Source organism: Cupressus sempervirens, chromosome 9 (assembly GCF_028749045.1).
Source record: "Cupressus sempervirens isolate cs-2001-9-10 chromosome 9, ASM2874904v1, whole genome shotgun sequence".
NCBI lineage: Eukaryota > Viridiplantae > Streptophyta > Pinopsida > Cupressales > Cupressaceae > Cupressus > Cupressus sempervirens.
In genome coordinates this window covers 97,566,672-97,638,760 of record NC_143126.1, presented here as the reverse complement: position 1 = coordinate 97,638,760, position 72,089 = coordinate 97,566,672, and positions in this window count along the sequence as shown.

Here is a 72,089-nt window from a genome sequence, read left to right as displayed (position 1 = left end):
GTGGGGGTACTTTCCAACCCTTTAGCCTCCTAGGTTGACTCTTAGGGTCTCTTAAAAACCCTATTATAGGCTGATTTCGAAAATGGGGTTGCTCTTTACTTGGGTTAGTGAAACCAAACTTCGATCTTGAGTTACTTGAAGCTTAGTGGGGTTAGGGACCATACTTAGAGGCTTTTTGGGGGGAATTTAGTTTTTTTGTCACCCAATCCTTTAGTTTTGGAGGAAGCCTTGAAGATTGAAGAAAGAAAAAGGGAAGCTCTTCTCAAACCACCATTGCCATAACTCTTTTATGAAGGTAGGAGTTCCTCACTCCATGAATGGTTCTTTGTGTGTGTTCATGTTTTGAATCTTGTTGAATCATGTTGGAGACATTGTGTAGATATGCATTCCTTGCTTGTGTGTTGAGGGTGGTATTGGGAGAGATTTTATCTTGTTTTCTTTGATGTTATGCCTTCTTGGTGTGTTGATTGTTTTTTTTGAGAGATTTTTCATGGGGATGTATTTGGCAACACTCACCCTTGGATAGGGAAGAAGTGGCCATGCTTGGGGAAAGGGCATTAGTTGGACCTCAATAGTGTAGAGTCTCCTCTCATGGAGAGAGGAGGGAAGAAAAGGGTAGGGTGTATGGGCCCCTACTTGTCATCCCATACCTTGTTGTTATTGAGAATTCTCGAATGTGGTAAAGAATGAAAATCCTTGTGAATATAGCCCCGAAAGAGCCTTGAGAAAGAATGGAAATTTTTGAAGTTTTAAGCCCCGAAAGGGCTAAGTGAAGGTATGGTGATTGAATTCTCCTATTGAGAAAATCCACCTTTCCCCTATATTGGTTCATTGTTGGACCTATTGTGCAACCGGGTGGGAATGTATGTTCATTTTGCTTATCTCCTTGTGTTGTTATCTCCATGTTGTTTCTTGTATTTTCCATGTTTACTCTTGATGCAATGAAGTCATTTGATAAAAGTTCTATTGTGGAATCCTTGAAGAAATCTCATTGAATTGTAATATTATGTAAATTGTAATTGAATTTGATGTAGTGGCAAAGACATCGGGTTTTCTTATTGGTTCTTTCCCAATGGAGCCTTGAACCAGGATGAATAATAGAGGAAAGAAAAGATTATGAAAATTTGCTTGCATTGCTCTCATGTGGTTTCAAATTTTGGCATATGTATGTGAGAAATTAGAATGATAGTTAATGTCTTGAATTGGGAAATTCTGGGTTTCAATTATGAAGATGAAAGGAATATGGATGTGTTGAAGTTTCAATTCAATATTTTGAACATTAACATGTTGTAGTATCAATCCTATATTGTGATCACCAAGCTAGCACTTTCATTGTTAAGTTACAATAGTGATACAATTAAATTTGATAAGGATTAATTCATCACCTTTTGAATTTTGAATATTGGTTCATAATCCCTTGCTAAGATTCCTAAGAACAAGAGCAATTGATTAAGAGGCTTGACTTTCTCTGATTTTAAATAATGAAGAAAGAACACACACCTTACTATGATGACTATAGATAAAACATACAACCTTGCCTTTAGATGATTGAATTAACATGAACTATTATACAAGGATAATTATAATCCCTTGTGTCCTTTTGGCATTAGTGTGCTTGTTCATAGGAACTCTATTAACTCTAGAATTGTTTAAATTCATTTTGCATATTAAAGAACCTAAGCAAGAAAGCATGCCAAAACTTAGCCAAAATTGGCTTTCAAAAAAAAAATTTGCATTTCTAGGCTTAAAAGACCTCTCTGGAAAATGTATGGGAAAGTTAATTTCCAGTTCTTGTCAAAGAGAATATTCTATTAAGTATTCCCCCTTGTCATGCACCCTAAGATCCTTGTCACTCCATTTAATAGTATAACTTAAAATGGATAGAAAATAAAACATTTAATTATATATGTTAGCATTTTTAAAATCCATCCCTCAACTATAAAACTTTTAAGTATTTAATTCATAAGACCATGGAACTAGTCATATCACTTGGGAGAGCTTATAAAAAGAAAAAAAAGACTGACAATCCAACCACCTGTCAGCAAGTACAGGGGTTGAATTTGTCATAGGAAAGGCAAGGAATGATCAAATTTAATTGTTTATTTGCTAACCCTGCCATGCCCCTTTTCCTACTAATGTCGTTGACCCTGCAGTGACGTGTGGGGGCAAGTAGAGCAGCTGGGTCAACGAGACAGGAGGGCACGGCTTGTAAAGCCTTCTCCAGCCCCCTGCGTACCTTCTTCCCCATGCGGTTCATGGGACGGACCTGCCATGCGCAGGCCTCGGGCAGCGCATGAGCGGCCCTAAAAAGGGGGGGGGGTCGGATCTAGACGTAGGGGTGTGGGGTTTAGTTAGTACGGTGGGGAATGTAGTAGGGTTAAGTTTAGTTAGTGATCAGATTAGCATAGGGTTGGTCTTTATTGCTTGTAGTTATTTATGTTTTAATTACACTTATTAATTGTAGTTTAGATTTTTTATTAATTTAAAGTTAGTAGTTAGTATGGGAATCTTAAGGTTATGATAGTTAGATTTAGTTATTATTTAAATTAGTAGTAGTTTAGTTTAGTAGAATTATAATACAAAGTGAGCATTGGGTTTAGTTATGTTAGAAGTTAGTGTTGTAATTAGTATTTAATTTAGTAAATCCTATTTTAGTAAATGTTTGTCTTGGAGATAGTTTGAATTTGTTTAAAATTTAGTTTAGTTAGATTAGTATTATTATAATTTTGTTTTGATTTAACTTGGATATATCTTTAGTACTAAATTATGCTAATTGTTTTAGTGGTCAATGTTCATACGAGTTAATATTTATGTTTAGTTAGTTTGAGATGTATGTTAATTCAAATTTGGATTAGTTGTTATTATTGTCAAGAAATGATATTAATGTTAAATTAGTTTGTTATAAAAGTTTTAATTTGGAAACTAGAATATCCTAATTAGAATAATCTTGATGTTCTATTAATTAGTTAAATACTATGGTGAGCTTGTTAGATTAATTTTTTTTTATGTGGACCCTATTAATGTTGAACTAAATCTTGCAATAGTTATTTTAGAGTTTAGATTTAACTTATAGAATTATTGAATTAATTCTAGTCTTCAATTTTAAACCGTAAGGATAAGTTAATGAATGAAATTGTTATAGGTGTATTTGGGAAGAATTGTAAAATTCAAATGTAGGTAGTATCATCGACAATAATGTTATTTCTATGGTATATTACTTCAGGCTAGTTAGATTTTGATGAATGTAGTAAGCGTAGCTAGTATGGTAGTATAGTTAAATTTTATTGACCTACTTGAGTTTTTTTCTCAGAGTCTCTTAAGGTTAAATGAATTCGTCGTATAAATTAAATAGATTGAGTTACTAAGAAACTTAAGTTCATCCAACATCTATTTTATGTTATGTATCTAATCAAGTTGTCACCCCTCTAGAATTATTTGAGCTTGCTTCTATCTTCTAGTACATTCAGTTCCCTTGAATTTCAAACTAATTGATTAGTTAGTTCCATTATAGTTGACCCTCTGAACCTTGTCGACCTTATTATCTTAATTTAAAAAAAAACTGTGTGTTTTTGCCTTATATTTTTGGGTATGACACCCTCATCTCTTCGTTTTGAAAGGTTGAATGAGAATTTGAATCAAATTGTTGTTGCAATTCATACTCACATTTGCTCATAATCACATACGCAAAGATTAAGTTTGACCAAAAGTTACCTAGATTTAAAAATGGTTGACTTGAGTTGACTAGTTTTAAAAAAAATTTGAAATAATTAAACGAAATTATTTAATTAAATAGAGTACTTACTTCTAATTAATTAAACAAAGTTATTTAATTAAATTAGAAGCCATTCCTAATTAATTAAATTAATTTATTTAATTAAATAAGAAAAGTGTTTCTAATTAATAAAAAATTATTTAATTAAATAGAAAAAGTAATTACGAGAGCACATCTCATTTTATTAAATTAAATATCTCACCAAAATCTCTCTTCAGTTCAAAAAGGGAAATTTACAGTTCACTATTGATCAAAAATGAGTTAAATCAGTTAACTTCTTTTTCTACTCAAATTGAATCAGTTAACTCCTTATTTTACTTAAATTAGATCTGTTAACTCCCTTTAATTTGGAAATCTCCCTTTATGACTGAACTTCACCTTTAATCCTGACCGTTGATTGAAATCGATCTCAACCGTTGATTAATTCCAGGAAAGTCTATTTAAGAGACCCTCATCTTTTCATTTTGAAAGGTTGAATGAGAATTTGCATCGAATTGTTGCTGGAATTCATACTCACATTTGCTCATATTCACATACGCAAAGATCAAATTTGACCAAAAGTTGTCAATATTTAACCACGGTTGACTTGAGTTGACTAGTTTTGAATTTTTTCTTAAAATTATTTAATTAAATAGAGTACTTACTTATAATTAATTAAACAAAGTTATTTAATTAAATGAGAAGCCATTCTTAATTAATTAAATAAAGTTATTTAATTAAATAAGAAAAGTGTCTCTAATTAATTAAAGATTATTTAATTAAATAGAAAAAGAATTATGAGAGCATATCTCATTTTATTAAATTAAATATCTCAACAAAATCTCCCTTCAGTTCAAAAAGGGAAACTTTTAGTTCACTATTGATAAAAAAATGAGTTAAATCAGTTAACTCCTTTTTCTACTCAAATTGAATCAATTAACTCCCTTTAATTTGGAAATCTCCCTTTATGACTGAACTTCACCATTAATCCTGACCGTTGATTGAAATCGATCTCAACCGTTGATGAACTCCAAGAAAGTCTATTTAAGAGACTCTCATCTCTTCATTTTGAAAGGCTGAATGAGAATTTGCATCGAATTTTTGTTGGAATTCATACTCACATTTGCTCATATTCACATACGCAAAGATCAAGTTTGACCAAACGTTGATAAGATTTAACCACGATTGACTTGAGTTGACTAGTTTCAAATTTTTTTTAAAATAATTAAATGAAATTATTTAATTAAATAGAGTATTTACTTCTAATTAATTAAACAAAGTTATTTAATTAAATAAGAAGCCATTCCTAATTAATTAAATGAAGTTATTTAATTAAATAAGAAAAGTGTCTCTAATTAATTAAAGATTATTTAATTAAATGGAACAAGTAATAATGAAAGCATATCTCAGTTTCTTAAATTAAATATCTCAACAAAATTTCTCTTCAGTTCAAAAAGGGAAATTTTCAGTTCACCATTGAACAAAAATGAGCTAAATTAGTTAACTCCTTTTTCTACTCAAATTGAATCAGTTAACTCCTTATTTTACTCAAATTAAATCTGATAACTCTCTTTAATTTGGAAATCTCCCTTTATGACTGAACTTCACCTTTAATCTTGACCATTGATTGAATTCGATCTCAACTGTTCATGAATTTCAGGAAAGTTTATTTAAGAGACCCTCATCTCTTCATTTTGAAAGGTTGAATGAGAATTTGCATCGAATTATTGCTGGAATTCATACTCACATTTGCTCATATTCACATACGTAAAGATCAAGTTTGACCAGAAGCTGACCAGATTTAACTACGGTTGACTTGAGTTGACTAGTTTTGAAAAGAATTTTGAAATAATTAAATGAAATTATTTAATTAAATGGAGTACTTACTTCTAATTAATTAAACAAAGTAATTTAATTAAATGACAAGCCATTCCTAATTAATTAAATGAAGTTATTTTATTAAATAAGAAAAGTGTCTCTAATTAATTAAAAATTATTTAATTAAATAAAAAAGTAATTACGAGAGCATATCTCATTTTATTAAATTAAATATCTCAACAAAATCTCTCTTGAGTTCAAAAAGAGAAATTTTCAATTCACCATTGATAAAAAATGAGTTCAATGAGTTAACTCCTTTTTCTACTCAAATTGAATCAGTTAACTTCTTATTTTACTCAAATTAAATCTGTTAACTTTTTTTAATTTGCAAATCTCCCTTTATGACTGAACTTCACCTTTAATCCTGACTGTTGATTGAAATTGATCTCAACCGTTGATGAATTCTAGGAAAATCTATTTAAGGGACCCTCATCTCTTCATTTTGAAAGATTGAATGAGAATTTGCATCGAATTGTTGCTGAAATTCATACTCACATTTGCTCATATTCACATACGCAAAGATTAAGTTTGACCAAAAGTTGACCAGATTTAACCACGGTTGACTTGAGTTGACTAGTTTCGAAAAGAATTTTCAAATAATTAAATGAAATTATTTAATTAAATAGAGTATTTACTTCTAATTACTTAAACAAAGTTATTTAATTAAATGAGAAGCCATTCCTAATTAATTAAATGAAGTTATTTAATTATATAGAAAAAGTAATTATAAGAGCATATCTCATTTTATTAAATTAAATATCTCAACAAAATTTCTCTTCAGTTCAAAAAGAGAAATTTTTAGTTCACTATTGATCAAAGATGAGTTAAATTAGTTAACTCCTTTTTCTACTCAAATTGAATCAGTTAACTCCTTATTTTACTCAAATTAAATTTATTAACTCTCTTTAATTTGAAAATCTCCCTTTATGATTGAACTTCAGCTTTAATCCTGACCATTGATTGAAATCGATCTCGACTGTTGATGAATTGAGAGAAAGTCTATTTAAGAAACCCTCATCTCTTCATTTTGAAAGGTTGAATTAGAATTTGCATCGAATTGTTGCTGGAATTGATACTCACATTTGCACATATTCACATATTCAAACATCAAGTTTGACCAAAAGCTGACCAGATTTAACCATGGTTGACTTGAGTTGACTAGTTTCGAAAAATTTTTTGAAATAATTAAACAAAATTATTTAATTAAATGGAGTACTTACTTCTAATTAATTAAACAAAGTTATTTAATTAAATGAGAAGGCATTCCTAATTAATTAAATGAAGTTATTTAATTAAACAAGAAAATTGTCTCTAATTAATTAAAGATTATTTAATGAAATAAAAAAAGTAATTACGAGAGCGTATCTCATTTTATTAAATTAAATATCTCAACAAAATCTCTCTTCAGTTCAAAATGCAAAATTTCCAGTTCACTATTGATAAAAAATGAGTTAAATGAGTTAACTCTTTTTTCTACTCAAATTGAATAAGTTAACTCCTTATTTTAGTCAAATTAAATCTTTTAACTCCGTTTAATTTGGAAATCTCCCTTTATGACTGAACTTCACATTTAATCCTGACCGTTGATTGAAATCGATCTCAACCATTGAAGAATTCTAGGAAAGTCTATTTAAGAGACCATCATCTCTTCATTTTGAAAGGTTGAATGAGAATTTGCATCGAATTGTTGCTAGAATTCATACTCACATTTGCTCATTTTAACATAAGCAAAGATCAATTTTGACCAAAAGTTGACCAGATTTAACTACAGTCGACTTGACCTAACTAGTTTCGAAAAGAATTTTAAAATAATTAAACGAAATTATTTAATTAAATGGAGTACTTACTTCTAATTAATTAAACAAAGTTATTTAATTAAATGAGAAGCCATTCTTAATTAATTAAATGAAGTTATTTAATTAAATAAGAAAAGTGTCTCGAATTAATTAAAGATTATTTAATTAAATAGAAAAAGTAATTATGAGAGCATATCTCATTTTATTGAATTAAATATCTCAACAAAATCTCTCTACAGTTGAAAAAGGAAAATTTCCAGTTCACTATTGTTAAAAAATGAGTTAAATCAGTTAACTCCTTTTTCTACTCAAATTGAATCAGCTAACTCCTTATTTTACTCAAATTAAATATGTTAACTCTCTTTAATTTGGAAATCTCCCTTTATGACTGAACTTCACCTTTAATCCTAACTGTTGATTGAAATCGATCTCAACTAATCATGAATTCTAGGAAAGTCTATTTAAGAGACCCTCAGCTCTTCATTTTGAAAGGTTGAATGAGAATTTGCATCGAATTGTTGCTGAAATTCATACTCGCATTTGCTCATATTCACATACGCAAAGATAAAGTTTGACCAAAATTTGACCAAATTTAACCACGGTTGACTTGAGTTGACTATTTTCGAAAAGAATTTTGAAATATTTAAACGAAATTATTTAATTAAATGGAGTACTTAATTCTAATTAATTAAACATAGTTATTTAATTAAATGAGAAGCCATTCCTAATTAATTAAATGAAGTTATTCAATTAAATAAGAAAAGTGGCTCTAATTAATTAAAGATTATTTAATTAAATAGAAAAAGTAATTATGAGAGCATATCTCATTTTATTAAATTAAATATTTAAACAAAATCTCTCTTCAGTTCAAAAAGGGAAATTCTTAGTTCACTATTGATCAAAAGTGAGTTAAATTAGTTAACTCCTTTTTCTACTCAAATTGAATCAGTTAACTCCTTATTTCACTCAAATTAAATTTGTTAACTCCCTTTAATTTGAAAATCTCCCTTGATGACTGAACTTCATCTTTAATCCTGACCATTGATTGAAATCGATCTAAACCGTTGAGGAATTCCAGGAAAGCCTATTTAAGAGACCCTCATCTCTTCATTTTGAAAGGTTGAATGAGAATTTGCATCGAATGGTTGCTGGAATTCATACTCGCATTTGCTCATATTCACATACGCAAAGATCAAGTTTGACCAAAAGTTGAGCTGATTTAACCATGGTTGACTTGAGTTGACTAGTTTCGAAAAGAATTTTGAAATATTTAAACGAAATTATTTAATTAAATGGAGTACTTAATTCTAATTAATTAAACAAAGTTATTTAATTAAATGAGAAGCCATTCCTAATTAATTAAATGAAGTTATTCAATTAAATAAGAAAATTAGGTCTAATTATTTAAAGATTATTTAATTAAATAGAAAAAGTAATTATGAGAGCATATCTCATTTTATTAAATTAAATATCTCAAACAAATCTCTCTTCAGCTCGAAAAGAGAAATTTCCAATTCATTATTGATCAAAAAGGAGTTAAATCAGTTAACTCCTTTTTCTAATCAAATTGAATAAGATAACTCTTTATTTTACTCAAATTAAATCTGTTAACTCCCTTTAATTTGAAAATCTCCCTTTATGACTGAACTTCACCTATAATCTTGATCGTTGATTGAAATCGATCTCAACCCTTGATGAATTCCAGGAAAGCCTATTTAAGAGACCCTCATCTCTTCATTTTGAAAGGTTGATTGAGAATTTGCATCGAAACGTTGTTGGAATTAATACTCGCATTTTCTCATATTCACATACGCAAAGATCGAGATTGACCAAAAGTTGACCAAATTTAACCACTGTTGACTTGAGTTGACTAGTTTTGAAAAGAATTTTGAAATAATTAAACGAAATTAATTAATTAAATAGAATACTTAATTCTAATTAATTAAACAAAGATATTTAATTAAATGAGAAGCCATTCCTAATTAATTAAATGAAGTTATTTAATTAAATAAGAAAAGTGTCTCTAATTAATTAAAGATTATTTGATTAAATAGAAAAAGTAATTATGAGAGCATGTCTCATTTTATTAAATTAAATATCTCAACAAAATCTCTCTTTTGTTCAAAAAGAGAAATTTTCAGTTCACTATTGATAAAAAATGAGTTAAATCAGTTAACTCCTTTTTCTACTCAAATTGAATCAGTTAACTCCTTATTAAAGCTGTTAACTCCATTTAATTTGAAAATCTCCCATTATGACTGAATTGAACATTTAATCGTGACCGTTGATTGAAATCAATCTCAACTGTTGATGAATTCCAAGAAAGTCTATTTAAGAGACCCTCATCTCTTCATTTTGAAAGGTTGAATGAGAATTTGCATCGAATTATTGCTGGAATTCATACTCACATTTGCTCATATTCAAATACGCAAAGATCAAGTTTGACGAAAAGTAGACCAAATTTAACCACAGTTGACTTGAGTAGACTATTTTCGAAAAGAATTTTTAAATAATTAAATGAAATTATTTAATTAAATGGAGTACTTACTTCTAATTAATTAAACAAAGTTATTTAATTCAATAAGAAGCCATTCCTAATTAATTAAATGAAGTTATTTAATTAAACAAGAAAAGTGTCTCTAATTAATTAAAGATTATTTAATTAAATAGAAAAAGTAATTATGAGAGCATATCTCATTTTATTAAATTAAATATCTCAACTAAATCTCTCTTCAGTTCAAAATGCAAAATTTCCAGTTCACTATTGATAAAAAATGAGTTAAATGAGTTAACTCTTTTTTCTAATCAAATTGAATAAGTTAACTCCTTATTTTAGTCAAATTAAATCTTTTAACTCCGTTTAATTTGGAAATCTCCCTTTATGACTGAACTTCACATTTAATCTTGACCGTTGATTGAAATCGATCTCAACCGTTGAAGAATTCTAGGAAAGTCTATTTAAGAGACCATCATCTCTTCATTTTGAAAGGTTGAATGAGAATTTGCATTGAATTGTTGCTAGAATTAATACTCATATTTGCTCATATTCACATACGCAAATATCAAGTTTGACCATAAGTTGACCAGATTTAACCATGATTGACTTGAGTTGACTAGTTTTGAAAAAAAAAAAAAAAATAGTTAAACGAAATTACTTAATTAAATAGAGTACTTAATTCTAACTAATTAAACAAAGTTATTTAATTAAATGAGAAACCATTCCTAATTAATTAAATGAGGTTATTTAATTAAATAAGAAAAGTGTCTCTAATGAATTAAATATTATTTAATTAAATAGAAAAAGTAATTATGAGAGCATATCTCACTTTATTAAATTAAATATCTCAACAAAATCTCTCTTCAGTTCAAAAAGGGAAATTTTTCAGTTCACTATTGATCAAAATTGAGTTAAATCAGTCAACTCCTTTTTCTACTAAAATTGAATCAGTTAAGTCCTTATTGTACTCAAATTAAATCTGTTAACTTCTTTTAATTTGAAAATCTCTCTTTATGACTGAACTTCACCTTTAATCCTGATTGTTGATTGAAATCAATCTCAACCGTTGATGAATTCCAGGAAAGTCTATTTGAGAGACCCTCATCTCTTCATTTTGAAAGGTTGAATGAGAATTTGCATCAAATTGTTGCAGGAATTCATACTCACATTTGTTCATATTCACATACACAAAGATCAAGTTTGACTAAAAGTTGACCAGATTTAATCACGGTTGACATGAGTTGACTAGTTTTGAAAAGCATTTTGAAATAATTAAACAAAACTATTTAATTAAATGGAGTACTTACTTCTGATTAATTAAACAAAGTTATTTAACTAAATGAGAAGCCATTCCTAATTAATTAAATGAAGTTATTTAATTAAATAAGAAAAGTGTCTCTAATTAATTAAAAATTATTTAATTAAATAGAAAAAGTAATTATGAGAGCATATCTCATTTTATTAAATTAAATATCACAACAAAATCTCTCTTCAGTTGAAAAAGAGAAATTTTCAGTTCACTATTGATAAAAAATGAGTTAAATCAGTAAACTCTTTTTTCTACTCAAACTGAATTAGTTAACTCCTTATTTTACTCAAATTAAATCTGTTAACTCTCTTTAATTTGGAAATCTCCCTTTATGACTTAACTTCACCTTTAATCCTCACCGTTGATTGAAATCGATCTCAACCATTCATGAATTCTAGGAGAGTCTATTTAACAGACCCTCATCTCTTCATTTTGAAAGGTTGAATGAGAGTTTTAATCGAATTGTTGCTAGAATTCATACTCGTCTTTGCTCATATTCACATACGCAAAGATCAAGTTTGACCAAAAGTTGACCAAATTTAACCACGGTTGACTTGAGTTGACTAGTTTCGAAAAGAATTTTAAAATAATTAAACAAAATTATTTAATTAAATAGAGCAGTTACTTCTAATTAATTAAACAAAGTTATTTAATTAAATGAGAAGCCATTCCTAATTAATTAAATGAAGTTATTTAATTAAATAAGAAAAGTGTTTCTAATTAATTAAAGATTATTTAATTAAATAGAAAAAGTAATAATGAGAGTATATCTCATTTTATTAAATTAAATATCTCAACAAAATCTCTCTTCAGTTCAAAAAGGGATGTTCCGAGTTCACTATTGATAAAAAATGAGTTAAATTAGTTAACTCCTTTTTCTACTCAAATTGAATCAGTTAACTCTTTATTTTACTCAAATAAATCTGTTAACTCTCTTTAATTTGGAAATCTCCCTTTATGACTAAACTTCACATTTAATCCTGACCTTTTATTGAAATTGATCTCAACTGTTGATGAATTTCAAGAAATTCTATTTAAGAGACCCTCATCTCTTCATTTTGAAAGGTTGAATGAGAATTTGCATCGAATTGTTCCTAGAATTCATATTCACATTTGCTCATATTCACATATGCGAAGATCAAGTTTGACCAATAGTTGATGAGATTTAACCACGGTTGACTTGAGTTGACTAGTTTCGAAAAGAATTTTGAAATAATTAAACAAAATTATTTAATTAAATGGAGTACTTACTTCTAATTAGTTAAACAAAGTTATTTAATTAAATGAGAAGCCATCCCTAATTATTTAAATGAAGTTATTTAATTAAATAAGAAAAGTGGCTCTAATTAATTAAAGATTATTTAATTAAATAGAAAAAGTAATTATGAGAGCATATCTCATTTTATTAAATTTAATATCTCAACAAAATCTCTCTTCAGTTGAAAAAGGGAAATTTCCCGTTCACTATTGATCAAAAATGAGTTAAATCAGTTAACTACTTTTTCTACTCAAATTGAATTAGTTAACTCCTTATTTTACTCAAATTAAATCTGCTAACTCCCTTTAATTTGGAAATCTCCCTTTATGACTGAACTTCACCTTTAATCCTGACGGTTGATTGAAATCGATCTCAACCGTTGAGGAATTTCAGGAAAGCCTATTTAAGGGACCCTCATCTCGTCATTTTGAAAGGTTGAATGAGAATTTGCATCGAATTTTTGCTGGAATTCATACTCACATTTGCTCATATTCACATACGCGAAGATCAAGTTTGACCAAAACTTGACCAGATTTAATTACGATTGACTTGAGTTGACTAGTTTCGAAAAGAATTTTGAAATAATAAACAAAATTATTTAATTAAATAGAGTACTTACTTCTAATTAATTAAACAAAGTTATTTAATTAAATGAGAAGCCATTCCTAATTAATTAAATGAAGTTATTTAATTAAATAAGAAAAGTGTTTCTAATTAATTAAAGATTATTTAATTAAATAGAAAAAGTAATTATGAGAACATATCTCATTTTATTAAATTAAATATCTCAACAAAATCTCTCTTCAATTCAAAAAGGGATGTTTCGAGTTCACTATTGATAAAAAATGAGTTAAATTAGTTAACTCATTTTTCTACTCAAATTGAATTAGTTAACACTTCATTTTACTCAAACTAAATCTATTAACTCCCTTTAATTTGGAAATCTCCCTTTATGACTAAACTTCACATTTAATCTTGACCGTTGACTGAAATCGATGTCAACCGTTGATGAATTCCAGGAAATTCTATTTAAGAGACCCTCATCTCTTCATTTTGAAAGGTTGAATGAGAATTTCCATCGAATTGTTGCTGGAATTCATATTCACATTTGCTCATATTCACATACACAAAGATCAAGTTTGAACAATAGTTGATGAGATATAACCACGGTTGACTTGAGTTGACTAGTTTCGAAAAGAATTTTGAAATAATTAAACGAAATTATTTAATTAAATGGAGTACTTACTTCTAATTAATTAAATAAAGTTATTTAATTAAATGAGAAGCCATTCCTAATTAATTAAATGAAGTTATTTAATTAAATAAGAAAAGTGTCTCTAATTTTTTTAAGATTATTTAATTAAATAGAAAAAGTAATTCTGAGAGCATATCTCATATTATTAAATTAAATATCTCAACAAAATCTCTCTTCAGTTCAAAAAGGGAAATTTTCAGTTCACTATTGATAAAAAATGAGTTAAATCAGTTAACTCCTTTTTCTACTCAAATTGAATAAGTTAACTCTTTATATTACTAAAATTAAATCTGTTAACTCCCTTTAATTTGGAAATCTCCCTTTATGACTGAACTTCACCTTTAATCCTGACCGTTGATTGAAATCAATCTCAACCGTTGATGAATTCAAGGAAAGTCTATTTAACAGACCCTCATCTCTTCATTTTGAAAGGTTGAATGAGAATTTGCATCGAATTGTTGCTGAAATTCATACTCACATTTGCTCATATTCACATACGCAAAGATTAAGTTTGACCAAAAGTTGACCATATTTAACCACGGTTGACTTGAGTTGACTAGTTTCGAAAAGCATTTTGAGATAATTAAATGAAATTATTTAATTAAATGGAGTACTTCTAATTAATTAAACAAAGTTATTTAATTAAATGAGAAGCCATTCCTAATTAATTAAATGAAGTTATTTAATTAAATAAGAAAAGTGTCTCTAATTACTTAAAGATTATTTAATTAAATAGAAAAAGTAATTATGAGAGTATATCGCATTTTATTAAATTAAATATCTCAACAAAATCTCTCTTCAGTTCAAAAAGAGAAATTTCCAGTTCACTATAGATCAAAAATGAGTTAAATCAGTAAACTCCTTTTTCTACTCAAATTGAATCAGTTTACTCCTTATTTTACTCAAATTAAATTTGTTAACTCCCTTTAATTTTGAAATCTCCCTTTATGACTGAACTTCACCTTTCATCCTGACCGTTAATTGAAATCGATCTCAACCGTTGATGAATTCTAGGAAAGTCTATTTAGGAGACCCTGATCTCTTCATTTTGAAAGGTTGAATGAGAATTTGCATCGAATTGTTGTTGGAATTCACACTCGCATTTGCTCATATTCACATACGCAAAGATCAAGTTTTACCAAAAGTTGACCAGATTTAACCACAGTTGACTAGTTTCGAAAGGAATTTTGAAAAAATTATATGAAATTATTTAATTAAATGGGGTACTTACTTCTAATTAATTAAACAAATTTATTTAATTAAATGAGAAGCCATTCCTAATTAATTAAATGAAGTTATTTTAAACGTCCCGCCAAGGGATCCAAAAGAATTAACCTAAAGTTTCACTAAGTTTGCTAAACATTTTTTTTTTAAAGTAAGAATGTATAACATACACATCAAACACATAGTAGCGGAAGCAATGAAATGTAATCATTGACAAACATACATTGTAAGTTACATTTCTTAAAGATCCTAAGACATTGAGTCACGTTTAAATTTAATTAATTCTAAGTCTAACAACTATCACATACATATGAAAGAATAATCAGAAAGTCTCATGTCCATAATATACATTTGATCTGAATGCCTCTTGATAAAATTAATTCAGAATGCTCAATCATCCACTGTACAAGTCACAGGGTATGAAAGGCTTAAAAGAATATACATATGTAAAAATAGAAATGCATCAACCTCCACGAATCCATGATACAAAGTACAGTAAAAATATATGAAACTATTCACTATACATGATACATCCATACATCCATAATGATAAAACATCTATCATAAAATCTAACTATCCATCATAATAATCCAAGAACATAGTGAAGGTAAATGCCAATCATGAACACTCTAGCCACAGTGACCATGGAATGGATCTCAATGGTAAGAGTAAAAAGCACTACCACCTGACCACGTGGAACCTAAATGGTCCACTCCCATCGCGCTGAGGAGATAGTCTCAAGTCCCAAATAGGACAACAAAACCTATAATCATAAATACTCTCTAAGTCTAGGAAATCCTATAAGTATGCTAACTCAAGGGTTCCTAAAAATATCGACATCTAAATCCCAGAGGTACCACAAGACACGTAAGAAACTTAATATGCAAGCGGGAAAGAATCATTGCAAATATCACGTAGAAGTTACCCGAGCATTCCCTTAGGAATCTCGGGTCCCTACTGATCCCTGCGGCTACTAGTATCCTCTCGTACTGACGAGGCATACTATGGAATGCAAGGTCGTAACCAAGTGTTCTCTCTACCCCATCCTAGTCTGTACTAGTACTCAAGGCATGGGAGAGAACATACAATTATCTTATTAGGTTCATTTTCCCTCATTTAGTGTAAATGTTTTCACTTATTAAAACAACTTACAATGGGTTACTCTAGGCATCCTCTTAAGGCCCCGATCCCCATTGCAAGCCACTTCCCGACTCTACACATAGATAACCTACCCTAGGCTCATGAAATCATAAATTAAAGAATCATAATAAAACCACCTCAGTCCTATACAAGCAACTGAAAAGACATCATAAAAGATAAGCCACAAAACTACATCAGTTCTTCATGAGCAACAGATAAGCACCAAATAATAATCATATGACCACGACAGTTCTCTATCAGCAACTTAAGGCATCAATGATCGATCACAAAATCCAATGGTTCTCCAATGAGCAACCAGAAAGTATCACAATAGTAAATTACAGTACTGATCGAAGACTCCAAAATGGTCAAGTCAAAACATGACATCATCAAGAACTTAACAAACACTTCAGTCCTCTCCAGCGATCGAAAAGCAATCAAAGTATAACTGATCAAGACTCAAAAATTGGTTAAGTTAGGTATCTCAAACACATACACCTCAGCTTCATACAAGGAAACTGGAAAGCAATAACAAACAGTAAATACAATCATGTCATAGAGCACTTTATCACATTACCATGGTCGGGTTAAGAAAGATTGAGACCAAATCATCATGACATCACATTCACAACCCCAAACCTCTGGTAACAACCTAAGATTGGTCAAAGCTAAGCCAACCCCCAAAAATAAAAAATAATAGACAACGTATAGAAAACATCAAAGTCTCATAGATTGGATTTGTTTTTTTTTTTTTTTTTTTTTTTTTTTAAATATTGTTGATTTAAACAATAAGGTTTCAGTTTCAGTATTGTCAAACCTAAATAAGATTAATTAATGATACATAAAGAATCATATAATATTTATTAATAATTTATTTATTTATGAAATTATTAATAAATAATAAAATTTCAATATAATTTAAAATTTAATAAATTTTAAATTAACTAATAATAATATTAAATAAAATAATTATATTTAAAATGATTTTTAAAAAAATGATTTAAAAAATAAAATCATATTACTATTAAAAGAAACGGCGTTTTTAAAGGCTCGCTGGCCTGCCGTCCAACTGCGACCGCAGGTGTTACTGTTGCGCAGCAGTACCACCTGCTGTGGCAACGTGGGGAAGGGTGTGGGGTGTGGGAAGTGGTGGCCCCGCCCCACCCCAAAAATATATATTATTATTTTTTTAAAAAAAAAATTTCTTTTATAGAAAAAATCTCCAATTTCATTTTTTAATAAATGTATAAAATAAATTAATTTTATTTTAAATTAGATTTATTTAATTTTATTAAAATAATATCTAAATATATAAAATAAATAATGTTTATTTTATATTTAATTTTTATTAAGACAATATCCTCCAAGAAAAAAAAATATATATATATATATATATATTTTAAAATTAGAACTTTCAATTTTACATTCAAAACCCTTACTCATTTAAATATTAATTTCTTAATCTAGAAAACAAGGGTTCTAATAACTCTTCCAGTCTCCACGATTACAAAAATTATTGACGAACAATTAATGAATTCACAATATTGAAAGGTTAAAACTTTCATCACAGAGAAATCAGATTTACAAACTTCAAACATGAAGAAGACAGGAAATGATATTTGCGTAATAAATCGATAATCAATAACACAAGACCCTACCTGATCCTGATGCTATTATGCAATCTCCGAGAACTGTAAGAGAATTCGCTCCTCTCAATAACCTTCTTCTGAAAAACTTTCTTCCTATCAGCCTTCTGAAATTCGCTTCCAAAAGTAGTCTCCCCAAAAATTCTTGTCCAAATTCGTGTGTCCCCAAAAATGAACCCCCAAAGTTGTGATAAGCAATTTTCTCCTCAAATCGGAGCACTAATTGTGCGTTCACCTGAGAAGACTCTTTGCACAACTCAGTTAACTCCCAATTAACCTTTCTTATCTTTTATTTTATTTTGCATTCATCTTTCATGCACATTAAGTTGATTTATTAAATAACTTTATTTAATATTCTACTTGACTTCTATTTTAAATTAATTTATTACTTTAATCTCATGTGCACTTTATGAAATTAAAATAACATTATTAATTTCTATTATTTAATCTTTTAATTTATTTCTCATGTTTAAACTCATGCTTAGATCATGCGATCTAGAATTTTTAATAATTTAATGTCTTTCAACTTTTTAAATTAATTTTAGAAACTTAATTGATAACATATTTAATTAATTTAATTAAAAATAATATTTAGCATTTATTTAAAAATGAACTCCAATATATTATTATTAAATTAAATAAATATTATCCTGTTCTAAATTTATCTTTGAACTTTAATTTCCAAATTTAATTCTTTTATTTAATTAATTTCTCAATTAATTAAATATTAAAGATATCATATTAATTCTCCATTAAATTAAATCTTTAATTAATCTTTTTAATTAGACTTAATTAATAGAAGACACATCAAGGACTCATATAGCAACATACGAAAACCCAACATAGAAAAACACATACTAAATCAAAACAAAAAGGGTTATAATCACGAAATTACATCCTTTGATGCATTTAGAGGGTACTTAACTCAGATACTTGTCCTAATTATCAATTAGGACAATTGGCTAAAGGGTTTAGGATTTGGACTTAAGAGTTTATCTCCCCTCTCTTACCATTGAGACAATGCGATAGGGTACGCTCATCCTGGCAATTCAGGGAAGTCGATACCTGGTACCTGCAACCTGCATAAAATCCATGCATGTACAAACACAATATTCTAAGCTAAACAGACAATGACAGGAAGTGGTGCATCATGTAGATCCCGACTAGCAGGTGACTACGACTCCCTTCCTTAACCACATCAGAAACACCATACATAAATAAAACAAATGCGCACACCATACACATGCAGTATGGGGTAAGTATCCATAAGAAAGCACATGGAATAATAAACCATCTAACTAATCATCATTGATAACTGAAAACATTGAATAATCATCATACATGCATGAAATATAGAGTACCACGTAATCTCATCATATAATAAACTGAGTGTAAAACAACATCTGATAATCTCTAAAATAATAATACTAATCATCAAACATAAATTGGCGTAAAAGAGTTTGGCAATGATATCAGGAATGCGAATTAGGGGCAGGCACTACATTATTTAATTAAATAAGAAAAGTGTCTCTAATTAATTAAAGTTTATTTAATTAAATAGAAAAAGTAATTATGAGAGCATATCTCAATTTATTAAATTAAATATGTCAACAAAATCTCTCTTCAGTTCAAAAAGGGAAATTTTCGGTTCACTATTGATCAAAAATGAGTTAAATCAGTTAACTCATTTTTCTACTCAAATTGAATCAGTTAAATCCTTATTTTACTCAAATTAAATCTGTTAACTCCCTTTAATTTGGAAATCTCCCTTTATGACTGAACTACACCTTTAATCCTGACCGTTGATTGAAATCGATCTCAACTGTAGATGAATTCTAGGAAAGTTTATTTAAGAGACCCTCATCTCTTCATTTTGAAAGGTTGAATGAGAATTTGCATTGAATTGTTGCTGGAATTCATACTCGCATTTGCTCATATTCACATATGCAAAGATCAAGTTTGACAAAAAGTTGACTAGATTTAACCACGGTTGACTTGAGTTGACTAGTTTCGAAAAGAATTTTGAAATAATTAAACAAAATTATTTAGTTAAATGGAGTGCTTACTTCTAATTAATTAAAAAAACTTATTTAATTAAATGAGAAGCCATTCCTAATTAAATAAATGAAGTTATTTAATTAAATAAGAAAAGTGTCTCTAAATAATTAAAGATTGTCTAATTAAATAGAAAAAGTAATTATGAGAGCATATGTCATTTTACTAAATTAAATATCTCAACGAAATCTCTCTTCAGTTCAAAAAGGGAAATTTTCAGTTCACTATTGATAAAAAATGAGTTAAATTAGTTAACTCCTTTTCCTACTCAAATTGAATTAGTTAACTCCTTATTTTACTCAATATAAATCTGTTAACTCCCTTTAATTTGTAAATCTCCTTTTATGACTGAACTTCACCTTAAATCCTGATCGTTGATTGAAATTGATCTCAACCATTGATGAATTCTAGGAAAGTCTATTTAAGAGACCCTCATCTCTTCATTTTGAAAGGTTGAATGAGAATTTGCGTCGAATTGTTGCTGGAATTCATACTCACATTTGTTCATACTCACATACACAAAGATCCAGTGTGACCAAAAGTTGACCAGATTTAACCACGATTGACTTGAGTTGACTAGTTTTGAATTTTTTTTTTAAATAATTAAACGAAATTATTTAATTAAATGGAGTGCTTACTTCTAATTAATTAAACAAAGTTATTTAATTAAATGAGAAGCCATTCCTAATTAATAAAATGAAGTTATTTAATTAAATAAGAAAAGTGTCTCTAATTAATTAAAGATTATTTAATTAAATAGAAAAATTAATTATGAGAGCATATCTCATTTTATTAAATTAAATATCTCAACAAAATCTCTCTTCAGTTCAAAAAGGGAAATTTCCAGTTCAAAATTGATCAAAAATGAGTTAAATCAATCAACTCCTTTTTCTACTCAAATTGAATCAGTTAACTCCCTATTTTTCTCAAAATAAATCTATTAACTGCCTTTAATTTGAAAATCTCCCTTTATGACTGAAATTCACCTTTAATCCTGACCGTTGATTGAAATCGATCTCAACCGTTGATGAATTTCAGGAAAGTCTATTTAAGAGACCCTCATGTCTTCATTTTTAAAAGTTGAATAACAATTTACATCGAATTGTTGCTGGAACTCATACTCACATTTGCTCATATTCACATACAGAAATATCAAGTTTGACCAAAAGTTGACCAGATCTAACCACGATTGACTTGAGTTGAGTAGTTAAGAAAAGAATTTTTAAATAGTTAAATAAAATTATTTAATTAAATGGAGTACTTACTTCTAATTAATAAAACAAAGTTATTTAATTAAACGAGAAGCCATTCCTAATTAATTAAATGAAGTTATTTAATTAAATACAAAAAGTAATTATTACAGCATATCTCATTTTAGTAAATTAAATATCTCAACAAAATCTCTCTTCAGTTCAAAAAGGGAAATTTCTAGTTCACTATTGATCAAAAATGAGTTAAATCAGTTAACTCTTTTTTCTACTCAAATTGAATTAGTCAATTCCTTATTTTAATCAAATTAAATATGTTAACTCTCCTTATTTTGGAAATCTCACTTTATGACTGAACTTCACCTTTAATCCTGACCGTTGATTGAAATCGTTCTCAACCGTTGATGAATTTCAGGAAACTCTGTTTAAGAGACTCTCATCTCTTAATTTTGAAAGGTTAAACGAGAATTTGGATCAAATTGTTGATGGTATTCATACTCACATTTGCTCATATTCACATACGCAAAGATCAAGTTTGACCAAAAGTTGACCAGATTTAACCACGGTTGACTTGAGTTGACTAATTTCAAAAAGAATTTTGAAATAATTAAACGAAATTATTTAATTAAATGGAGTACTTACATCTAATTAACTAAACAAATTTATTTAATTAAATGAGAAGCCATTCCTAATTAATTTAATGAAGTTATTTAATTAAATAAGAAAAGTGTCTCTAATGAATTAAAGATTATTTAATTAAATAGAAAAAGTAATTACGAGAGCATATCTCATTTTATTAAATTAAATATCTCAACAAAATCTCTCTTCAGTTCAGAAAGGGAAATTTCCAGTTCACTATTGATCAAAAATGAGTTAAATCAGTTAACTCCTTTTTCTACTCAAATTGAATCAACTAACTCCTTATTTTACTCCAATTAAATCTGTCCTTATTTTACTAAAATTAAATCTGTTAACTCCCTTTAATTTGGAAATCTCCCTTTATGACTGAACTTCACCTTTAATTCTGACCGTTGATTGAAATCAATCTCAATGTTGATGAATTTAGGGAAAATCTATTTAAGAGACCCTCATCTCTTCATTTTGAAAGGTTGAATGAGAATTTGCATCGAATTGTTGCTAGAATTCATACTCACATTTGCTCATATTCACATACGCAAAGATCAAGTTTGACAAAAAGTTGACCAGACTTAACCACGGTTGACTTGAGTTGACTAGTTTCGAAATTTTTTTTGAAATTATTTAATTAAATGGAGTATTTATTTCTAATTAATTAAACAAAGTTATTTAATTAAATGAGAAGCCATTCCTAATTAATTAAATGAAGTTATTTAATTAAATAAGAAAACTGTCTCTAATTAATTAAAGATTGTTTAATTAAATAGAAAAAGTAATTATGAGAGCATATCTCATTTTATTAAATTAAATATCTCAACAAAATCTGTCTTCAGTTCAAAAAGAGAAATTTCCAGTTCACTATTGATAAAAAATGAGTTAAATCAGTTAACTCCTTTTTCTACTCAAATTGAATTAGTTAACTCCTTATTTTACTCAAATTAAATCTGTTAACTCCCTTTTAATTTGGAAATCTCCCTTTATGACTGAACTTCACTTTTAATCCTGATCGGGGATTGTAATCGATCTCAACCGTTGATGGATTCCAAGAAAGTCTATTTAAGAGACCCTCATCTCTTCATTTTGAAAGATTGAATGAGAATTTGTATCAAATTGTTGCTTGAATTCATACTCACATTTGCTCATATTCACATACGCAAAGATCAAGTTTGACCAAAAGTTGACCAGATTTAACCATGGTTGACTTGAGTTGACTAGTTTCGAAAAGAATTTTGAAATAGTTAAACGAAATTATTTAATTAAATGGATGATGCAGGAGCATCTTGCATGGAAAAAAAAAATTTGAAAAAAAAAAAAAAAATTCTGGACGAGAGAGAAAAGTGACGAAAATTAGAGGAGAAATAATAAAAAAATAAAAAAGAGAAAAGAAGGGAAAAGAGTATTTCTATTTTCGAGGTGCATAGGTGGCATAAAATAGAAAAATAAGAAAAATAGTTGTCATTCCATTAATCGAAGTGTGTAGGTGGAAATTCTAGAAGGTTTTGGATAAATCATGTATTTAATATTTCTTGGGTGCTTAGTTGTATTTGGGTGAGAATTTAATATTTATTTAAAGATAGTTGTATTTACTTTTTATCCCACATTGGTTGTGTTTGTAATGTCTTGGGTTAGAAGTGCCTATTTAAGCAAGGCTTGTTATCATTTGTAATCAAGCTCAAGGGGGAAGCTTGAGGAGTAGAAGCTCGAGGAGTAGAAACTTGAGAAGTAGAAGTTGTGGAAGGAGAAGCTCAAGGAGAAGTTTGATATCATCTTGTGGGTGTTGTAAGGATTTTTCAAGTATAATAAAATTATTTGTGAAGCATTTTTTTTTTGGTCTCTATATTGTTGCTTTCTTGATTGTGAGTGAGTAAGGGTGGTTTTGCCCTCCATCAAGTGGTATCAGAGCAGGAGATCCTGAGTGTACAAGCAGATCGCCGAAGTGTGAGGTAGTTTGTACCAGGACCTTGGTTGGGTGAAGTTTATCAGAGCTGGTGGATTGCAAATCCGTTGTCCTAGACTTGTGATGTGGTTCCTGATTGTTCGTGCGAGGTGGCAGGTTGCAATCTAACTTGCAAACAATTTGGTTGTCACAAGGAGCGTGGGAAGGATTTGTTGCAGAGGGTTTACGAAGATCTTGGAAGATGGCTCCAAGAGGATTGGACCCTAAGATGATTGCCAAAATCCATGATATAGTGGAGAGGAGTTTTTCTAAGATGATTTCTCGGTTGGATGATAGATTGGCTGATCAAATTAAGGAGGTTCGTGAGAGCAGATGGCATCACAAGGTTGAGGTGGAAGAGGATGGTTTTGTTGATCAGTCTGTGGAGTCTGATGCAGAACCTGTAGAGAAAATAGAGGTTGTTGTTGAGGATATTCCTAACCTTGCTAATGTTGGGATGGAGGTTGGTTTTCATGATCACTTGGTTGAGTCTGACATGGAGATTGTGGATCACTTGGTCGTGGATGATCTGGTTGTTGGAGGTGAGTTATGTATTGCAGAGCATCTTGTTGTGAGCAATGAGGTTTCTGGTGTTGAGAGTTTGGCATGTATTGATGTAGATCTACATGTTGGTGTTGATATGAAGTTTGTTGTTGCTAATGCAGGGTTTGTTGCTGCTGGTGTGGATTCACTAGTTGTTGATGTGAATGGGAGTTTGCTAATGAAGCATTATGTTCAGTTTGTTCTTGTGCATGAGCTTGTTGATTGGATGGTTGAGATGTTGGTGTGGAAGATTTGCATGGTGGTTTTGTTGTCCCTATTGAGGTGGAAGCCTTTGGTGAAGATGAAGATGGTGGTAGATATTTTTTTTGGCATCAAAGTGTGGGACACACTTTTCTATTTACTGGGGAAGTCTGATGCAGGAGCATCTTGCATGGAAAAAAATAAATTTGAAAAAAAAAAAAAAACATTGGAAAAAAAAAAAAAAAAATATTCTGGACGAGAGAGAAAAGTGACGAAAATTAGAGGAGAAATAATAAAAAAATAAAAAAGAGAAAAGAAAGGAAAAGAGTATTTCTATTTTCGAGGTGCATAGGTGGCATAAAATAGAAAAATAAGAAAAATAGTTGTCATTCCATTAATCGAAGTGTGTAGGTGGAAATTCTAGAAGGTTTTGGATAAATCATGTATTTAATATTTCTTGGGTGCTTAGTTGTATTTGGGTGAGAATTTAATATTTATTTAAAGATAGTTGTATTTACTTTTTATCCCACATTGGTTGTGTTTGTAATGTCTTGGGTTAGAAGTGCCTATTTAAGCAAGGCTTATTATCATTTGTAATCAAGCTCAAGGGGAAGCTCAAGGGGGAAGGTTGAGGAGTAGAAACTTGAGAAGTAGAAGTTGTGGAAGGAGAAGCTCAAGGAGAAGCTTGATATCATCTTGTGGGTGTTGTAAGGATTTTTCAAGTATAATAAAATTATTTGTGAAGCATTTTTTTTCTTGGTCTCTATATTGTTGCTTTCTTGATTGTGAGTGAGTAAGGGTGGTGTGGCCCTCTATCAATGGAGTACTTACTTCTAATTAACTAAACAAAGTTATTTAATTACATGAGAAGCCATTCTTAATTAATTAAATGAAGTTATTTAATTAAATAAGAAAAGTGTCTTTAATTAATTAAAGATTATTTCATTAAATAGAAAAAGTAAAAATGAGAGCATATCTCATTTTATTAAATTAAATATCTCAACAAAATCTCTCTTCAGTTCAAAAAGGGAAATTTTCAGTTCACTATTGATAAAAAATAAGTTAAATAAGTTAACTACTTTTTCTACTCCAATTCAATCAGTTAACTCTTTATTTTACTCAAATTAAATCTGTTAACTCCCTTTAATTTCAAAATCTCCCTTTATGACTGAACTTCACCTTTAATCCTGACCGTTGATTGAAATCGATCTCAATCGTTGATGAATTCTAGGAAAGTCTATTTAAGAGACCCTCATCTCTTCATTTTGAAAGGTTGCATGAGAATTTGCATCGAACTGTTGCTGGAATTCATACTCACATTTGCTCATATTCACATACGCAAAGATCAAGTTTGACAAAAAGTTGACCAAATTTAACCACGGTTGACTTGAGTTGACTAGTTTCGAAAAAAATTTGAAATAATTAAACGAAATTATTTAATTAAATGGAGTACTTACTTTTAATTAATTAAGAAAAGTTATTTAATTAAAAGAGAAGCCATTCCTAATTAATTAAATGAAGTTATTTAATTAAATAAGAAAAGTGTCTCTAATTAATTAAAGATTATTTAATTAAATATAAAAAGTAATTATGAGAGCATATCTCATTTTACTAAATTAAATATCTCAACAAAATCTCTTTTCAGTTCTAAAAGGGAAATTTTCAGTTCACTATTGATAAAAAATGAGTTAAATGAGTTAATTCCTTTTTCTACTCAAATTGAATCAATTAACTCCTTATTTTACTCAAATTAAATCTGTTAACTCCCTTTAATTTGAAAATCTCCCTTTATGACTAAACTTCACCTTTAATCCTGACCGTTGATTGAAATCGATCTCAACCATTGATGAATTTCAAGAAAGTCTATTTAAAAGACCCTCATCTCTTCATTTTGAAAGGTTGAATGAGAATTTGCATCGAATTGTTGCTGGAATTCAAACTCACATTTGCTCATATTCACATACGCAAAGATCAAGTTTGACCAAAAGTTGACCAGATTTAACCACGGTTGACTTGAGTTGACTAGTTTCGAGAAGAATTTTGAAATAATTAAAGGAAATTATTTAATTAAATGGAGTACTTTCTTCTAATTAATTAAACAAACTTATTTAATTAAATTATAAGCCATTCCTAATTAATTAAATGAAGTTATTTAATTAAATAAGAAAAGTCTCTCTAATTAATTAAAGATTGTTTAATTAAATAAAAAAAGTAATTATGAGAGCATATCTCATTTTATTAAATTAAATATCTCAACAAAATCTCTCATCAAGTCAAAAAGGGAAATTTCCCGTTCACTATTGATCAAAAATGAGTTAAATCAGTTAACTCCTTTTTTTACTCAAATTGAATCAGTTAACTCCTTATTTTAGTCAAATTAAATCTGTTAACAACCTTTAATTTGAAAATCTCCCTTTGACGACTGAACTTCACCTTTAATCCTGACCGTTGATTGAAATCGATCTCAACCGTTGATGAATTCCAAGAAAGTCTATTTAAGAGAACCTCATCTCTTCATTTTGAAACGTTGAATGAGAATTTGCATCGAATTGTTGCTAGAATTCATACTCACATTTGCTCATATTCACATGCGCAAAGGTCAAGTTTGACCAAAAGTTGACTAGATTTAACCACGATTGACTTGAGTTGACTAGTTTCGAAAAGAATTTTGAAATAATTAAACGAAATTATTTAATTAAATGGAGTAGTTACTTCTAATTAATTAAACAAAGTTATTTAATTAAATGAGAAGCGATTCCTAATTAATTTAACGAAGTTATTTAATTAAATAAGAAAAGTGTCTATAATTAATTAAACAGAAAAAGTAATTATGAGAGCATATCTCATTTTATTAATTAAAATATGTCAACAAAATCTCTCTTCAGTTCAAAAAGGGAAATTTTCAGTTCACTATTGTTAAAAAATGAGTTAAATCAGTTAACTCATTTTTCTACTCAAATTGAATCAGTTAAATCCTTATTTTACTCAAATTAAATCTGTTAACTTTATTTAATTTGGAAATGTCCCTTTATGACTGAACTTCACCTTTAATCCTGACCGTTGATTGAAATCGATCTCAACCATTGATGAATTCCGCGAAAGTCTATTTAAGAGACCCTCATCTCTTCATTTTGAAAGGTTGAATGAGAATTTGCACCGAATTTTTGTTGGAATTCATACTCACATTTGCTCATATTCACATATGCAAATATCAAGTTTGACCAAAAGTTGACCAGATTTAACCACGGTTGACTTGAGTTGACTGCTTTCAAAAAGAATTTTGAAATAATTAAATGAAATTATTTAATTAAATGGAGTACTTACTTCTAATTAATGAAACAAAGTCATTTAATTAAATTAGAAGCCATTCCTAATTAATTAAATGAAGTTATTTAATTAAGTAAGAAAAGTGTCTCTAATTAATTAAAGATCATTTAATTAAATAATTTTGTTTAATTAATTAGAATTAAGTACTCCATTTAATTAAACAATTTCATTTAATTATTTCAAAATTCTTTTCGAAACTAGTCAACTCAAGTCAACCGTGGTTGAATCTGGTCAACTTTTGGTCAAACTTGATCTTTGCGTATGTGACTATGAGCACATGTGAGTATGAATTCCAGCAACAATTCGATGCAAATTTTCATTCAACCTTTCAAAATGAAGAGATTAGGGTCTCTTAAATAGACATTCTTGGAATTCATCAACGATTGAGATCGATTTCAATCAAGGGTCAGGATTAAAGCTGAAGTTCAGTCGTAAATGGAGAATTCCAAATTAAAGGGAGTTAACAGATTTAATTTGAGTAAAATAAGGAGTTCACTGATTCAATTTGAGTAGAAAAAGGAGTTAACTAATTTAACTCATTTTTGATCAATAGTGAACTGGAAATTTACCTTTTTGAACTGAAGAGAGATTTTGTTGAGATATTTAATTTAATAAAACGAGATATGTTCTCATAATTACTTTTTCTATTTAATGAAATAATTTTTAATTAATTAGAGACACTTTTCTTATTTAATTAAATAACTTCATTTAATTAATTAGGAATGGCTTCTCATGTAATTAAATAACTTTGTTTAATTAATTAGAAGTAAGTACTCCATTTAATTAAATAATTTCGTTTAACTATTTCAAAATTCTTTTCGAAACTAGTCAACTCAAGTCAACCATGGTTAAATCTGGTCAACTTTTGGTCAAACTTGATCTTTGCGTATACAAATATGAGCAAATGTGAGTATGAATTCTAGACACAATTCGATGCAAATTCTCATTTAACCTTTCAAAATTAAGACCTGAGGGTCTCTTAAATAGACTTTCTTGAAATTCATCAAAAGTTGAGATTGACTTCAATCAACGGTCAGAATTAAAGGTGAAGTTCGGTCATAAAGGGAGATTTCCAAATTAAAGTGAGTTAACAGATTTAATTTGTGTAAAATAAGGAGTTAAATGATTCAATTTGAGCAGAAAAAGGAGTTAACTTATTTAACTCATTTTTTATCAATACTGAACTAGAAATTTTCCTTTTTGAACCGAAGAGAGATTTTGTTGAGATATTTAATTGAATAAATTGAGATATGCTCTCATAATTACTTTTTCTATTTTATTAAATTATCTTTAATTAATTAGAGTAACTTTTCTTATTTAATTAAATAACTTCATTTAATTAATTAGGAATGGCTTCTCATTTAATTAAATTACTTTGTTTAATTAATTAGAAGTAAATACTCCATTTTATTAAATAATTTTGTTTAATTATTTCAAAATTCTTTTCGAATCCAGTCAACTCAAGTCAACCGTGGTTAAATCTGGTCAACTTTTGGTCAAACTTGACCTTTGCGTATTTGAATATTAGCAAAATGTAAGTATGAATTCCAGCAACAATTCGATGCAAATTCTCATTCAACCTTACAAAATGAAGAGATGAGGGTCTCTTAAAAAGACTTTCTTGGAATTCATCAACGATTGAGATCGATTTCAATCAATGGTCAGGATTAAAGTTGAAGTTCAGTCATAAAGGGAGATTTCAAAATTAAACGGAGTTAACAGATTTAATTTGAGTAAAATAAGGAGTTAACTAATTCAATTTGAGTAGAAAAAGGAGTTAACTCATTTAACTCATTTTTGATCAATAGTGAACTGAAAATTTCCCTTTTTGAACTGAAGAGAGATTTTGTTGAGATATTTAATTTAATAAAATGAGATATGCTCTCATAATTACTTTTTCTATTTAATTAAATAATCTTTAATTAATTAGAGACACTTATCCTATTTAATTAAATAACTTCATTTAATTAATTAGGAATGGCTTCTCATTTAATTAATTAAATTTGCTTAATTAATTAGAAGTAAGTACTCCATTTAATTAAATAATTTCATTTAATTATTTCAAAATTCTTTTCGAAACTAGTCAACTCAAGTCAACCGTATTTAAATCTGATCAACTTTTGGTCAAACTTGATCTTTGCGTATGTGAATATGAGCAAGTGTGAGTATGAATTCCAGTAACAATTTGATGCAAATTCTCATTCAACCTTTCAAAATGAAGAGATGAGGGTCTCTGAAATAGACTTTCCTAAAATTCATCAACTGTTGAGATCGATTTCAATCAACGGTCCAGATTAAAGGTGAAGTTCAGTCATAAAGGGAGATTTTCAAATTAAAGGGAGTTAACAGATTTAATTTGAGTAAAATAAGGAGTTAACTGATTCAATTTGAGTAGAAAAAGGAGTTAACTGATTTAACTCATTTTTTATCCATAGTGAACTGAAAATTTCCCTTTTTGAACTGAAGAGAGATTTTGTTGAGATATTTAATTTAATGAAATGAGATATGCTCTCATAATTAATTTTTCTCTTAAATTAAATAATCTTTAATTTATTAGAGACACTTTTCTTTTTTAATTAAATAACTTCATTTAATTAATTAGGAATGCCTTGTCATTTAATTAAATAACTTTGTTTAATTAATTAGAAGTAAGTACTCCATTTAATTAAATAATTTAATTTAATTATTTCAAAATTCTTTTCGAAACTAGTCAACTCAAGTTAATCGTGGTTATATCTGGTCAACTTTTGGTCAAACTTGATCTTTTCGTATGTGAATATGAGCAAATGTGAGTATGAATTCCAGCAACAATTCGATACAAATTCTCATTCAACCTTTCAAAATGAAGAGATGAAGGTCTCTTCAATAGACTTTCCTGGAATTCATTAACGGTTGAGATCAATTTCAATCAACGGTCAGGATTAAAGGTGAAGTTCAGTCATAAAGGGAGATTTCCAAATTAAAGGGAGTTAACATATTTAATTTGAGTAAAATAAAGAGTTAACTGATTCAATTTGAGTAAAAAAAGGAGTTAACTGATTTAACTCATTTTTGATCAATAGTGAACTAAAAATTTCCCTTTTTGAACTGAAGAGAGATTTTGTTGAGATATTTAATTTAATAAAATGAGATACGCTCTCATAATTACTTTTTCTATTTAATTAAATAATCTTTAATTAATTAGAGACACTTTTCTTTTTTAATTAAATAACTTCATTTATTCGATTAGGAATGGCTTCTCGTTTAATTAAATAACTTTTTTAAATTAATTAGAAGTAAATAATCCATTTAATTAAATAATTCTGTGTAATTACTTCAAAATTCTTTTCGAAACTAGTCAACTCAACTCAACCGTGGTTAAATCTGGACAACTTTTGGTCAAACTTGATTTTTGCGTATGTGAATATGAGAAAATGTGAGTATGAATTCCAGCAACAATTCGATGCAAATTCTCATTCAACCTTTCAAAATGAAGAGATGAGGGTCTCTTAAATAGACTTTCCTAGAATTTATCAATGGTTGAGATCGATTTCAATCAACGATCAGGATTAAAGGTGAAGTTCGGTCATAAAGGGAGATTTCAAAATTAAAGAGAGTTAACAGATTTAATTTGAGTAAAATAAGGAGTTAACTGATTCAATTTGAGTAGAAAAAGGAGTTAACTGATTTAACTCATTTTTTATCAATAGTGAACTAAAAATTTCCCTTTTTGAACTGAAGAAAGATTTTGTTGAGATATTTAATTTAATAAAATGAGATTGTCTCTCATAATTACTTTTTCTATTTAATTAAATAATCTTTGATTAATTAGAGACAGTTTTCTTATTTAATTAAATAATGTCATTTAATTAATTAGGAATGGCTTCTCATTTAATTAAATAACTTTGTTAAATTAATTAGAAGTAAGAACTCCATTTAATTAAATAATTTCATTTAATTATTTTGAAAGTCTTTTAGAAACTAGTCAACTCAAGTTAACCGTGGTTAAATTTGGTCAACTTTTGGTCAAACTTGATATTTGCGTATGTGAATATGAGCAAATGTGAGTATGAATTATAGCAACAATTCGATGCAAATTCTCATTTAACCTTTCAAAATTAAGAGATGAGGATCTCTTAAATAGACTTTCGTTGAATTCATCAACCGTTGAGATCGATTTCAATCAACAGTCAGGATTAAAGATGAAGTTCAGTGATAAACGAAGATTTCCAAATTAAAGGGATTTAATAGATTTAATTTGAGTAAACTAAGGAGTTAACTGATTCAATTTGAGTAGAAAAAGGAGTTAACTCATTTAACTCATTTTTAATCAATAGTGAACTGGAAATTTCCCTTTTTGAACTGAAGAGAGATTTTGTTGAGATATTTAATTTAATAAAATGAGATATGCTCTCATAATTACTTTTTCTATTTAATTAAATAATCTTTAATTAATTAGAGACACTTTTCTTATTTAATTAAATAACTTCATTTAATTAATTAGGAATGGCTTCTCATTTAGTTAAATAACTTTGTTTAATTAATTAGAAGTAAGTACTCCATTTAATTAAAGAATTTCGTTTAATTATTTCGAAATACTTTTCGAAACTAGTCAACTCAAGTCAATTGTGGTTAAATCTGGTCAACTTTTGGTCAAACTTGATCTTTGCATATGTGAATATGAGAAAATGTGAGTATTAATTCCTGCAACAATTCGATGCAAATTCTCATCCAACCTTTCAAAATGAAGAGATGAGGGTCTCTTAAATAGATTTTTCGAGAATTCATCAATGGTTGAGATCGATTTCAATCAATGGTTAGGATTGAAGGTGAAGTTCAGTCATAAAGGGAGATTTCCAAATTAAAGGGAGTTAACAGATCTAATTTGAGTAAAATAAGGAGTTAACTAATTCAATTTGAGTAGAAAAAGGAGTTAACTAATTTAATTCATTTTTGATCAATAGTGAACTGGAAATGTAACGCCCCGCCAAGGGATCCAAAAGAACTAACCTAATTTTTGCTGAACAATTTTTTTTTTTTAAAACATGAAAGATAACATCATTCACCCCAAACACAAAGTAGCGAAAGTAATGACATGAAATCATCTAAAAGATACATAACAGGTTGCATTCCTTAAGGATCCCTGGACGTTGAGTCACAGTTAAATTAAATTGAAACTAAGTCTAACTACCACCACATCCATATAAACTATAGAAGGTCTAAAGTTGATAATATTCATTTGTTCTAAATGCATTTTGGAAATTCAATTCTAAATGCTCAATCAAGTACTGAACATGTCACATGGTATGAACGACTGAAAAGGATATAAAAATGCAAAGATAATGATTCATCAACCTTATTGAATCCATGCTACAAGTACATTCAAGTAAATGTAAACAAATAACATGCATGATACATCCATTCATCACTAAGGATATAACATTCATCGTAAAAGATAACCATCTATCATAAAACACAATTAATCTAAGTGCACGGTTCCTCCCAACCGTCAATAGCATCATTAGACCATCGTGGATCCTAGGCATCCCTCTGCGCGTAACATCCCAAGTCACCGAAGAGATCATCGGTATTACCAAAGTAGGGATGTCACTCCTAAAACATACTACATCATACGCAGAAAGAAATCTAACATGTTACAACATATGCATGGGAAATCTAATCATACAAAATAAAGCATAAGATGATTCTACAAAGTAGATAACATCATTTATCACATGCTAATCATCAATATAAGAAACATGTCAGCAATTTACATCCATCATAAGATATAACATTCAAGAACAAAATGAAGGTAAATGCCAAAAAAGATAGCGCTAGAGGAGATAAACTCAAGACGAAATCCAAATGTCAAGAGTACATCATCCAAAAATTGCCAATCATCATCAATGAAAATCAATAATCACAATAAGAACATTCAACAATAAGTACACCATCAAAGGTACAAACCAACTCTACAGAGGAGACTTAGGCTACATTATAGGGAGTGTCATCACATGGCTGCTTGATTTACCCTGGACTAGTCTCTCATTAGACCCCGGACCCTCAAGCGTTGAGTTACCCTGGACCGGTTACTCTGAACCCTAGACCCTCAACGTGGCACATGTGGAACAAGAAAACCCTCTCATGAAGATGAGGCAATCATCCCATTCCCATCCTTAGTCTATACAAGCACTCAAGGTATGGGCGGGTCAAATATCCCTAACTTATCTTTTTAGTTTGTTTCCCCAAAGTTATTAATTACTATATTATCACTTATTACATCACTTGCCATAGGTTACCCTGGTACTTACCACTTTGGGCCCCGGACCCCTACTACAAGCCACTCCCAAAGACATGTACCTAGACAACCTCTCTTAAGAACATAAATCACAATTGTGTCTCATACCACAACATACACAATAATCAAACTCGGTTCCTTAATAGGCAACCTTATAACAAGCCGATACCTCCATCCAAGTACACATTAATGTTTCACAAGTAAATCTCTTAAATATAAATTTCAATTAGAATCACACGACGTATCACGAGATTCAACCATATAAGTGCTATACAAGAAATTTCGCTAAACCTCTGGTGAATTCTCATGAACAACACAATATAAAAGCACCTCAGTCCTATACAAGCGATCGGTAAGCATCAAACATAATCCACACTATCCACATTAGTCTTTACGAGCAACTGAAAGACACTAAATGATAATCTACATCATATCAATTAAATTCCATTGCACAACTTAATTATCAATTAAATTTAATTAAATTAATTAATAATTACATAACTTTATTAATAGCTCAATGATTGTCAAGCTCACTACAATTATCATTTTCAAGCAGGGATTAGAATGTGTCCATAAAAGGAATAATAATTATTAGGGTTTTTGAACCATAATATTCTTCTAATGTTGGTAGGCCTTCTTATATATAAATTTGACTCGCCTTGGGCTCAGTCTGAGTCCCTAAAAAAGGAATGTCTTTCCCAAATCATAATTTCCAATATCACATCCCTCTGATCAACTAGTGTCTATCCAATAATTAATTAATTAATTAATAAGAAATAACAATTCCTTAGCAGAATCATTCTAATAATACTTAATTAAATATTATTAAAAATGAAATCACTTATTCCGAATCAATTTCCTTCAATTATTAACTAATCTTAATTAAATATAAATAAATTAAATTAGTTAATAATTCACCTAAAACTAATTAAAATTTAGCTAAACTTGTTAATCAATATTATAAAACCAATACTACTAAAATACTATTATAAGCAATTAGCAATATAAATCTCTATCACCATTCATTATTAATAGAATGATAAACTAAGACTTCATATTCAATATGCTATCGGATGCATCTGTCATTTATAAATCAAAATAGATAGACATTACTTCACTTCTACAATATTTTGGAGTACAAGAATTTACATTTCACTCTAACTCATATACTGAGAAGTGTCTTAATGCATAGCTATTCAAGAAGGTTAGGCTACATTGAATTCAATTATATATATTAATACCAACTTCAACACAATGTGATTCAAATACAGATATGCTACTATAAATAGTACAATAGCTTTTTTCAGATATGTCACCTGTAACGTCAAGAATCATTCTGTAAACTGAATCCAAGTTGAATGTATCAAGTGATAAATATAATCTGAGATTAAACTTGTCTAGAATGATTCTGGGGAATGATATTAGGTCAGTGTTAGATGTTATAATTTGATAGAGTGGCTCCTCAAAAGAAATAGAGGAACTATTGACCAGCAATAAAGCCACTGTATCTATTTAAATGTTACCATCCTTTTTATAATGGAGACCGCATATGACAAATAAAAACTGAATTATTAAAACCTAATCCAATTAAATAAATCTGTATAAAGCTTTAATAATAGTTAACATAATATAATAAGCAATTTACACACCGCTGTGGGCACCTAGACGTGCACGACTTTCATTAAAGCAGGGTCTGCAACATACTAAACACAATAGCAGGAGGGATTATATAGGTTTGCTTGCCAACCCAACTCTTTTCTTCTATTCAAGAGATGAATTACAATGTAGCTTGGACTTCACAACATACATTGGACTTCATGTCTCATCTGTATTTCCACTGCTGAACTCCATTCTCGCAATTTACATGATAATATATCCTAAAATGCCATTCAATTGTTTATTCCAAATTCACAATACCCCTTTTAAGATGTTAGGAATCAGTTTGTCTTTTCTAGCATTGCGTCGATTTAATAATTGAAATTTCAATAAGATAATACCACCTAAAATGTTCTTCACTTGTTTATTACAAAATGCCAAAACCACTTTTTAAGATGTCATGATTCACTTTGTTATTTCAACCGTTGCCTCGGCTTACTGATTGACAATGTGTTTTATAGCTAAATCTAATTTTCCCTTCAGTGATACTAGTATTATGAATCTACAACTGTGGGAGACTTTGTCGTAGTTCTGCACTGTGCCTAAATTTTGGTAATTTGATTTTGAGTAATTGATTGATTCAAAAAAAATCAAGATTGCAAATTGTCCAGTTTAAGTTCTAGTCAAACATTGATTTGTCTAGTGTACCTAATTGGGATGTTAGCATGCATAATAATCAAAGCATTTTATCGTTCTGTAAAGAAGAAGGGTAGACTAGATTTGGATATGCTGCTTTGTTTATTATAAGTTGGACGATTACACGAACAAGAACTGGAAAAGCCAGAAAATGTGAGGAAAAACAAAGAAGAAAATGACAAATCTGCAGGCAAATAATTTTCTTATTCGGCCCTAGCTATCATCACATTTTGGCAAGACAAAGAAGGCATATTAGAATAGGATGATCTTTTAAATCTATAAGGAATTTTCAGAACTGTACGAGATGAAAAGATCAGTTTCCTTTTTCGAATACCCTAAGGAGAATTTATTGTTTCCTAAAGCTCGTTGCTGGGTTGAACTAAATGGTAGCATATCTCGAGACAAAATGAAAGAATACCAATCCAAAAAGAAACTCTACATGGTCTCGGTCACTTATGAACAAATTACATAATGTATTTCTAAGCAGGAAAAAGAACATACCTGATATAAGTATGCCAATGGTTATTTTGAGCCCCAGCAGAAGATACTCATTTCCAAAATATCCATCCATTGCCTTAATCTATTCTCCTGTATCTTAATGTTCCATGTTTCTCACGAAGTCCAAAAAAATGAGGGAATGTTGTGTTTCAGTCAACTTATTTCCCAATCATAGTTCGAATCCTAATTATTGCTCCTGAAATCAGCGTTGTAAAAGAATTCCATCGACTCCATTCATAGAAAAACATGACTATAGTCATGAAGAAATGAAGGCCCCAATTAGCTCATACACCCAGTTTCATGCATCGAAGGTTGTCACCAAAATTGCTGAACATAGGTGCTAATTTGTAGTCCCTCCACCACCCCCTGAGTGACTAGGAATGCTTGGATTTAAAGACCTCTCAGGGAGCACCTAGAATCCTCTAGAAGCAACTAGGAGATAAGATAAGTATTGCCAACTAAGCGTAAGCCTTATCCCAACCTCCGCCTTATCCCAGCCTTCTAGATGAGTGATGACAAGGATATCGTTGTAGACACCATGTGCTCAATTGGCACGCTAATTCTCATGATGGAGACAACTCGTGCATAATAGAGGTGCACATGCTCCTAGGTAAATATTATTAAAATAATATGCATTAATTTTACTAATACTTACTTGACCCCTTTAAATTTAATTTATAATTTCTTTTCCACTTTTACATTTATTTTTGAAACGTAATTGATAATTATTTATTAACTTAAATAATAATAATATTTAGTAATTTATTTAAAAATGAACACTAAATAAATTATTATTAAATAAATATCATCTCATTCCAACCATAGATTTATAACTTTAATTTTCAAATAAATTCTTTTTATTTAATTCTCTTTTATTTAATTAATCTTCCAATTAATACCAATATTAAAATATCTTTTTTAATTTTCTATTAAATTAAATCTTTCAATTAGACTGAATTAATAGAAAAATACACTAAGAAGAGTTTGGCAATGATAATAGAGTCGCGACCAAGGGGAAGGCACTAAAGGAAATTTCCCTTTTTGAACTGAAGAGAGATTTTGTTGAGATATTTAATTTAATGAAATGAGATATGCTCTCATAATTACTTTTTCTATTTCATTAAATAATGTTTAATTAATTAGAGACACTTTTCTTATTTAATTAAATAACTTCATTTAATTAATTAGGAATGGCTTCTCATTTAATTAAATAACTTTGTTTAATTAATTAGAAGTAAGTACTCCATTTAATTAAATAATTTCGTTTAATTATTTCAAAATTCTTTTCAAAACTAGTCAACTCAAGTCAACCGTGGTTAAATCTGGTCAACTTTTGGTCAAACTTGATCTTTGCGTATGTGAATATGAGAAAATGTGAGTATGAATTCCAGCAACAATTCGATGCAAATTCTCATTCAACCTTTCAAAATGAAGAGATGAGGGTCTCTTAAATAGACTTTCCTGGAATTCATCAACGGTTGAGATCGATTTCAATCAACGGTTATGATTAAAGGTGAAGTTCAGTCATAAAGGGAGATTTTCAAATTAAAGGGAGTTAACATATTTAATTTGCTTAAAATAAGGAGTTAACTGATTCAATTTGAGTAGAAAAAGGAGTTAACTGATTTAACTCATTTTTTATCAATAGTGAACTGAAAATTTCCCTTTTTGAACTGAAGAGAGATTTTGTTGAGATATTTAATTTAATAAAATGAGATATGCTCTCATAATTACTTTTTCTATTTAATTAAATAATCTTTAATTAATTAGAGACACTTTTCTTATTTAATTAAATAACTTCATTTATGTAAGGTTCCTCTTCGCACGTACTTATTAACTATGAATTCCTCTATTAAAACCTGTTGTATGAGAATTGGATGGATATGAAGTTATGTTTTATTTTGTGAATGCCCTAATGAAACTGAGAGCAGTTGGCTCAACCATGTTTATGCTTAGTGATTCAAGAACTATTTCATCACCTCGACTATTTAAAACATTAATTGTTACTAACAATGATGCTAGGTGCTTTCACCTAATAATGAGGTTTGCCAATTTTGGTACCACAATGATTAATTGGTATGCTTTTAGATAGTTCATTTTATCTTATTAATCATGCTTATGATATGCATACCTAACAATGATTATTCTAGTAATTCGATCTAAATTAATGCTTATAAACATGTATGATGAAGTGAATGAATGCGAACTAGCACTTTGAATGTTTTTCGAGTTTAATGAATAGAATAAGATGGATAATTGAATTGTGGAAATGAATGCTTTTATTAATGTGAAAATCTTGATGCATATTTTATGAACATATATTTCTTGAACTACTGACAGGTGCAATGAGTGTGCAGGTAATCTAGTCGGGAAATCCAATGGAGAGACAAGTTGAACCCCTTGTTTTAAAATTTTGTCATCTTTGTATTGTCCATCTTTAAAGGTTGTTATTTGATTTTATTTTCCCTTAACTTTTATGTGTTCCTACCAAGCCTCCAAGGCTTAAAAATGTTAAATTTAAGCACCCATGGGTAAGGGTATGTGTTGAGGGTCACTCAAAAATCCCATTTATGGTTGATTGCGAAAATGGATTGTCATCCACTTGAGTGGAACTCAAACTCCATCATAAGGTTTCATGAAGTCTAGTTGAGGGAAGGAAAATCCCTATTGAGTGGATTTTTGGAGAAGTTTTGGGACTCTCTATTTTTTTTGGTCACCCAATCTCGACTCTTAGGGAGAGAGTTTGGAAGATAGTTGGGGAATGGAAGAAAGAAAAGGAGGAGCTCTTCTCAAACCTCCATTGTTACCATCACTCATGGTTGAAGGTAGGATTTTTGGCCTTGTATGTTTTTTTTCTCCATGTTTGATCATGCTTGTTCTTGCATATAGAGTGTTGCATTGTTATTTGTTGCTTGCTTGCATGTTGGATTGATTTGGAGGCTTTTATTTTGTGTTGTTCTTGGATGCTTCCTTGATTTTTTTTTTTCTTAATGTATTGTATTGAGGGGTTTTCGTGGGGTGTAATTGGCATTACTCACCCTTGGATAGGGAAGAACTGGCCATATGGGGGTAGGGCTTAAGTTGGACCTCAATGATGAGAGTCTCCTCTCATGGTGAGAGGAGGGAGAGAGGGTAGGGTGTGTGGGCCCCTACTTGTCAACCCATTCCTTGTTGTGGTTGTGAAAATGTTGAGTATTGGAAAGGAATGAACATCCTTGTGATAATAGCCCCGAAAGGGCTTTGAAAAGAATGGAAATTCTTAAAGTTTAACCCCGAAAGGGTTATGAAATGGTATGGTTTTTGACATCTCTCATTGGGAAAATCCACCTCCCCCCTAATAAGATCCCATGGATGGATCTATTGTGTTAAACCGGGATGGGTGTATGTTGAAATGTGTCTTTGTGTTGTGTTGAATTACCTTGGGTCAACCTTGTTCTCCTTGTGCTTCCATGAAGATTTGAAGTTAAAAGAAGATAGTCTTGTGAAGAAGCTTGAAGAGATTATCATTAAATTGTAAATTTTATGTAATTATATGTAAGTTATATTGTGAATGATTGGCAACGACATCGAGTTTTCTTACTGGTTCTTTCTCGATGGAGCCTTTAACCAGGATGCATAATAGGAGAGAAAAGAAAGGAGATTATGAAATATCCCTACAATGTCTCTTTGTGATATCAAATTTTGGCTTATGGTTGTGAGAAAATAATAGGTAAAGAATGTCATTGAATTAGGGATGTTCAATTTCAATTCTGATAATGGAGAGATAAATTTGATATGATAAAGTTTCATATGGACAAAAAAAAAATGCGCTGCCAATCTCGCCATGATATACCAAAAATAGTAGCTGTTGGTACAAAAGCAAACAAAGACATTAACAATGACCACTGTGGAGTCTTTCCAGCATACGCAAGTCCTAGAGGTGCACCAAAAACAACTGCTCCAAATGCATTCACTAAAGCACCTGTGGGTATGCTTAAAAGACTTCGGCCAATAGCCCACCATACCGAACAAACTTGTGGGTTAGCTCGAAATCGGCTGTAAGCGAGAATCACAGAAGGAGCTTCTAATGCCCATAAGAAGCCAATGGCTTTCACAGGAAGTTGTGCTAGCGAAAAGGAAATGGGAGCTGAGGCATTATTCCATCCTTATTGAGCAGTGATGTGAAAACCATCCAAGCTTAAACATGGAGGACTCTTCGAATGTGCAGGACGATTGGACAAACCTGCGATACGGTAGGTGGATGCCAAGTGTTTGATTAGGGTGCGGAGGGGATAATATTTAATGATATTATAATTGTTTATTTTGTGTAGTATAGTTAGTATGTGTTAGTATGAAATTTTTAGAATAGTTTATTTAAAAGTTAGATAGAGTTTACATTTGTGATTAATCTTAAACAAGAGTGGTTTTAAATTATTAATTAGATTAGTAAGAAGATTCTAATAAAGCCCTCTCTAGATTTAGTCTAGTATTATATGATGGATAAGTGTAGTATTTTAGTATGCAATCTAGCTAGGTAAGGATGTTAGCTAGGTTTTAGATTGTTTATATTAAAAATGACATTAACCTATAATTTGATTTGGAGTCCTTGATAATATTTAGAGGTAATATAATAATTGTTTGGTAATATAGATGTTAGTAAAGAGTTTTAAAGAGTAGTTAGCATTCTATGTTAGTGATAATGTTAGATTAGTTTTTAGTTTACGTGATAGCTAGTCTATGTTAAATGTAGTTAAGTTATGTGTTAGTAACGTATAGTTATGTTGTTTGAATATCGATTATTTAATATTCTAATGTTTACAAATTTTAATTGATTACTTAGATTTTAGTTGTTCCATATTGTTAAAGTCTTAAAGTTAATTAGTTTTATGATCATATTTGTAATGTTTTAAATATTAGTGATTAGTATCATTTGGTGATTTTGTTAATTGCAAATTGTTTTATTATTCTAGTTCAAGTTTTAATTTTGGATATATTTTAAGTAGATTAATTTAATATGTTGGCAGATAATAGTTAGTCAGGTAAGATAGTATAGTATAAGTTAAAGTTGTTAATATTACTTGTTAGTAAGTTTTTGAAATTATCACAATTATAGTTAGAAGATAGTCGAGTATTTTTCCTTATATATTTAGATAGTATAGTTGGTATGCATGTTGTTTAGTTAGCTTAATTTTAAATATTTCATGATAGTGTAATCAAGTGCTCCAAGTAAATGACAAAACTTAATAAATTGAGCGAGCTTAGCTCAAGGGATAGTGTGGTTGAATTAGAGACATTAACTTTATCTAGAAATTAGTCTTATTAAGTGACAAATTTAACCAGTATATCCAAAGGGTTTCAAGTACATTGTGTAGTTACATCTTATCTTATAAAACTGGTGCTAATCGAGTAGCTGTTTACAGATTGATTAATTTAGTTTCAAATCAAGTAAAGTTTTAACCAATAAGTATGTTTTGTATAAAACAAGGTTATGTTAGACTAATGGAGTGATGAAGAAAATACTAATATCAATCTTATAGCGAGAGTTCTATTTAACGATTTATTACACCTGAAGTTTATAATCTTTGATGCAATGTAGAGGACCTATACTTAAATTATGATCGCAAACCTTATCTAACATGAGTGTTATAATGATTATAATATGAAGTATAAGGGATGATAATGTTTACCTCAAATTCTATGTGTATATCCATGGTGAATGAGATTTTGGATTAAAGTTTTCATACGTAGTTAGCATGAGTTGAATAGTTAAATTTAACTGATCTTTTAGTGTTCAATCGATTAAATATTGGATACTAATTAGAAAGTTAGTTTCCATTATTAGTATAATATGTCATTTAAGTAATGTTGTTTGATTCGATTTGTTAAAATAAGTAATTTAGTATTATTGTGCTAGTAACTAGTAATTACTAAGTTGAATCTCAGTTGTATTAAAGTTGATTGTAGAGATTAGTCACGTAGTTTAGTTTTAGTTTGTAAATATTAATTAGTTTTGATTTGATTAGTAAAAAGGTAGTTTAGATGTTAAGAAAGTTAATCATTATGTTTTGTAAACATAACAAGTTATGTTGGACTACCAAGATAATCTGATTCGTTCTACATAGTTAAATTTAAGACTAATTTATATTGTTCTTCAAATGATTTAAATTTATCGTTAAGATCTTAATGTGACATTGAACTAAATGTTGTTACAAATTTAATAATGACAATTTACTTTATCGATGCATTTCTTCACATGAGTATTATTCAGGATGAGTGTAGTAAATCTAATTTTTGCAAATCAACTCTTAAACCTTAGTGAACCTAGTAAGTTTTTTTTTTTTTTTAAATAAAATTTGTGTGTGTTTTGCCCTTACTTTTTTGGCATGACAATTTAATTAATTAGGAATGGCTTCTCATTTAATTAAATAACTTTGTTTAATTAATTAGAAGTAAGTACTCCATTTAATTAAATAATTTCATTTAATTATTTCAAAATTCTTTTCGAAACTAGTCAACTCAAGTCAATCGTGGTTAAATTTGGTCAAATTTTGGTCAAACTTGATCTTTGCGTATGTGAATATGAGCAAATCTGAGTATGAATTCCAGCAACAATTCGATGCAAATTCTCATTCAACCTTTCAAAATGAAGAGATGAGGGTCTCTTAAATAGACTTTCATGGAATTCATCAACGGTTGAGATCGATTTTAATCAATGGTCAAGATTAAAGGTGAAGTTCAGTCATAAAGGAAGATTTCCAAATTAAAGGGAGTTAACAAATTTAATTTGAGTAAAATAAGGACTTAACTGATTCAATTTGAGTAGAAACAGGAGTTACCTAATTTAACTCATTTTTTATCAATAGTGAACTAGAAATTTCCCTTTTTGAATTGAAGAGAGATTTTGTTGAGATATTTAATTTAATAAAATGAGATATGCTCTCATAATTACTTTTTCTATTTAATTAAATAATCTTTAATTAATTAGAAACACTTTTCTTATTTAATTAAATAACTTCATTTAATTAATTAGGAATGGCTTCTCATTTAATTAAATAATATTGTTTAATTAATTATAAGTAAGTACTCCATTTAATTAAATAATTTTGTTTAATTATTTCAAAATTCTTTTCGAAACTAGTCAACTCAAGCCAACCATGGTTAAATCTGGTCAACTTTTGGTCAAACTTGATCTATTCGTATATGAATATGAGCAAATGTGAGTATGAATTCCAGCAACAATTCAATGCAAATTCTCATTCAACCTTTCAAAATGAAGAGATGAGGGTCTCTTAATTAGACTTTTCTAGAATTCATCAACGGTTGAGATCGATTTCAATCAACGGTCAGGATTAAAGGTGAAGTTCAGTCATAAAGGGAGATTTCCAAATTAAAGGGATTTAACATATTCAATTTGAGTAAAATAAGGAGTTAACTGATTCAATTTAAGTAGAAAAATGAGTTAACTGATTTAAATTGTTTTTGATTAATAGTGAATTGAAAATTTCCCTTTTTAAACCGAAGAGAGATTTTGTTGAGATATTTAATTTAATAAAATGAGATATGCTCTCATAATTACTTTTTCTATTTAATTAAATAATCTTTAATTAATTAGAGACACTTTTCTTATTTAATTAAATAACTTCATTTAATTAATTAGGAATGGCTTCTCATTTAATTAAATAACTTTGTTTAATTAATTAGAAGTACTCCATTTAATTAAATAATTTCGTTTAATTATTTCAAAATTCTTTTCGAACTTAGTCAACTCAAGTCAACCATGGTTAAATCTAGTCAAATTTTGGTCAAACTTGATCTTTGAGTATGAATTCCAGCAACAATTCGATGTAAATTCTCATTCAACCTTTCAAAATGAAGAGATGAGGGTCTCTTAAATAGACTTTCCTTGAATTCATGAATGATTGAGATCGATTTCAATCAACGGTAAGGATTAAAGGTGAAGTTCAGTCATAAAGGGAGATTTCCAAATTAAAGGGAGTTAACAGATTTAATTTGAGTAAAATAAGGAGTTAAATGATTCAATTTGATTAGAAAAAAGAGTTAGCTCATTTAACTCATTTATGATCAATAGTGAACTGGAAATTTCCCTTTTTGAACTAAAGAGAGATTTTGTTAAGATATTTAATTTAATAAAATGAGATATGCTCCCATAATTATTCTTTCTATTTAATTAAATAATCTTTAATTAATTAGAGACAATTTTCTTATTTAATTAAATAACTTCATTTAATTAATTAGGAATGGCTTCTCATTTAATTAAATAACTTTGTTCAATTAATTAGAAGTAAGTACTCCATTTAATTAAATAATTTCATTTAATTATTACAAAATTCGTTTTGAAACTAGTCAACTCAAGTCAACCGTGGTTAAATCTGATCAACTTTTGGTCAAACTTGATCTTTGCATATGTGAATATGAGCAAATGTGACTATGAATGTCAGCAACAATTCGATGCAAATTCTCATTCAACCTTTCAAAATAAAAAGATGAGAGTCTCTTAAATAGACTTTCTTGGAATTCATCAACGGTTGAGATCGATTTCAATTAACGGTTAGGATTAAAGGTGAAGTTCAGTCATAAAGGGAGATTTTCAAATTAAATTGAGTTAACAAATTTAATTTGAGTAAAATAAGGAGTTAACTGATTCAATTTGAGTACAAAAAGGAGTTAACTGATTGAACTCATTTTTTATCAATAGTGAACTGGAAATTTCCCTTTTTGAACTGAAGAGAGATTTTGTTGAGATAATTAATTTAATAAAATGAGATATGCTCTCATAATTACTTTTTCTATTTAATTAAATAATCTTTAATTAATTAGAGACACTTTTCTTATTTAATTAAATAACTTCATTTAATTAATTAGGACTGGCTTCTCATTTAATTAAATAACTTTTTTTAATTAATTAGTAGTAAGTACTCCATTTAATTAAATAATTTTGTTTGATTATTTAAAAATTCTTTTCGAAACTAGTCAACTCAAGTCAACTGTGGTTAAATCTGGTCAACTTTTGGTCAAACTTAATCTTTGCGTATGTGAATATGAGCAAATGTGAGTATGAATTCCAGCAACAATTCGATGCAAATTCTCATTCAATTTTTCAAAATGAAGAGATAAGGGTCTCTTAAATAGACTTTCCTTGAATTCATCAACGGTTGAGATGGATTTCAATCAACGGTCAGGATTAAAGTTGAAGTTCAGTCATAAAGGGAGATTTCCAAATTAAAGTGAGTTAACAGATTTAATTTGAGTAAAATAAGGAGTTAACTGATTCAATTTGAGTAGAAAAAGGAATTAACTGATTTAACTCATTTTTTATCAATAGTGAACTGAAAATTTTCCTTTTTGAACTGAAGATAGATTTTGTTGAGATATTTAATTTAATAAAATGAGATATGCTATCATAATTACTTTTTCTATTGAATTAAACAATCTTTAATTAATTAGAGACACTTTTCTTATTTAATTAAATAACTTCATTTAATTAATTAGGAATGGCTTCTCATTTACTTCAATAACTTTGTTTAATTAATTAGAAGTAAGTACTCCATTTAATTAAATAATTTAGTTTAATTATTTAATTTTTTTTTTGAAACTTGTCAACTCAACTCAACCGTGGTTAAATCTGGTCAACTTTTGGTCAAACTTGAACTTAGCTTATGTGAATATGAGCAAATGTGAGTATGAATTCCAACAACAATTCCATGCAAATTCTCATTCAACTTTTCAAAATGAAGAGATGAGGGTCTCTTAAATAGACTTTCCTCGAATTCATCAACGATTGAGATCGATTTCAATCAATGGTCAGGATTAAAGATGAAGTTCAGTCATAAAGCGAGATTTCCAAATTAAAGTGAGTTAACAGATTTAATTCGAGTAAAATAAAGAGTTAACAGATTCAATTTGAGTAGAAAAAAGAGTTAACTGATTTAACTCATTTTTGATCAATAGTGAACTGAAAATTTTCTTTTTTGAACTGAAGATAGATTTTGTTGAGATATTTAATTTAATAAAATGAGATATGCTCTCATAATTACTTTTTCTATTTAATTAAATACTCTTTAATTAATTAGAGACACTTTTCTTATTTAATTAAATAACTTCATTTAATTAATTAGGAATGGCTTCTCATTTACTTAAATAACTTTGTTTAATTAAATAGAAGTAAGTACTCCATTTAATTAAATAATTTTGTTTAATTATTTAAATTTTTTTTTCGCAACTAGTCAACTCAAGTCAATCGTGGTAAAATTTGGTCAACTTTTGGTCAAACTTGAACTTTTCTTATGTGAATATGAGCAAATGTGAGTATGAATTCCAGCAACAATTCGATGCAAATTCTCAGTCAACTTTTCAAAATAAAGAGATGAGGGTCTCTCTAATAGACTTTCATGAAATTGGACAACGGTTGAGATCGATTTCAATCAACGGTCAGGATTAAAGTTGAGGTTCAATCATAAAGGGAGATTTTCAAATTAAAGAGAGTTAGCAGTATAATTTGAGTAATATAAGGAGTTAACTGATTCAATTTGAGTAGAAAAAGGAGTTAACTGGTTTAACTCATTTTTTATCAATAGTGAACTGAAAATTTCCTTTTTTGAACTGAAGATAGATTTTGTCGAGATATTTAATTTAATAAAATGAGATTTGCTCTCATAATTTCTCTATCTATTTAATTAAATAATCTTTAATTAATTAGACACACCTTTCTTGTTTAATTAAATAACTTCATTTAATTAATTAGGAATGGCTTCTCATTTAACTAAATAACTTTGTTTAATTAATTAGAATTATGTATTTCATTTAATTAAATAACTTCGTATAATTATTTCAAAATTCTTTTCGAAACTAGTCAAGTCAAGTCAACCATGGTTAAATTTGGTCAACTTTTGGTCAAACTTGATCTTTGTGTATGTGAATATGAGCAAATGTGAGTATGAATTCCAGCAACAATTCGAAGCAAATTCTCATTCAACCTTTCAACATGAAGAGATGAGAGTCTCTTAAATAAACTTTCCTGGAATTCATCAACGGTTGAGATCGATTTCAATCAACGGTCAGGATTAAATGTGAAGTTCAGTAATAAAGGGAGATTTCAAATTTAAGGAAGTTAACAGATTTAATTTGAGTAAAATAAGGAGTTAACTAATTCAATTTGAGTAGAAAAAGGAGTTAACTGATTTAACTCATTTTTTATCAATATTGAACTGAAAATTTCCCTTTTTGAACTGAAGAGAGATTTTATTGAGATATTTAGTTTAATAAAATGAGATATGCACTCATAATTACTTTTTCTATTTAATTAAATAATCTTTAATTAATTAGAAACACTTTTTTTATTTAATTAAATAACTTCATTTAATTAATTAGGAATGGCTTCCAATTCAATTAAATAATATTGTTTAATTAAATATAAGTAAGTACTCCATTTAATTAAATAATTTTGTTTAATTTTTTCAAAAAAATTTTTGAAACTAGTCAACTCAAGCCAACCATGGTTAAATCTGGTCAACTTTTGGTCAAACTTGATCTTTTCGTATGTGAATATGAGCAAATGTGAGTATGAATTCCAGCAACAATTCAATGCAAATTCTCATTCAACCTTTCAAAATGAAGAGATGAGGGTCTCTTAATTAGACTTTTCTGGAATTCATCAACGGTTGAGATCGATTTCAATCAACGGTCAGGATTAAAGGTGAAGTTCAGTCATAAAGGCAGATTTCCAAATTAAAGGGATTTAACATATTCAATTTGAGTAAAATAAGGAGTTAACTGCTTTAATTTAAGTAGAAAAATGAGTTAACTGATTTAAATCGTTTTTGATTAATAGCGAATTGTAAATTTCCCTTTTTGAACTGAAGAGAGATTTTGTTGAGATATTTAATTTAATAAAATGAGATATGCTCTCATAATTACTTTTTCTATTTAATTAAATAATCTTTAATTAATTAGAGACACTTTTCTTATTTAATTAAATAACTTCATTTAATTAATTAGGAATGCCTTGTCATTTAATTAAATAACCTTGTTTAATTAATTAGAAGTACTCCATTTAATTAAATAATTTTGTTTAATTATTTTAAAATTCTTTTTGAACTTAGTCAACTCAAGTCAACCGTGGTTAAATCTAGTCAAATTTTGGTCAAACTTGATCTTTGAGTATGTGAATATGAGCAAATGTGAGTATGAATTCCAGCAACAATTCGATGCAAATTCTCATTCAACCTTTCAAAATGAAGAGATGAGGGTCTCTTAAATAGACTTCCTTTGAATTCATCAATGATTGAGATCGATTTCAGTCAACGGTCAGGATTAAAGGTGAAGTTCAATCATAAAGGGAGATTTCCAAATTAAAGGGAGTTAACAGATTTAATTTGAGTAAAATAAGGAGTTAACTGATTCAATTTGATTAGAAAAAAGAGTTAACTCATTTAACTCATTTATGATCAATAGTGAACTGGAAATTTCCGTTTTTGAACTAAAGAGAGATTTTGTTGAGATATTTAATTTAATAAAATGAGGCATGCTCCCATAATTACTCTTTCTATTTAATTAAATAATCTTTAATTAATTAGAGACAATTTTCTTATTTAATTAAATAACTTCATTTAATTAATTAAAAATGGCTTCTCATTTAATTAAATAACTTTGTTTAGTTAGTTAGAAGTAAGTACTCCATTTAATTAAATAATTTCGTTTAATTATTACAAAATTCATTCTGAAACTAGTCAACTCAAGTCAACCGTGGTTAAATCTGATCAACTTTTGGTCAAACTTGATCTTTGCGTATGTGAATATGAGCAAATGTGACTATGAATGCCAACAACAATTCGATGCAAATTCTCATTCAACCTTTCAAAATGAAGTGATGAGGGTCTCTTAAATAGACTTTCCTGGAATTCATCAATAGGTGTGATCGATTTTAATCAATGGTCAGGATTAAAGGTGAAGTTCAGTCATAAAGGAAGATTTCCAAATTAAATGGAGTTAGCAGATTTAATTTGAGTAAAATAAGATGTTAACTGATTCAATTTGAGTAGAAAAAGGAGTTAATTGATTTAACTCATTTTTAATCAATAGTGAACTGGAAATTTCTCTGTTTGAACTGAAGAGGGATTTTGTTGAAATATTTAATTTAATAAAATAAGATATGATTTCATAGTTATTTTTTCTATTTAATTAAATAATCTTTAATTAATTAGAGACACTTTTCTTATTTAATTAAATAACTTCATTTAATTAATTAGGAATGGTTTCTCATTTAATTAAATAACTTTGTTTAAATAATTAGAAGTAAGTACTCTATTTAATTAAATAATTTCATTTAATTATTTCAAAATTCTTTTCGAAACTAGTCATCTCAAATCAACCGTGGTTTAATTTGGTCAACTTTTTTTCAAACTTGATCTTTGCGTATGTGAATATGAGCAAATGTGAGTATGAATTCTAGCAACAATTCGATGCAAATTCTCGTTCAACCTTTCAAAATGAAGTGATGAGGGTCTCTTAAATAGACTTTCTTGGATTTCAATAACAGGTGAGATTGATTTCAATCAATGGTCAGGATTAAAGGTGAAGTTCAGTCATAAAGGAAGATTTCCAAATTAAAGGGAGCTAACAGATTTAATTTGATTAAAATAAGGAGTTAACTGATTCAATTTGAGTAGAAAAAGGAGTAAACTGATTTAACTCATTTTTGATCAATAGTGAACTGGAAATTTTCTTTTTTGAACTGAAGAGAGATTTTGTTGAGATATTTAATTTAATAAAATGAGATATGCTCTCGTAATTACATTTTCTATTTAATTAAATAATCTTTAATTAATTAGGGACACTTTTCTTATTTAATTAAATAACTTCATTTAATTAATTAGGAATGGCCTTTCATTTAATTAAATAACTTTGTTTAATTAATAAGAAGTAAGTACTCTATTTAATTAAATAATTTCGTTTAATTATTTCAAAATTCTTTTCAAAACTAGTCAACTCAAGTCAACTGTGGTTAAATCTGGTCAACTTTTGATCAAACTTGATCTTTGCGTATGTGAATATGAGAAAATGTGAGTATGAATTCTGGCAACAATTCGATGCAAATTCTCATTCAACCTTTCAAAATGAAGAGATGAGGGTCTCTTAAATAGACTTTCTTGGAATTCATCAACGGTTGAGATCGATTTCAATCAACGGTCAGGATTAAAGGTGAACTTCAGTCATAAATGGAGATTTCCAAATTAAAGGGAGTTAACAGATTTAATTTGAGTAAAATAAGGAGTTAACTGATTCAATTTGAGTAGAAAACTGAGTTAACTGATTTAACTCATTTTTTATCAATAGTGAACTGGAAATTTTTCTTTTTGGACTGAAGAGAGATTTTGTTGAGATATTTAATTTAATAAAATGAGATATGCTCTCATAATTACTTTTTCTATTTAAAAAATTATCTGTAATTAATTAGAGGCACTTTTCTTATTTAATTAAATAACTCCATTTAATTAATTAGGAATGGCTTCTCATTTACTTAAATAACTTTTTTTAATTAATTACAACTAAGTACTCCATTTAATTAAATAATTTTGTTTAATTATTTATATTTTTTTCAAAATTAGTCAACTCAAGTCAACTGTGGTTAAATCTAGTCAAGTTTTGGTCAAACTTAATCTTTTCGTATGTGAATATGAGAAAATGTGAGTATGAATTCCAGCAACAATTCGATGCAAATTCTCATTCAACCTTTCAAAATGAAGAGATGAGGGTCTCTTAAATAGACTTTCCTAGATTTCATCAACGGTTGAGATCAATTTCAATCAACGGTCAGGATTAAAGGTGAACTTCAGTCATAAATGGAGATTTTCAAATTAAAGGGAGTTAACAGATTTAATTTGAGTAAAATAAGGAGTTAACTAATTCAATTTGAGTAGAAAAAGAAGTCAACTGATTTAACTCATTTTTTATCATTAGTGAAATGAAATTTTCCCTTTATGAACTAAAGAGAGATTTTGTTGAGATATTTAATTTAATAAAATGAGATATGCTCTCATTATTACTTTTTCTATTTAATTAAGTAATCTTTAATTAATTAGAGACACTTTTTTTATTTAATTAAATAACTTCATTTAATTAATTAGGAATGGCTTCTCATCTAATTAAATTTTTGATTGCTAGCTACTGGACATAATTTGCGTCGGTGTTTTTGGAGATCGTTTGTAGTCAATTTTGGATTGGAGTTTTATTGTTTGCATGGCAGGGCCTGGGATTTCTTCTCCGTTGGTGAGAACATATGGTTCTTCTCCAACTATGCATGCAATGCGATCGAAATCGTTTTATTCAGCGGAGAGCTCCAAGCTGAAAAAAGTTAATGGTTTTTTTCCGCGTAGCCATGATCACCCTGTTCTGGTTATTTCTCCAACGGCTATAATGGAGGACATTGATTATTGGACCAAGCATGCTTTGATATGCAAATTTCTTGGAATCTGAATTTCCCTATTCGCTCTTGAGGCATGGATTTGCCGCTCTTGGCAGGTGGAAGGCGATATGGAGATTATGTTGGCAGGGAATAGTTATTTTTTTGTTATATTCTCTTGCATGTCTGATCGTGATCATGTTTTTAAAGGAGGCCCTTATTTCTACAACCATGTGGGGTTATTTGTCAAACCTTGGCATTCAGGTTTTAATTCTGCTGAGGATCTCCCTTCAACAGTGCCAGTTTGGGTTCGCTTGCCTCGTCTTCCTTTGGAATTTTGGCGTGAAGACATCCTTCGACAAATTGCTAAATTTTTTGGGGAAGCCGGCTGCGATCGTACATCAATCCCTCGATAAAAAGGTTATTTCTTATGCTAGAATTTGTGTTGAAATTAATTTGAATAACCCATTACCAGATTCTTTGGAAATTTCTCTAGGGGATTCTTCTTGGGTGCAACAGTTAGATTGTGAATCCCTCCCTTTCCGTTGCCGAATTTGTCATGAGTATGGTCATTTACTACGGCAGTGCCCTCGTAACTTGAGTTTCAAAGGAGTGGATCGTTCTACAGCTGGCAATGCTAGTGGTTTGGCAGATACTACAGGGAAAGGACAATCTCAAATGGTTAATACTACCAAGGGGATGAATCCACAAGATGCTACAGGTAAGGGTAAGGCTCAAATGCAGGATAAGGATGGATTTACCCCTGTTCGCCCTCGAGCTAAGGGACGTGGTCAAAAGAGGCCTTTGAAAGAAAGATTATCTGATTCAGGTTTTAACCGCTTTGAGGTGCTGGATAGTATGGTTCTAGAGGAGGGTATTCCTCCTCCTATCTCTTCTGATCCAGTTTGCCTAGATGAGAGATCTGTTCCTAATGATGCTTATGGGGCATCTGCATATGGTGCTGCAATGTTCTCATTTTCTAAAAGGCTTCAATATGTTAAAAGGCAGCTCAAGATATGGAATAGGGAATGCTTTGGGAACCTTCACTTTATGAAGAGGCTTGCTCAAGAAAATCTTGATGTCATCACAAGGGATATTAGAGATCGAGGTTTCTCAAAGATCTTGGCCAGGCTGAATCCCTTACTTCTAGAGCTCTAGAAGAATGGGAACTTCGAGAGGAAATTTTTTGGAAGCAAAAGGCTCGAGTTGATTGGCTCCAGGAAGGTGATCGAAACACTGCCTTTTTCCATAAAACAGTGCAATCTCACCGGAATTAGAGCACTATCTCTTCTTTGGTTAATTCTCAAGGTATCCAACTGAATTCCTTGCCAGCTTTGTTCCAGGAGGCTCTTTCGTACTTCTCTACCCTCTTCTCTGAGGACTCTCCTCCTGCTGATAATGTTGAGATAATGGGTGTTGCACACATTGCATAATATTGTTATTTTATTATTTTATTTTTATTATGTAATGTTGTGCCTAGATGGATGTGCAACATGTAAAGATTCCCATGAAATATTCTTGATGAGTTGTATTGTAACATTGTGATAATATTTCATGTAATTATTTAATATTGGGGAAAAGAATTAAATGCTCAATATTAAATGTGGGGTCAGCGGGTTAGGTAACACATGGTTTTAGCACATGGTTTATGTAATACCACTTAGTGGTTTTGTGGAACTTGCTACTATATAAGCAACCACAAGGGTAGTTGTTGTAGAGTGAGATAGTGAGTGACAAGGAGAAGACAAAAGGCAAGAGTCAAGTGGGACAAGGCTTGATAGGTTAGCCAAGGGAGCATTTGTGAAGGTTGAAAGCATGGCATGGGATGTGTGGATTCATGCTTATTCACATAGTTTGCTTGGTTGTGGCTATGGCCATGAAGGCTTCCATGGTTGTATGGTAATGGTATTTTTGCTGAATAATACATGATGATGGATGTTTTTGGAGGTTGGGTTTTTCCCTCAATGAGGGTTTTCCAGGGTATATCTTGTGTCACAATTTTAGTGGGTATGTTGTCTATTCTCTTGCATGTGTATTTTAATTCCATGTTTATTTCAGATTTATTATGGGTTATGTGGAAACGGTTATCTCTTTATTGCCAAGTTTCCTTACAAGTGGTATCAGAGCTATGGTTTTATTTTTGTAACCCTAGATTGAATCTATGGGAATGCATGAGAGGATTAAAGAAAAGGGCAAGACATATGAATGATTTATTGCAAATCTGAGGGTTTTGGGTTTGCTGTTATGATGAGATGTTAAAAGATTTGGGCATGTGAAATTGTTGGACAAAAAGATTTTTTTGGATGTTTCATTTAAATGAGGGTTTTGGGGGGTAGCTTACAAAAATGACCTCCTAGGTAAAAACAGACCTCAACATTGGATCCGGGTCAACATTTCCATAAATTTTGATATATAATATGCCCTAGTTTGGCCATATTCAGAGGAAATGAAAGATTTTTTTGGTTTCAGCCCATGATGGCCGTCAAATTTAATCCCGTCGGAATTTTTGTCACTGAAAAAAAAATAAAAAATGAGCAATCGTACTAAAAATGGTAAAAAGGCTGTCTTAGTAAAATGGCCATAACTTTCTCTCAGAATATCAGATTTTAGAGTTCTTACAGGTGTTGGAAAGCTAATTCAGAGCACTACAACATGGTATAGGTTTGGTTCTATAATTTTGAAATTTTGTTAGGTTTTAAGAGCCCTAAAGTCAGATTTTATTTATTTTGAGCATGGATTAGGGCATAACTTGGGCATACGGAGTCAAATTTTGGACTTCGAGTAGTCAACGAAAAGCTCCTGGAGAGCTCTACACATTGGTTCAGATTTAGTGCAGGTTTGGCATGATTTATTTGGTGATATATTGATCTAAATAGTTTATTGATATATTTTGACTATGGTAACATTGTGAGTTTATAGCATTGGAGATTTAAGTTTTGATGTCATTGTATACTCAGTTCATATTCAGATTGGTCTCATGATGATATGGTTATTAGTGTTTGATTTGGATATGCATGATGACTTGTTGGGTCTACAAGTTGCATTTATGACTTGGTTATGAGTTGTCTTTGCCCATTGATCTTTCATTATTGATGCATATTCAGATTGGTGGCTTGGATTTGGGTTGTCTATGCCATAAGTCACATGATTTTATCTTCATGTAGAAGGGATGAGATGTTGTTACTAGGTACAGTCATGGTGGAAGCTTATGGTTGACTATTTTATGCTGACAGGTTGGACATATTGAGAACTAGATGCTCGGTTCATGGATGTGATCATGGTGCCATGGATTTTGGCATGACATGATTGGTTATACAGGTACATCCTTGATGTTTATTAGCTTGGATTTCTGATTTGATTATGGTGGTATATCTTCTTGGTTGAGGATCATAGTTATTTGGTTTTTTTTTTGAGGAGCTCATGATGTGCACTTTGAGTTCTTTGATGGTTGGATGCCTTGGTTGATTCTCATGGTTAGAGGATGGTTTTTCATCATGATTTCATGGATAGCTTGGATATATAGTTTAGTGGGAGCTTGTGACAGTGATGGGGTGACAGTGCAGGATTAGTTCCTGGTTTGGTTTATATCTTCTTGGTTTGGAGAAGATGGATTTTATGATGCCATAGGTGACTTGGTACCACAGTTGAGCGGGAGTTTTGTTGGCATTGATATATTTATTGAGTGTTTGCAGATGTTGGAGGTTTGTCTTAGATCCTGTTGCTGCAGAAGCATCTTTGACATTTGCAAGGTGCACTTGTTATCTTCATGGTGTTTGAAGATGGTTAGATCTTGAGGACTCATGGAGTTCTTGGTTATCTTCATGGTATGTGGAGATGGTTCTTTCTGGTATGTGGAGATGGTTTTTTCTTCATGGTGTGTGGAGATGGTTACATCTTGAGGACTCACAAGGTTCTTGGCAAAGGTGTGGTTTATATCTTTTATTTGGCATGTTATCCTTGGTATGAGGATGGTTTCATTATTATGTCATGGTATACTCTTGATACGCGTTTAGAGTTGTGACATGTTATAGTATGTTCATGTGGAGCATGTTATCTCTTTGGTTGAGATGGTTAGATCATGTTGTCATGTTTATGTTCCTGAGGCCATGGTTGGAACTTTGACATTGATCTTGGTTTAGTTTCTTGGTATTGAGTACACTGATCATAAGCTGGATACTTCATGATATTGCTATGTTGCATTTGGAGTTGGCATGGATTGATTGGTTATAGGTGCTCATGGATACTTAGAGACCGTGGTGATGCTAATTTTCTCTTGGATTAGAGAAGTATTTGTTGGGACGATTGATGGTTTCAGCAAGAAGTCTGAGGGGCAGTCACCTGATATGGACTTGAGAGGAGATTGTTCTTAGATGAGTCTTGGTTGGAGACTTGGGTATCTTGATGAGCATTCTCATTCCCCACTCTTGGTCTACTTGGCGGTTTGCTACTTGAGAGGTATAGCTCATTCTTTCTCTCAGTTGCATTATATTTATGCTTGTCTTTCATGGATATGGATCTTGAGCTATGGTACATGAGTTAGTTATGGAGGGTTCATTTGAGAGATGATTTAGCATTGGTTATCTCTATGTGCATATGTCGTTATGTTGGTTGAGTTTGGGAGATGGTTTTATATTGGGCATATTCCTTGGATTAGGAATGATTATTCCTTGCTTTAGGAATGGTTTTATTGAGTTTGATCTTCTTGTGAGAGGCTTACATCCATGATGAGTTATATGGTATGGTTTGGGTGTTGTTGAGGCTTCTTGTTGGGGTGTTATGGAGATCATACTTGCACAGTTACATCTAGAGGTGTGTGTAGAAGGACATGATACAGGTTATGATATGCATGGTTTCTCTAGTCTTGGTTATCTTCTTGGATGTTCAGTTTTGCTTACATTAGATTTGAGATTGGTTAGAGATTGTGATCACTGGTTTGTGCTCATGTATGTCATGTGAGAGATGACATGGTTATTTCTTTATCTCTTTCCTTTGTTGGTTGTGGTGAATTTGGGAGACTATTGGAGACTTGTTATGAGAGTTGTTCTTGCAGGTTATTAGTTTATGTATTGTGGATGTCCTTGATACCACATGGATTCACTTCTTTGAGATGTGTTGAGTGGATTGGTTATAGGTTTGACATTATCTTTTGCAGTGGGAGCTTCTTGGTATATATGTGGCGGGTATTGCTCTTGAGGCTTGTGATTGCAGGTTGCAGATCGGATATGTTGGTGATATGAGATTCACTTGTTATACCTTTGAGGTATGGATAGTTGGATGGGTTTGGCACTTGCTGTGGGTGCTATTTCAGCTATGGATATTTTGACAACTATGGATACATGTGATTACCTTTGGATCAAGTTTTTGTGCTTGGAATTTCAGTTGGTATAAGATTTTATGATCTTCTAATGCGATAGGTTGGGTGGTTTTCTCTTTGGATGGCTTCTATGTATGTCCAGTGGGAGTGGCATAATAGGAGGTGAGATCATTCATGTTCGAGATCCTGGATACTTTGATTTTATCGCGGGTACCAAGATGGAGCACTTGGTGTATTTTGATCCATGATGGTGGATGTGCTTGGAGGGATTGTTCCCTTGTTCATTTATGTGGCTACGGATTGACCTTATGCAATGTATACAACAAGTGGGAGATTGTTGAGATAATGGGTGTTGCACACATTGCATAATATTGTTATTTTATTATTTTATTTTTATTATGTAATGTTGTGCCTAGATGGATGTGCAACATGTAAAGATTCCCATAGAATATTCTTGATGAGTTGTATTGTAACATTGTGATAATATTTCATGTAATTATTTAATATTGGGAAAAAGAATTAAATGCCCAATATTAAATGTGGGGTCAGCGGGTTAGGTAGCACATGGTTTTAGCACATGGTTTATGTAATACCACTTAGTGGTTTTGTGGGACTTGCTACTATATAAGCAGCCACAAGGGTAGTTGTTGTAGAGTGAGATAGTGAGTGACAAGGAGAAGACAAAAGGCAAGAGTCAAGCGGGACAAGGCTTGACAGGTTAGCCAAGGGAGCATTTGTGAAGGTTGAAAGCATGGCATGGGATGTGTGGATTCAAGCTTATTCACATAGTTTTCTCGGTTGTGGCTATGGCCATGAAGGCTTCCATGGTTGTATGGCAATGGTATTTTTGCTGAATAATACATGATGATGGATGCTTTTGGAGGCTGGGTTTTTCCCTCAATGAGGGTTTCCCAAGGTATATCTTGTGTCACAATTTTAGTGGGTATGTTGTCTATTCTCTTGCATGTGGATTTTAATTCCATGTTTATTTCAGATTTATTATGGGTTATGTGGAAACGGTTATTTCTTTATTGCCAAGTTTCCTTACAGATAATGAAGAAAATATTATTTTGTCCTGTATTCCTTCCCTTATCACTCAGGAAATGAATGATTATCTCATGCCTCCTATCTCTTTGGAAGAGCTGGAGGAGGTGGTATTTGGCATGCCTAAGGGGAAGGCTCCTGGTCCTGATGGCTTTCCAGTTGAATTCTTTCAAGAATTTTGGGCCATCATTAATCATGATTTGTTGGAGGTGGTTAAAGAATCCTATGCTAGCAAGCAGATGCTTCGAGCTTTGAACTCTACATTCTTGACTCTTATTCCTAAGAGAGAGGGTGCTAATCAATTGGAATTTTTTAAACCAATTGCCTTATGTAATGTGGTTTACAAAGTTATTACTAAGCTAATTGCTGAGAGACTAAAAAGGTGGCTTCCCATTATTATCTCAGAAGAACAAGGTGGTTTTGTTGCTGATAGACAAATGTTGGATGGGGTGGTTATTGCTACTGAGGCTATTCACTCTATGGCTACTTCAAGGGAGAGAGCCATGTTTGTTAAGCTAGATATGGCTAAATCCTACGATAGAGTTAAATGGAGCTTCCTAAGGAGTATTCTTCTTTCTTTTGGATTTAGCTCTGATTGGGTGAGTTGGATTATGAGTTGTGTTACTTCTGCCTCTTTTTCTGTTCTTATTAATGGTCAACCTTCACAACTATTTGGTGCTTCTAGAGGCCTCCGCAAGGGTGACCCTCTCTCCCCATATCTATTCATCATCATGGCTGAAGGCTTGGGAAGATTCATTAAGCTTCAGGTGTCCCAAAATTCTATTCAAGGCTGGCGGTGGGGTAATGGCTTACCTTCTCTTTCCCATCTTCAATTTGTTGATGATTCTGCTCTTGCCGGTCTTGTTAGGATCAAGGAAGCTGAAGCCTTTCGACATGATATGGATGTTTATTTCGCAGCTTTAGACCAGAAAGTTAATAAGCACAAATCTTTCATTTACTTTTTTAACACTCCTGATTCTATTCAGCACAGGATTGTTGGTATCCTACGGTTTCAGATAGGTTCACTTCCTTTGACTTATCTTGGCATTCCTATTGCTGTTTCCAGGCAACAACATCTCTTCTGGCAAAATTTGATTACCAAGCTTCAGAATAAGGTAAATCATTAGACTCATTGATGGCTTTCTACTACTGCCTGGGTTACTCTTCTTCAAGCTGTTATCCAAGCTCTTCCTACTTATAGAAGCATGGTTCATGTTGCACCTATTTACTTTCTCAAGGAGTTTGATGCTCTTTCTCGACAATTCCTTTGGAGTGGTAATTTGTGTAGTACTAAATGGAGCTTGGTTAATTGGGTAACTATTTGTAGGCCTAAAAAGGAGGGTGGTCTTGGTCTTCGATCTGCTCTATTGAGTAGTCAAGCTTTGGCTACTAAACTTTATTGGCGATGGTGCTCTGGACAACATCAACTTTGGGCTCGTATTATCACTCATAAATATTTTCATTGTGCTGATCCTTGCTCTATTTTTGCACTTCCTCTTTAAGGTCGTGGCTTAATGGTTTGGCATACTTTGAAGACAGGTGCGATGTTGGTGAAAAGGGGTCTGTTCTGGATATGTAAAGGAGGTTCTCAGGCTTTTTTTTGGTCTGATGCTTGGGATGGATTCCCTTCCATTTTATCCATATACCCTCATCTTCAGCCTCTTTGTGACTCTTTTCTTGCTGCTGGATGGGATAAAGTAGCTCATTACAAGACTCCTTATCAATTGGGACCTATTGTTGGTTACAGATGGAAGCATTCCTCTGATTGGCCTCCTGGAGGTACAGACATGGATCATCAGGAGCTTTCTCAAATTCTGGCCTCTAGAGAGTGTTCTTCTTTGCTTGGTCAAGATGTTTTGGCTTGGGGTAGTACCTTGTCTGGTAAATATCATTTCTCTGCTGGGTATCAGGAGATAACTAGACAATTATTTGGGGATGCTGAGGTCCCTTGGTGGAAGCAAGTTTGGAATAAAGTTTCTTTGTCCAAGTGCAATTTTTTCATGTGGCTAGTGGCTCACAACCGTTGTCTTACCTGGGATAATCTTTGTAAACATGGATTTCAGGGCCCCTCTTATTGTGTTTTGTGTGGTAATGGCGAGGAGTCTGTCTCCCATCTGTTCTTCCATTGCTCCTATTCTACTCAGATATGGCACCTTTGGTGGAGTGCTTGGGGTTGCTCTTGTCGGCATGCTTCCTCTTTGCTTGAGTTTTGGGCCCGCTTGGGTAGTGCTCCCTCCAAGTCCTTCTCTCCATGCTGCTTGGATTGCTGGCCCATCTTTCATGCTTTGGCATATCTGGTTTGAGAGGAATCGTCGCATATTCCAAGATGTTCAGCTTGGTGTTTTGCATCTTTGGTGGAAAATATCACATTCTCTTCAGGAAACTATTCTTGTGAAGTGTGAGCTTGATGGGGGTATGGATCCAGTTGATCTTGCTATCTATAATCACCTCAATTTTCATCTATAGGATGGGGTTGCAGCTCATAGGTTTCCTTCTATGTCCAGGCAGCTTCACCATCAGAGCAAGGGTCGGGTTAACCGAAATGGGCACTAGACTCCTCCTCCCTGTGGAGTTCTGAAAATTAAAACTGATGGTTCTTCCCATGGGAATTCTGGTCCGGCTGGTATTGGAGGAGTGGCTCGTTGTAGTTCTAGGGATGTTAAATTTTTCTTCTCAGTTCATAAGGGTGATTATACTAACAATCTCATAGAAGCTCAGGCTATTTTATATGCTGTGGAATAGTGTTGCTTGTGGGGATGGAGTAAGATTATTTGAGAGTCTGAGTCCCAGGTGGTGGTGAACATGCTTTCTTCGCAAGAGCTTGAGGATGTTAGTTGGTAGCTGGCCACTGTTGTTAAGCAAATTCTTTTCTTCTCTTCCTCTTTTGAGTTCACTAGGTTCATGTATATTTCTCGTGAATGGAATAGAACTATTGATTGTTTAGCCAAATGGGCTTCTAGTCATGATACGGGTTGGAATATTAGGGATAGGGGGCAACTGTCCTTTGAGATGGTGCAAGAATTTGATGATCCTGTTGCTCAGGATCGACCTCCTTGTTGATCTCTCCTTGTTGTATTCCTTTATGTCTTAATAAATTTTTACCCCTCTTTTTGTAAAAAAAAAAAAATTAGAAGTAAGTACTCTATTTAATTAAGTAATTTTGTTTAATTATTTCAAAATTCCTTTCGAAACTAGTCAACTCAAGTCAACTGTGGTTGAATCTAGTCAACTTTTGGTCAAACTTGATGTTTGCGTATCTGAATATGAGCAAATGTGAGAATGAATTCCAGCAACAATTCGATGCAAATTCTAATTCAACTTTTCAAAATGAAGAGATGAGGGTCTCTTAAATAGACTTTCTTGAAATTCATCAACGGTTGAGATCGATTTCAATCAGCGGTCAGGATTAAACGTGAAGTTTAGTCATAAAGGGAGATTTCCAAATTAAAGGGAGTTAACAGATTTAATTTGAGTAAAATAAGGAGTTAATCAATTCAATTTGAGTAGAAAAAGGAGTTAACTGATTTAACTCAGTTTTGATCAATAGTGAACTGAAAATTTCCCTTTTTGAACTGAAGAGAGATTTTGTTGAGATATTTAATTTAATAAAATGAGATATGCTCTCATAATTATTTTTTCTATTTAATTAAGTAATCTTTAATTAATTAGAGACACTTTTCTTATTTAATTAAATAACTTCATTTATGTAATTAGGAAAGGCTTCTCATTTAATTAACTAACTTTGTTTAATTAATTAGAAGTAAGTACTCCATTTAATTAAATAATTTTGTTTAATTATTTCAAAATTCTTTTCGAAAGTAGTCAACTCAAGTCAATCGTGGTTAAATCTGTTCAACTTTTGGTCAAACTTGATCTTTGCGTATGTGAATATGAGCAAATGTGAGTATGAATTCCAGCAACAATTCGATGCAAATTCTCATTCAACCTTTCAAAATGAAGAGACGTGGGTCTCTTAAATAGACTTTCCTGGAATTCATCAACGGTTGAGATCGATTTCAATTAGCGGTCAGGATTAAAGGTGAAGTTCAATCATTAAGGGAGATTTCCAAATTCAAGGGAGTTAACAGATTTAATTTGAGTAAAATAAGGAGTTAACTAATTCAATTTGAGTAGAAATAGGAGTTAACTGATTTAACTCATTTTTGATCAATAGTGAACTTGAAATTTCTCTTTTTGAATTGAAGATAGATTTTGTTCAGATATTTTATTTAATAAAATGAGATATGCTCTCATAATTACTTTTTCTATTTAATTAAGTAATCTTTAATTAATTACAGACACTTTTTTTATTTAATTAAATAACTTCATTTAATTAATTAGGAATGGCTTCTCATTTAATTAAATAACTTTGTTTAATTAATTAGAAGTAAGTACTCCATTTAATTAAGTAATTTTGTTTAATTATTTCAAAATTCTTTTAGAAACTAGTCGACTCAAGTCAACTGTGGTTAAATCTGCTCAACTTTTGGTCAAACTTGATGTTTGCGTATGTGAATATGAGCAAATGTGAGTATGAATTCCAGAAACAATTCAATGCTAATTCTAATTCAACCTTTCAAAATGAAGAGGTGAGGGTCTCTTAAATAGACTTTCTTGTAATTGATCAATGGTTGAGATCGATTTTAATTAGCGGACATCATTAAAGGTGAAGTTCAGTCATAAAGGGAGATTTCCAAATTAAAGGGAGTTAATAAATTTAATTTGAGTAAAATAAGGAGTTAACCGATTCAATTTGAGTAGAAAAAGGAGTTAACTGATTTAACTCATTTTTTATCAATAGTGAACTGAAAATTTTCCTTTTTGAACTGAAGAGAGATTTTGTTGAGATATTTAATTTAATAAAATGAGATATGATTTCATAATTACTTTTTCTATTTAATTAAGTAATCTTTAATTAATTAGAGACACTTTTCTTATTTAATTAAATAACTTCATTTGTGTAATTAGGAATGGCTTCTCATTAAATTAAATAACTTTGTTTAATTAATTAAAATTAAGTACTCCATTTAATTAAGTAATTTCGTTTAATTATACCAAATTTTTTTTCAAAACTAGTCAACTCAAGTCAACCGTGGTTAAATCTGGTCAACTTTTGGTCAAACTTGATCTTTGTGTATGTGAATATGAGAAAATTTGAGTATGAATTCCAGCAACAATTCGATGCAAATTCTCATTCAACCTTTCAAAATGAACAGATGAGGGTCTCTTAAATAGACTTTTCTGAAATTCATCAACGGTTGAGATTGATTTCAATCAGCGGTCAGGATTAAAGGTGAAGTTCAGTCATAAAGGGAGATTTCCAAATTAAGGGGAGTTAACAGATTTAATTTGAGTAAAATAAGGAGTTAACTGATTCAATTTGAGTAGAAAAAGGAGTGAAGTGATTTAACTCATTTTTGATCAACAATGAACTGCAAATTTCCCTTTTTGAACTGAAGGGAGATTTTGTTGAGATATTTAATTTAATAAAATGATATATGCTCTCATAATTACTTTTTCTATTTAATTAAGTAATCTTTAAATAATTAGACACACTTTTCTTATTTAATTAAATAACTTCATTTAATTAATTAAGAATGACTTCTCATTTAATTAAATAACGTTGTTTAATTAATTAGAAGTAACTACTCCATTTAATTAAGTAATTTCGTTTAATTATTTCAAAATTCTTTTCGAAACTAGTCAACTCAATTCAACCATGGTTAAATCTGGTCAACTTTTGGTCAAACTTGATTTTTGCGTATGTGAATATGAGCAAATGTGAGTATGAATTTCAGAAACAATTCGTTGCAAATTCTTATTCAACCTTGCAAAATGAAGAGATGAGGGTCTCTTAAATAGACTTTCCTGGAATTTATCAACGGTTGAGATCGATTTCAATCAGCGGTCAGGATTAAAGGTGAAGTTCAATTAGAAAGGGAGATTTCCAAATTAAAGGGAGTTAATAGATTTAATTTGAGTAAAATAAAGAGTTAACTGATTCAATTTGAGTAGAAAAAGGAGTTAACTGATTTAACTCATTTTTTATCAATAGTGAACTAGAAATTTCCCTTTTTCAACTGAAGAGAGATTTTGTTGAGATATTTAATTTAATAAAATGAGATATGCTCTCATAATTACTTTTTCTATTTAATTAAATAAACTTTAATTAATTGGAAACACTTTTCTTATTTAATTAAATAACTTCATTAAATTAATTAGGAATGGCTTCTCATTTAATTAAATAACTTTGTTTAATTAATTAAAAGTAAGTATTCAATTTAATTAAATAATTTGTTTAATTATTTCAAAATTCTTTTCAAAATTAGTCAACCGTGGTTAAATCTGGTCAACTTTTGGTCAAACTTGATCTCTGCGTATGTGAATATGAGAAAATGTGAGTATGAATTCCAGCAACATATCGATCCAAATTCTCATTCAACCTTTCAAAATGAAAAGATGAGGGTCTCTTAAATTGACTTTCTTGGAATTCATCAAAGGTTGAGATTGATTTCAATCAGTGGTCAGGATTAAAAGTGAAGTTCAGTCATAAAGGGAGATTTCCAAATTAAATGGAGTTAACAGACTTAATTTGAGTAAAATAAGGAGTTAACTAATTCAATTTGACTAGAAACAGGAGTTAATTGATTTAACTCATTTTTGATCAATAGTGAAATGGAAATTTCCCTTTTTTAACTGAAGAGAGATTTTGTTGAGATATTTAATTTAATAAAATGAGATATGCTCTCATAATTACTTTTTATATTTAATTAAATAATCTTTAATTAATTAAAGACACTTTTCTTATTTAATTAAATAACTTCATTTAATTAATTAGGAATGGCTTCTCATTTTATCAAATAACTTTGTTTAGTTAATTAGAAGTAAGTACTCCTTTTAATTAAATAATTTCGTTTCATTATTTTAAATTTTTTTCAAAACTAGTCAACTCAAGTCAACCGTTGTTAAATCTGGTCAACTTTTGGTCAAACTTGATCTTTGCGTATGTGAATATGAGCAAATGTGAGTATGAATTCCAGCAAAAATTTGATGCAAATTCTCATTCAACCTTTCAAAATTAAGAGATCAAGGTCTCTTAAATAGACTTTCTTAGAATTCATCAACGGTTGAGATCAATTTCAATCAGTGGTCAGGATTAAAGGTAAACTTCAATCATAAAGGGAGATTTTCAAATTAAAGAGAGTTAACAAATTTAATTTGAGTAAAATAAGGAGTTAACTAATTCAATTTGAGTAGAAAAAGGAGTTAACTGATTTAACTCATTTTTTATCAATACTGAATTGGAAATTTTCCTTTTTGAACTAATTAGAGATTTTGTTAAGAGATTTAATTTAGTAAAATGAGATATGCTCTCGTAATTACTTTTTCAATTTAATTAAATAATCTTTAATGAATTAGAGACACTTTTCTTATTTAATTAAATAACTTCATTTAATTAATTAGGAATGACTTCTCATTTAATTAAATAACTTTGTTTAATTAATTAGAAGTAAGTACTCCATTTAATTAAATAATTTTGTTTAATTATTTCAAAATTATTTTCAAAACTAGTCAACTGAAGTCAATCGTGGTTTAATCTGGTCAACTTTTGGTCAAACTTGATCTCTGCATATGTAAATATGAGCAAATGTGAGTATGAATTCCAGCAATAATTCGATGCAAATTCTCATTCAACCTTTCAAAATGAAGAGATGAGGGTCTCTTAAACAGACTTTCGTGGAATTCATCAAGGGTTGAGATTGATTTAAATGAGCGGTGAGGATTAAAGGTGAAGTTCAGTCATAAAAGGAGATTTCCAAATTAAAGGGAGTTAATAGATTTAATTTGAGTAAAATAAGGAGTTAACTAATTCAATTTGAGTAGAAAAAGGAGTTAACTGATTTAACTCATTTTTTATCAATAGTGAACTGGAAATTTACCTTTTTGAACTAAAGAGAGATTTTGTTGAGATATTTAATTTAATAAAATGAGATATGCTCTCATAATTACTTTTCTTATTTAATTAAATAATCTTTAATTAATTGGAGACACTTTTCTTATTTAATTAAATAACTCCATTTAATTAATTAGGAATGGCTTTTCATTTAATTAAATAAATATGTTTAATTAATTACAAGTAAGTACTCCATTTAATTAAATAATTTTTTTTAATTATTTCAAAATTCTTTTCGAAACTAGTCAACTCAAGTCAACCGTTGTTAAATCTGGTCAACTTTTGGTCAAACTTGATCTTTGCGTATGTGAATATGAGCAAATGTGAGTATGAATTCTAGCAACAATTTGATGCAAATTCTCATTCAACCTTTCAAAATGAAGAGATGAGGGTCTCTTAAATAGACTTTCTTGAAATTCATCAACGGTTGAGATCGATTTCAATCAGCGGTCAGGATTAAAGGTGAAGTTCAGTCATAAAGGGAGATTTTCAAATTAAATGGAGTTAAAAGATTTAATTTGAGTAAAATGAGAAGTTAACTAATTCAATTTGAGTAGAAACAGGAGTTAACTGATTTACCCCATTTTTGATCAATAGTGAAATGGAAATTTCTTTTTCTGAACTGAAGAGAGATTTTGTTGAGATATTTAATTTAATAATATGAGATATGCTCTCATAATTACTTTTTCTATTTAATTAAGTAATTTTTAATTAATTAGAGACACTTTCCTTAATTAATTAAATAATTTCATTTAATTAATTAAGAATGACTTCTCATTTAATTAAATAACTTTGTTTAATTAATTAGAAGTACTCCATTTAATTAAATAATTTTATTTAATTAATTCAAATTTTTTTTTGAAACTAGTCAACTCAAGTCAACCATGGTTAAATCTGGTCAACTTTTGGTCAAATTTGATCTTTGCGTATTTGAATATGACCAAATGTGAGTATCAATTCTAGCAACAATTCGATGCAAATTCTCATTCAACCTTTCAAAATGAAGAGATGAGGGTCTGTTAAATAGACTTTCTTGAAATTCATCAACGGTTGAAATTGATTTCAATAAGCGGTCAGGATTAAAGGTGAAGTTCAGTCATAAAAGGAGATTTCTAAATTAAAGAGAGTTAATAGATTTAATTTGAGTAAAATCAGGAGTTAACTTATTCAATTTGAGTAGAAAAAGGAGTTAATTGATTTAACTCATTTTTGATCAATAGTGAACTGAAAATTTCCCTTTTTGAACTGAAGAGAGATTTCGTTGAGATATTTAATTTAATAAAATGAGATATGCTCTCATAATTACTTTTTCTATTTAATTAAAAAATCTATAATTAATTAGAGCCACTTTTCTTATTTAATTAAATAGCTTCATTTAATTAATTAGGAATGGCTTCTCATTTAATTAAATAATTTTGTTTAATTAATTAGAAGTAAGTACTCCATTTAATTAAATAATTTTGTTTAATTATTTTAATATTATTTTCAAAACTAGTCAACTCAAGTCAACCGTGGTTAAATCTGGTCAACTTTTGGTCAAACTTGATCTTTGCGTATGTGAATATGAGCAAATGTGAGTATGAATTCCAGCAACAATTCGAGACAAATTCTCATTCATCCTTTCAAAATTAAGAGATGAGGGTCTCTTAAATAGACTTTCCTGGAATTCATCAACGGTTGAGATCAATTTCAATCAGTGGTCAGGATTAAAGGTGAAGTTCAGTCATAAAGGGAGATTTCCAAATTAAAGTGAGTTAACAGATTTAATTTGATTAAAATAAGGAGTTAAATGATTCAATTTGAGTAGAAAAAGGAGTTAACTGATTTAACTCATTTTTGATTAATAGTGAACTGGAAATTTCCCTTTTTGAACTGAATAGAGATTTTTTTGAGAGGTTTAATTTAATAAAATCAGATATGATCTCGTAATTAGTTTTTCAATTTAATTAAATAAGCTTTGGTTAATTAGAGACACTTTTGTTATTTAATTAAATAACTTCATTTAATTAATTAGGAATGGCTTCTCATTTAATTAAATAACTTTGTTTAAATAATTAGAAGTAAGTACTCCATTTAATTAAATAATTTTGTTTAATTATTTCAAAATTCTTTTTGAAACTAGTGAATTCAAGTCAACCATGGTTAAATCTAGTCAACTTTTGCTCAAACTTGATCTCTGCATATGTGAATATGAGCAAATGTGAGTATGAATTCTAGCAATAATTCGATGCAAATTCTCATTCAACCTTTCAAAATGAAGAGATGTGGGTCTCTTAAATAGACTTTCGTGGAATTCATCAACGATTGAGATCGATTTAAATCAGCAGTTAGAATTAAAGGTGAAGTTCAGTCATAAAGGGAGATTTTCAAATTAAAAGGAGTTAACATATTTAATTTGAGTAAAATAAGGAGTTAACTGATTCAATTTGAGTAGAAAAAGGAGTCAACTCATTTAACTCATTTTTTATCATTAGTGAACTGAAAATTTCCCTTTTTGAACTGAAGAGAGATTTTGTTGAGATATTTAATTTAATAAAATGAGATATGGTCTCATAATTACATTTTCTATTTAATTAAATAATCTTTAATTTGTTAGAGACACTTTTCTTATTTAATTAAATAATTTCATTTAATTAATTAGGAATGGCTTCTCATTTAATTAAATAACTTTGTTTAATTAATTAGAATTGACTAATCCATTTAATTAAATAATTTCATTTAATTATTTCAAAATTCTTTTTGAAACTAGTCAACTCAAGTCAACCATGGTTAAATCTGGTCAACTTTTGATCAAATTTGATCTTTGCGTATGTGAATATGATCAAATGTGAGTAAGAATTCCAGCAACAATTCGATGCAAATTCTCATTCAACCTTTCAAAATGAAGAGATGAGGGTCTCTTAAATAGACTTTCTTGGAATTCATCAACGGTTGAGATCGATTTCAATCAACGGTCAGGATTAAAGGTGAAATTCAGTCATAAAATAAGATTTCCAAATTAAAAAGAGTTAACAAATTTAATTTGAGTAAAATAAGAAATTAACAGATTCAATTTGAGTAGAAAAAGGAGTTAACTGATTTAACTCATATTTCATCAATAGTGAACTTAAAATTTCTCTTTTTGAACTGAAGAGAGATTTTGTTGAGATATTTAATTTAATAAAATGAGATATGCTCTCATAATTACTTTTTCTATTTAATTAAATAATATTTAATTAATTAGAGACACTTTTCTTATTTAATTAAATAAATTCATTTCAATAATTAGGAATGGCTTCTCATTTAATTAAATAACTTTGTTTAATTAATTAGAAGTAAGTACTCCATTTAATTAAATAATTTCATTTAATTATTTCAAATTTTTTTTTGAAAATAGTCAATTTAACTCAATCATGGACAAATCTAGTCAACTTTTGGTCAAAATTGATCTTTGCGTATGTCAATATGCGCACATGTGAGTATGAATTCCAGCAACAATTCGATGCAAATTCTCATTCAACTTTTCAAAAGGAAGAGATGAGGGTCTCTTAAATAAACTTTCTTGAAATTCATCAACGGTTGCGATCGATTTCAATCAACGATCAAGATTAAAGGTAAAATTTAGTCATAAAGGGAGATTTCCAAATTGAACAGAGTTAACAGATTTAATTTGACTAAAATAAGGAGTTAACTGATTCATATTGAGTAGAAAAAGGAGTTAACTCATTTAACTCATTTTTGATCAATAGTGAACCGAAAATTAGCCTTTTTGAACTGAAGAGAGAATTTGTTGAGATATTTAATTTAATAAAATGAGATATGCTCTCATAATTACTTTTTCTATTTAATTAACTAATTTTTAATTAATTAGAAACACTTTTCTTACTTAATTAAATAACTTCATTTAATTAATTAGGATTGGCTTCTCATTTAATTAAATAATTTTATTTAATTAATAAGAAGTAAGTACTCCATTTAATTAAATAATTTCGTTTAATTATTTCAAAATTCTTTTCGAAACTAGTCAACTCAAGTCAACCATAGTTTAATTTGGTCAACTTTTGGTCAAACTTGTTCTCTGCATATGTGAATATGAGCAAATGTGAGTATGACTTCGAGCAACAATTCGATGCACATTCTCATTAAAACTTTCAAAATGAAGAAATGAGGGTCTTTTAAATAGACTTTTCTGAAATTCATAAACGGTTGAGATCGATTTCAATCAGCGGCTAGGATTAAAGTTGAAGTTTAGTCATAAAGGCAGATTTTCAAATTAAAGTGAGTTAAAAGATTTAATTTGAGTAAAATAAGGAGTTAACTGATTCAATTTGAGTAGAAAAAGGAGTTAACTGATTTAACTCATTTTTTATCAACAGTGAACTGGAAATTTCCCTTTTTGAACTGAAGAGAGATTTTGTTGAGATATTTAATTTAATAAAATAAGATATGATCTCATAATTACTTTTTCTATTTAATTAAATAATCTTTAATTAATTAGAGACACTTTTTTTATTTAATTAAATAATTTTATTTAATTAATTAGGAATGGCTTCTCATTTAATTAAATAACTTTGTTTAATTAATTAGAAGTAAGTACTCCATTTAATTAAATAATTTTGTTTAATTATTTCAAAATTCTTTTCGAAACTAGTCAACTCAAGTCAACTGTGGTCAAATCTGGTCAACTTTTGGTCAAACTTGATCTCTGCGTATGTGAATATGAGCAAATTTGAGTATGAATTCCAGCAACAATTCGATGCAAATTGTCATTCAAACTTTCAAAATGAAGAGATGAGGGTCTTTCAAATAGACAATCCTAAAATTCATCAACGGTTGAGATCGATTCCAATCAACGGTCAGGAATAAAGGTGAAGTTCAGTCATAAAGGGAGATTTCCAAATTAAAGAGAGTTAACAGATTTAATTTGAGTATAATAAGGAGTTAACTTATTGAATTTGAGTAGAAAAAGGAGCTAACTGATTTAACTCATTTTTTATCAATAGTGAACTGGAAATTTCCCATTTTGAACTGAATTGAGATTTTTTTGAGATATTTAATTTAATAAAATGATATATGCTCTCATAATTACTTTTTCTATTTAATTTAATAATCTTTAATTAATTACAGACACTTTTCTATTTTAATTAAATAACTTCATTTAATGAATTAGGAATGGCTTCTCATTTAATTAAATAACTTTGTTTAATTAATTAGAAGTAAGTACTCCATTTAATTAAATAATTTTATTTAATTATTTCAAAGTTTTTTTCGAAACTAGTCAACTCAAGTAAACCGTAGTTAAATCTTGTCAACTTTTGGTCAAACTTGATCGCTACGTATGTGAATATGAGAAAATGTGTGTATGAATTTCCACAAAAATTTGATGCAAATTCTCATTCAACCTTTCAAACTGACGAGATGAGGGTCTCTTAAATAGACTTTCCTGGAATTCATCAACGGTTGAGATCGATTTCAATCAACAATCAGGATTAAAGGTGAAGTTCAGTCATAAAGGGAGATTTCCAAATTAAAAGGAGTTAACAGATTTAATTTGAGTAAAATAAAGAGTTAACTGATTCAATTTGAGTAGAAAAAGGAGTTAACTGATTTAACTCATTTTTGACCAATAGTGAACTGAAAATTTCTCTTTTTGAACTGAAAAGAGATTTTGTT